Consider the following 72,089-nt stretch of genomic DNA (forward strand, 5'->3'; position numbering starts at 1 on the left):
ATCCTTCATCAACTGAATCTAAGATTCAATATCATCTAATCTCATCTCAAAACTTAGCTAAAAGCTCCATGACACCATCTAGAGGGTTTCCTATGTCTAAAAGATGGATGATTTATAAAGTTTCTAAGATTAAAAACTTTCTGTTTTTTCAATTTCCATCCTTTATTAACTAAATCTAAGATTCAATACGATCATCATCTTATCAAAACTTGGCTAAAAGCTCCTTGACACCATCTCTTAGGGTTTCATACGTCTAAAAGATAGATTTTTTATAAAGTTTCTAAAATAAGTAACTTTTTATTTTTTCACCATCCTTCATCAACTAAATTTAAGATTCAATACCATCGCTAACTCATCCCAAAACTTGGCTCAAAGTTCCTTAACACCATCTCTAGGGTTTCCTATGTCTAAAAGGTGGATGTTTTATAAAGTTTCTAAAATAAGAAACTTTCTATTTTTCCAATCTCCATTTTTCATCACCTAAATCTAAGAATCAAAATCTTCTTATCATCATCCCAAACATGGCTAAAAGCTCATTGACACAATCTATAGTGTTTCATATGTTTAAAAGGTGGATGTTTTATATAAAGTTTCTAAAATAAGAAACTTTCTATTTTTTTAATCTCCATCTTTTATCAACTAAATCTATGATTCATTGCCCCCTCATTCTCATCTGAGAAAGTGGCTAAAAGCTCGTTGACATCATCTGTAGAGTTTCAATACTATAAAAGATCAATCTAAAAGCTCCTTGACAACATCTCTAGGGTTTAGTAAGTCTAAAAGATTGATGTTTTATAAAGTTTCTACAATACGAAAGTTTCTATTTTTTCAATCTCCATTCTTCATCAACTAAATCTAAGATTCAATACCCTCTCATTCTTAACTCAGAACATAGCTAAAAGCTCATTTACTTCATCTCTAGGGTTTCCTATGTCTAAAAGATGGATGATTTGTAAAGTTTCAAAAATAAGATACTTTCTATTTTTTCAATCTCCGTCATTAATCAACTAAATCTAAGATTCAATTTCATCTCATCCCCATCCCAAAACTTGGCTAAAAGCTCCTTGACACCATCTCTAGGGTTTCGTACGTCTAAAAGATGGATGTCTTCTAAAGTTTCTAAATTAAGAAACTTTATATTTTTTCAATCTCCATCCTCCGTTAACTAAATCTAAGATTCAATCTCATCTCATTCTCATCTGAAAACTTGGTTAAAAGCTCATTGACACTATCTCTAAGGTTTGTTATGTCTAAAAGATTAATGTTTTGTAAAGTTTCTAAAATAAGAAACTTTCGATTTCTTCAATCTCAATCTTTCATCAACTAAATCTAAGATTAAATTTCATCTTATCCTCATCCCAAAACTTGGCTAAACTATCCTAGACACTATCTCCAGGGTTTCCTATGTCTAAAGGATGGATATCTTATAAATTTTCAAAATTAAGAAACTTTCTATTTTTCAATCTCCATCATGCGTCAACTAAATCTAAGATTCAATATTATCTCAAAACTTGGCTAAAAGCTCATTGACAGCATCTCTAGGGTTTTCTATTTCTAAAAGATGCATGTTTTATAATGTTTAAAAAATCAGAAACTTTCTGTTTTTTCAATTCTCATCCTCATCCTAAAACTTTGCTAAAAGCTCCTTAACACCATCTATAGGGTTTCCTATGTCTAAAAAGTTGATGTTTTTTAAATTTTCTAAAATCAGAAACTTTTTATTTTTTCATTCTCTATCCTTCATCAACAAAAATTAAGATTCATTACTACCACATCCTCATCTCAAAACTTGGCTAAAAGCTCATTGACATTATCTCTAGGGTTTCATATGTCTAAAAGATAGATGATTCATAAAGTTTCTAAAATAAGAAACATTTTATTTTATTTTTTCCCCATCCTTCATCAACTAAATCTAAGACTCAATACCATCGCTAACTCATCCCAAAACTTAGCTCAACGCTCCGTAACACCATTTCTAGGGTTTACTAAGTGTAAAAGATTGATGTTTTACAAAGTTTCTAAAATATGAAACTTTCTATTTTTTCAATCTCCATCATTCAACAAATAAATCTAAGATTCAATACCGTCTCATTCTTAAACTAAAACTTGGCTAAAAGCTCCTTGACACCATGCGTTCTCATCCCAAAACTTGGTTAAAAGCACTTTGACACCATCTCTTGAGTTTCTTATGTCTAAAAGATTGATATTTTATAAAGTTTCTAAAATAAGAAACTTTCTATATTTTCAATCTCCATCATTCATCAACTCAATCTAAGATTCAGTACCATGTAATCCACATCTCAAAACTTGTCTAAAAGCTCCTTGACACCATCTAGAAGATAAATGTTTTATAAAAGTTCTAAGATTAGAAACTTTCTGTTTTTCAATATCCACCATTCATCAACTAAATCTAAGATTCAATACCATCTCATCATCATATCAAAACTTGGCTAAAAGCTCCATGACACCATCTCCTAGGGCTTCATATGTAAAAAAGATAGATGATTTTTAGAAATTCTAAAATAAGAAACTTTTTTTTTCGCTATCCTTCATCAACTAAATTTAAGATTCAATACCATCGCTAAGTCAACCCAAAACTTGGATCAAAGCTCCTTCACACCATCTCTAGGGTTTCCTATGTCTAAAAGCTGAATGTTTTGTAAAGTTTCTAAAATAAGAAACTCTTTATTTCTTCAATTTCCATCCTTCATTAACTAAATCTAAGATTAAATTTCATCTCATCCTCATCCCAAAACTTGCCTAAAAGCTCCTTCACACTATCTCTAGGGTTTCCTATGTCTAAAAGATGGATGTCTTATGAAGTTTCTAAATTAAGAAACTTTCTATTTTTTCAATCTCCATCAGGCGTCAACTAAATCTAAGCTTAAACATCATCTTATCCTCATCTAAAAACTTGGATAAAAGCTCATTGACAGCATCTGTAGGATTTTCTATGTCTAATAGATGTATGTTTTTTAAAGTTTCCAAAATAAAAAAACTTTCTGTTTTTTCAATTCTCATCCTCAACCAAAAACTTGTCTAAAAGCTCATTGACACCATCTATAGGGTTTCCTATGTCTAAAAGAAGAATGTTTTATAAAGTTTATAAAATTAGAAACTTTCTTTTTTTTCATTCTTCATCCTTCATCAACTAAATTTATGATTCATTACCATCACATCCTCAACTCAAAACTTGGCTAAAAGCTCATTCACTCAATTTCTAGGGTTTTATATGTATAAAAGATAGTTGTTTACAAAGTTTCTAAAATAAGAAACTTTCTATTTTTTCAATCTCCATCTGTAGACACCCTCATTTTGCTACACTTTAACCAACAATAACCTAATATATTGATCTGTGGAATTTCATTGGTAAAGTATGCATCCTCAAATTTTCTGAAAACCGAAATGATAAAGAGATGTACCTGGTGAGATGATTAGCTCCGAAAATTTGAAAAATACCCTGATTGGTGAATTTAGTGTGTTAAATCCATGTGAGAGCCCCTCTATCATGGATTTATATGTTTTAGGTCATTAATATCTCGATCTGACTTTACGGATCATCAATCGGGACAAAATAAACTAGGGTCACTTCACAGCCCGGGACCTTGTTCCATTCCGAGACCCGATTTTCGTAAATCGTTAGATCAAGGGCAGATCTTAACCTGGGTGTCTTTCCTTACTAAGAATTTGTGATCATTTAGTCAAAATAGGATCGATCAAGGTTAATCTCAAATTCAGATTAAACATTGTGTCACTTAATTGAGCAAAAACCCAATGAAAAATCACGGATCAATGTGGGTGAACGAGAGCAGTCGAAATAATTTAACCAAATTATCAACAACAGTGCTTTCAGTACTTTAATTGTTGTCAAAATTCATATTTCAAAGGTTAGGATCATTCATCAAAAATTGATTAAGTTGGTTGGATCAATCGAATCGTCAATTTGATCAACGGTTGGAAAAACGATTCGCTGTTAAAAACCGACGGTTCGCATTGGTCAAAAATTCTGAAAATAATATTTGTATGGCAACATTGGGCTTAAGTGAAAGAGGAAAAATCAACGATTTTAATGGCGAAAGAATTATCGAAATCGGACTTCAAAATTTCCTGAAAATCGCATTTTTCGATTTTTACATTCAAAATATTTGAAAAATCTTTTACAAGATTCTAGGAGATTTGGAGGCATCATCTCGTCCATTCTTTCGATCGAAATTGATCTCAACCACCCAATCTTATTCCATATCATTGCAAAGATTTCAGGATATTTGGAGACCCGATCTCGCTCGTTCTTTCGATCACATGGAGATTGCAGTTAATCGCAACCATCCAAATCGTTGCCATTCTCTACAAAGGCAACCAAATTGGACATTTCCCTTACCTTGAAATTTGCTTCCAAAATCTACAAAGATTCCAAGGACAAATGGCATCATCTTGGACCTTGAATTGTTCCTAAATCTTTAGTACTTGATCCTGGCCGCATAAGTGCCTACCATTTTTAACATAGTCATGGCTTAAATGGAAGATGCCAAAGAAGAGGGAGAATATTCTAGAAAAATCCGATCTTAGCCATTCTTTCCCCTTCTTTTTTGCATCACCCAATCTCCACCCTACACCTCTAGGCCCTAAAGATGGCAACCTGGCTCATCCCTCATCTATAAATACCCATGCTCTCTTCTTTCAGAAAAGGAGAAAAAAAAAGAGGAAGAAGACTCAAAGAAAACTACTAGAGAAATCCTCTATATCCCCCCGCCTTCAAATCTTGTCCTATTCAAAGGATACCCAAAATCTCTATCACAGGTAGGTGCACTATTCTCAGATTTTTTCCAGGATTATTTGATATTTTTTAATGTATTTTTGCACGATTTTTAGCATTTAATTGAATTTAATTCAATATTATATGTGTGTGCTCAAAATCACGATATACATAAGTGTTTCAATTCCGATTCGTCCCAAAATTTAATACACTGATCTATTTAAATAGACTAAAATAACCATCGGATTGGATCGGACATTGAATCAAAGGATTTCAAAAATTTCAGTGATGAGTGGAATTTTATTTAAAATAATGGCTGAGAAATTACAAAATTCGAAAAAGTAGCCATCTTAGGATGATCTATTTTTTGGAATTTTAAATTTTTATTGTGTTCATCATATTAGAACAAGATTAAAGGACATTTTCCGGAGTCGTAATTTCCTCGAAAATCGTGTTTTAAAAATTGAAAACTCTTCAAAAATATCTTTTCGACGAAGAAAAATAAAATATATACTAAATGGATTCCAAAATTAACGACATTTTGTGAGAAAATAATATGGTACTGATACATTCTACCATGAATTTTTAAGAATTTTTGGATTCTTTTTTATATATATTTAATGCTTTCTTTGAAAATTATCAGATTTTGTGAGAATTTTTACTGACATCAGATCACCATTAAAATTCACAAACGTTTTACAGTAGTCTTATATTTCATATTTCTTGCTGCTGTAAAAGTTTCAATTTATTTGGATCTTGTTTCCTATGGGATGTAGTGTTAATTCATAATCTGGTCTAAAAATTGAAAAATCCGAAATTGATAGTAAATAGTTTCTAAAATTCATGAAAATCTCACAGCATGCTATTTACTTATATCTTACTACTGTAGAAATTTCAATGAATTTATATTTCTATTTCTAGTAGTTTCTGTGTTATTTTTGCAATCTGGTCTTGTTATTGTTAAATCAAAATTAAATATGAGCTGAATGTAAAAATCTGCAAAAATCTTCCAGTAAGCTACATCCCATCATGTCTTGCTGTTGTAGAAGTTTCAATTCATTTTGAATTCATTTGCAATAATTTCACTTGTAAAATCACTCATATGGATTAAAATTGATAAAATTAATTGAAAATTCGAAATTAATTAAAAATCATCATAAAGTTTCTAAAGAACCTTGAATTTTTGTCACATATTAATTCCTTAATCCATCGAAACAGAAATTTTAGGATTTTTAGATTTCTTTGGAAAAATGGCCAGCGCATCCATAATCGTATCCCAATTGCAACCGATCTTTGACAATTTGAATATTTAAGCTATAGCACGTTGTTGGCTCCGAGGTTACTGTCCACGGAACTCCTGAGATATGCTAGGCAATAAGGTGCTATAACCTAAGTATTAAATTGCACAAGGAAAGAGCGCACGATTCCCTTCCTTGGATGCTATTCTGGGCCGAAATTGGTGAACCCTAGAACCATTGGTAATCCTTGAATGTCCAGAAACTGAAAATTCTTAAAATCTGAAATTCATTAACCTTCAAGAACTGAAATCGATTAATCTCGTGTCTCTCGGAATCATTGGATTATGGTTTCCGTCGTAAGAACCATTAGAGCCCAATTTAGGAACACTGGTGTCAGGTCGTGTCCTAGGTTTAGGGAGTCTTAGGTTTTAGGGAGTCCTAGAGTTAGGATTCCAGCCTCATCATGTACGTTTGCTATGGATAGCAACCGTGCCCTAGGTCTAGTTACACTAGTCACCCAATCTTTCCCTAGGACAAGCCTAGTAAACTAGGATGTAAGCTAACCTGCATTTAGTCTAATGAACAACTTGCATTTAGATAAGAATCATATAGAATCTTAGATGAAATCTTAGGATAATAAAATCCTCAACTTGAATTAAATAACTCATCTTAAAACTGTTGAAACAGTCAAATCCGTCTAGGTCGGTGTCTTAGTTGAGTTAGGCATATGTAGCTTAGCTTAGGTGCACCGAACTACGTCGACTCTAATCCCAGTGAGGCTTGGGTACGTAGGCAGCTTGGATGTTTGATGGCATACCAACAGCGAGTCGGCTCCACAACAAATGTGGGGTTTTGTATATTTATTTTATTATGAATTCTTAATTAAAATATGTAGGATTTCCTTGAAATTAGAAGTTTAGGAGAACTTTCACTTAGATTGAATCCAGACAAATTAAGAAATCAAGATACACATTTAGGATTCATATTGAAATTAGATTTTAGGATGCATGTCACTTAGTTCACACACTAACAAAGAGTTGAATGAGCCATTTAAAATAAATTCAAAAGAGTTAACTTTTGGAATCGAAGACCGATTATCGGGCAAGAATGGTGCATGTGGTGGATAACTCCCCATACCTTCCATTCTTGTAACCCGGTAGCGAGTCTAGATTTCTGGTTAATTTTGGGTCCTAGATCCCACATCTAGGTGGCGATTCTGTCAGTCTCTTTTGTATGGAATTCGGATTGCCTTAGTGATCCCAAGTTCACATAAAAGATGAATTAAAATCAATAATTAGAATACACACGCCAATCGCGTGGGTACGAGAGACCAAGAGAGGCGTGGCGGCTCGCGCCCCACCCCTCTCGCGGGATCGGGTCCCACACCATCATTCAACAAGTAAATCTAAGATTCAATACCGTCTCATTCTTATCCCAAAATAAGGCTAAAAGCTCTTTGACACCATCTCTATGATTTACTATGTCTAAAATATTGATGTTTTATAAACGTTCTAAAATAAGAAACTTTTTATTTTTTCATTCTCCATCCTTAATCAACAAAATCTAAGATTCAATATCATCTAATCCTCATCTCAAAACTTGGGTAAAAGCCATTTGACATCATCTCTAGGGTTTACTAAGTGTACAAAATTGATGTTTTACAAAGTTTCTAAAATAAGAAACTTTTTATTTTTTCAATCTCCATCCTTTAGCAATTAAATCTAAGATTCAGTACCCTCTCACTCTCATCTCAAAACTTTGTTAAAAGCTCATTGACAACATCTCTAGGGTTTCATTTGTCTAAAAGATGGATGTTTTATAAAGTTTCTAAAATAATAAACTTTCTATTTTTTAATCTCTCCATCCTTTATCAACTAAATCTAAGAATCAATACCATCTCATTCTCTTCCCAAAACTTGGTTAAAAGCAACTTTACATCATCTGTAGGGTTTCAATACCATAAAAGATGGCCCTTCATCAACTAAATCTATGATTAAATACCATCTCATCCTCATCCCAAAACTTACCTAAAAGCTCCTTCACACTGTCCCAAGGGCCTCTTTCGCCTAAAAGATGGATGTTTTATAAAGGTCCTAAAATAAGAAATTTTCTATTTTTTCAATCAGATCCTTCTTCAACTAATTCTAAGATTCAATCGCATCTCCTCATCAGAAAACTTGGCTAAAAGCTCCCTAAAACAATCTCTAGCGTTTCCTATATCTAAAAGATGGATATTTTATAAAGTTTCAAAAATAAAAACTTTTTTCTTTTTTAAATTTTCATCCTTCATCAACTAAATGAAAGATTCAATACCATCTAATCCTCATCTCAAAACTTGGTTAAAAGCTCATTTACACCATCTATAGAGTTTCCTATGTCTAAAAGATGGATGTTTTATAAAGTTTCTAAAATCAGAAACTTTCTATTTTTTCAATCTCCATCCTTGATCAATTAAATCTAAGATTCAATACCATCTAATCCTCATCTCAAAACTTGGCTAAAATCTCATTGACACCAGCTAGAGGGTTTCCTATGTCCAAAAGATTGGTGTTTTTTAAAGTTTCTAAAATAAGAAACTTTCTATTTTTTTAATCTCCTTCCTTTATCAACTAAATGTAAGATTCAATACAAACTCATCCTCATCTCAAAACTTCACTAAAAGTTCCTTAACAACATCTCGAGTGTTTCCTATGTCTAAAAGATGGATGTTTTATAAAGCTTCTAAAATAAGAAACTTTTTATTTTTTGAATCTCCATCCTTAATCAACAAAATCTAAGATTCAATACCATCTAATCCTCATCTCAAAACTTGGCTAAAAGCTCTTCCACAACATCTCTAGGGTTTACTTAGTGTAAAAGATTGATGTTTTATAAAGTTTCTATAATAAGAAACTTTTTCTTTTTCAATCTTCATCCTTTAGTAACTAAATCTTAGATTCAATACCCTCTCATTCTCAACTCAAAACTTAGCTGAAAGCTCCTTGACACCATATCTAGGGTTTCCTATGTCTAAAAGATGGATGTTTTATAAAGTTTTTAAAATAAGAAACTCTATTTTTTTCAATCTCCATCTTTCATCAACTAAATCTAAGATTCAATACCCTCTCATTCTCATCCCAAAACTTGGCAAAAAACTGGTTGACATCATCTCTAGGGTTTCTATATAAAAGATGGTCTTTCATCAACTAAATCAAAGATTCAATACCATCTCATCCTAATCTCAAAACATGACTAAAAGCTCATTCACACCGTCTCTACGGTGTCCTTTGTCTAAAAGATTGATGTTTTATAAAGTTTGTAAAATAGAAAACATTGTATTTCTTCATTCTTCATCATTTATCAACTAAATCTAAGATTAAATACTATCTCATCCCCATCTCAAAATTTGGCTAAAAAGCTCGTTAAGACAATCTCGAGGGTTTCCTATGTCTAAAAGATGGTTGTTTTATAAAGTTTCTAAAATAAGAAACTTTCTATTTTTTCAATCTTCATCCTTCATCAACTAAATCAAAGATTCATTACCATTTAATCGATATCTCAATACTTGGCTAAAAGCTCTTTGTCACCATCTCTATGGTTTCCTAAGTGTAAAAGATTGATATTTTTTAAAGTTTCTAAAATAAGAAACTTTTTATTTTTTCAATCTACATCCTTCAATAACTGAGCCTAAGATTGAATACTGATTTCCAGGGGTGATGGCAACCCAAGAGGGGGGTGAATTGGGTTTTAAAAAAAAAAAACTTTGCCAAAAATATTGTGGAAATGAGAAACTAAATGGCAATTTAAAACATTAAACACAAATAAAAATAAACCACAAATGCACAATCACAAAATAGAGTGAGAGAAATAGAGAGAGTGCACCCGAGATTTATAGTAGTTCGGTCACTCGAGGACCTACACCACTCCACCAAGACCTCTTGGTGCTTTCACTATGGATTCTCTTAATGGCGGGGAATCAACCAAATTACAATGGTTCGGCTCCACCTCGCAAGACTCGGCACGAACTGGAGAAAGCTCTGCGTCTCTAACACTCGCTCTTGAGATGGCTACGCATCTCTTCGCCCTCGCCAAAAATACAATGTTCTTCAAAGAAAGAAAACTAAAAATCCCTTTACAAGGGTTACAAAGGATGGATGTAGATGTACAAATTTAAGCCTAATCTACTTCCTTGGTTAGAGATAAGAGAGGCACTAAGAACACTTTGGTTTTTTCTTTAGAATGTTCAAAATAATGTTCAAAAATACAATGTTCAAAGATGTTTTTCAAATTCTCTATCGTCGCGGTTGACCGACCCAGTGGCGGTCGTCCGGCGAGGACTACATGTTCGCTCATAAAATTCAGCTCAAAAAATTCAGCTCAAAACCTTTACGCAGTCGACCGACCCTTTGCGGTCGTCCGCCCCAACCATACTGGATTGTTTCTGTATGAAACCGTAACACATCCGCGGTCGGCCAGGACTAACTCGGTCAACCGGCCCGATAAGTTTCGAGATGCCTGGAATTCCAGGTTCCATCTCGCGGTCACCCGGTCGACCGGCCCTGTATGAAATTCCTATTTTACTTTAAAAACTTTTGGGACTTTTGGGCCATGGACTTTGGGATTTAATCCTACATTTTCAAATACAATTTTAAATACATTTTATCCTATGTTTAGTGCCTTTGACATCTCTAAAAACAAGGAGAGGAGTACAAACTCTATTGACTTGAAAAGCACTGCAATCTTCTCTTGGTCTTCAAGGCTTCAAGTCCACCAAGCTTCTTGGATCATCCTAGCTTTGGCACTCTAAATGCATTCCAATTTAACTTCAATGCCTTGATCCAAGCTTTCTTGATTGCACACTAATGAGATCTACAACTTAGACAATCAAAAGCACATTAGTGATATAAAATCACTTGTGTATGGAATCATCAAAACAAGAAGGTAATGCCAAGGATGGAACCATTGGGTTTACATTCAACCCCTTTTTTATGGTGACATTCACAAGAGATTTGCTAATAAGCACATACATTTCTCTCCCCGTATGGCATCAACAAAAAGATGGGGCAAGAGACAATAACAAGGGAATATATATGCAATATGGAAACTCCCCCTAAATCAATTAACAAATATAATAAATGAGGGATTGGAAAAAAATATACAAACTAAGTTTAAATCTCTCCCCTTTTACGAAAATAACTCTTCCTATCAAAGACAAACATTCAAAACAAGAGGGATTTTTTTTAATATAAAACAAAACCTTCCAAGGTAAGCAAATAACCAAGAATACATTTGAACCTTGGGCTTTATATCATTAAATGCAATAGATATTCAAGATTTAGCACAAACCCCTAATACTAAACCAATTTCAAAATAAAATTAAGTTGGGGCTTTGGGAACCCAAGAAATTTTGGTCCCAATGCTATCCCTACTCAATTTTGATGTACATTGGAATTGATAATACCCATGAAGGCCGGACTAATGGCATCGAATTGAGGGGTTAGCTAGGCTAGTTACATTATGATATACACTTCTAGATCTTACACTAGCCTTTCTTAGGATTATGTCTATAATTTTGTCTCCATTCATAAAACCATATAGACACATCGTTAGCCTCTCATTTTCAGTTTGAAGATGATTTAAATAGTTTGAAAACTCAAATATTTCATCTTCAAAAGACTTGGATGAATTTGCCATGTTTTGAAAGCTCAAAACATGAGTCTCAAGTTCACTCAAGCGACCCTTAAAGGTCTCATTTTCAAACTTTAAATCTCCTTCCGTTTCGGCTTGGGCTTGAAACTTAGAAGAAAAGTTTTGATTTAAAGATTCAAGTTCTTTTTTAATATGAGAAAGATTTTTCTTTAATGTTTTATTTTTTGACATTTGCAAATCCAAGGTTTTGCAAACTTCATTATAAGTCATTTCATTATCATTAGAACTTGAACTAGAAGATGTATGGGAGCATACCTCATTTTTATCTTCTTCGATGTTGGCCATTGGACATACGGTAGGTTCAACATGGGCCGAGATACAGAAGTTTGATTTTTCTACCTTGGATAGCCCAGTCGACCGGCCCTATATGAAATTCCTTTTTTACTTTAAAAACTTTTGGGACTTTTGGGCAATGGACTTTGGGGTTTAATCCTACATTTTCAAATACAATTTCAAATAAATTTTATCCTATGTTTAATGCCTTTGACATCTCTAAAAACGAAGAGAGGAGTACAAACTCTATTGACTTGAAAAGTACTACAATCTTCTCTTGGTCTTCAAGGCTTCAAGTCCACCAAGCTTCTTGGATCATCCTAGCTTTGGCACTTCAAATGCATTCCAATTTAGCTTCAATGCCTTGATCAAAGCTTTCTTGATTGCACACTAATGAGATCTACAACTTAGACAATCAAAAGCACATTAGTGATCTAAAATCACTTGTGTATGGAATCATCAAAACAAGAAGGTAATGCCAAGGATGGAACCATTGGGCTTACAAATACCCTCTCATTCTCAACTCAAAACTTGGCTAAAAGCTCCTTGGCACCATCTCCAGGGTTACCTATGTCTAAAAGATGGATGTTTTATAAAGTTTCTAAAATAAGAAACTTTCTATTTTTTCAATCTCCATCCTTCATAAACTAAATCTATGATTCAATACTGTAAGCCCAAGGAACCCATGTGTTAATCATTCACCTTACCTTCTTGTTTTGATACTAGCAAACTAAATTGATTAGCATTTATGGACTGATGTTTTGCTTTGAGGTGTTGTGTTGTATACATGATTCTCATGTCATAGTCGCCATTACACAACTCTTCACAACACATGGCTTGTGGATCAAGGAGCAAAGGAACCAAGAGCTTGCACCGACATTGAAGACATCCTGATTTGAAGATGTTCGAATCAAGAAGTTCATCATGAAGATTCCACAAGTTTCCTAAGAAAGTGTCAAGAAGGAGCTTGGAGTTGAACATGCCATGGTGACACCTCATGTACCTCAACATGCATTGAAGATTGGAGGACAAGTCACAAAAGCCAAGACAAGGACAAGATGTTCACCCAAGCTGAAGAAGTCTAAGAAAGGGCAAAGGAGCCAAGACATTCAAAGAAGACTCAAGGTTCTTATTTTTAGAATGCATTTGGAGTCCTCTTGATTTTATGATTAAATGCACTTTCAAATGGTTTTTATACTTAATATTTTACATCTTTGAAAACCATCAACACACCCAAAAATGTGTTTGAAAACCTTGGACTTAAGCCCAAAGACCATAGCCCAAAAGCCCCTGATCTTTAAATTTAAAATTGAATTTTTACCAGGGCCGGTCGACCGGGCGACCGCGGGATGGAACCTAGAAATCCAGGCCATCTCGAATTTTATCGGGCCGGTTGATCGGGTTAAGCCGGGCGACCGCGGATATATGTCTGTTTCAAAACAGAACAATCCTACATGGTTTGGACGGACGAACGCCGCAGGTCGGTCAATCGGGATAGATTTTTGAGCCAAATTTTTTGAGCAAACAGTTAGCCTTCGCCGGGCGACCGCCGTGTGGCCAGTCGACCGCAACGGTAAGAAATTTGAAAATAGAATAGGGCGCCCGATAGAGGTGGACGACCGCCGTAGCCCGGTCGACCGCCGCGGTCGAGCAAAGTTGCCGTTGGGGCATTTTCTGCTTGACTTTTTCAAGCCGTTTATTTACAGTTTTACCCCAAATGGTCATATTTTCAAATACACTATATATACATCATTAAAATCTATCTCTATAAGCTTTTGAACATTTTGAGAAAGATCAAATCCCATTTCTCCTTGAGCTTCAACATTCTATTTCAAATGCTAAAAACTCTTTGATCTTCCATTTCTACATGTTATCAAGAGGCACTCAATAGCGCTTTTATTTGTTTATTTCTTTGAGTGAATGTGTGCTTACAAAGTTGTAATCCGTCTATTAAGAGGCATTGAGAGTTTTACATTTAATTTGTTCTTCATGAGAGGCTCTTCACTTCGGCCCGTAAAGAAAGGTGAAGAAAAGGGTCTCTGATTCGGCCCATGAAGAACGGTGAATCTTGTGCCGTTTGATTCCCTTGCCAAGGCTTCGTGCGAGGGGCTTCGCTTTGGCCCTTGAGAATGGAAAAGAAAGGGTTTGTTCCCTTTGGAGATGAACGAGTCAGGTGTATGGCTTGATCATTTTAGTGGAGATCCCAAGGAGGTAAACTTGGAAGAGTGGAGTAGGTCAAGTTGTGACCGACCAGTATAAATCTTGTGCCTTGTGGATGCTTGCTCTTTTCTCTCTCTCTCCCTCTCTCTCTCTCTCTCTCTCTCTTGCACGTGTGGTGATTGGTGATTTCTAACCTTACTTTTGTTATGCTTTAATTGAACATGGGTTAGTAAATGCACTTGTGTTAGATGTTATAAACCCTAATTGCATTATGATATCCCTTTGAACAAGGGTTAGTAAATGTGCATGATTAGAAAGTCTAAATCCTATCTTTTATTGATATATATATTTGAACAAGGGTTAGACTAATTAGTGATTAATTAGATGATTAATTTTTAATATTCCTTAATTAAGCCTAAAATTTCTAATTGACCAATTCACCCCCCTTTTGGATTGTCACACCTGTACTTCAAATACCCTCTCATTCTCACCCCAAAAGTTGGTGAAAAGCTGGTTGACATCATCTCTTGGGTTTCAATACCATAAAAGATGGTCTTTCACCAACTAAATCTAAGATTCAATACCATCTCATCCTAATCTCAATACATGGCTAAAACTCCTTCACACCAACTCGAGGGTCTCTAATGTCAAAAAGATTGAAGTTTTATGAAGTTTCTAAAGTAGAAAACTTTTCTATTTTTTCAATCTTCATCCTATATCAACTAAATCTAAGATTCAATACCATCTCATCCTCATCCCAAAATTTTGCTAAAAGCTCCTTAACACAATCTCGAGGGTTCCCTATGTCCAAAAGATGGAAGTTTTATAAAGTTTCTAAAATAAGAAACTTTCTATTTCTTCAATCTCCATCTTTCATCAACTAAATCTAAGATTCAATATCATATAATCCAAATCTCATAACTTGGCTAAAAGCTCTTTAACACCATCTATAGGGTTTACTAAGTGTAAAAGATTGATGTTTTTAGAAACTTTTTATTTTTTCAATCTCCATCCTTCAGCAACTAAATCTAAGATTTAATACGCTCTCATTCTCAACTCAAAACATGGCTAAAAGGCCCATGACATCATCTCTATGGATTCCTATATATAAAAGATGAATGTTTTATCAAGTTTCTAAAAAAGAAACTTTCTATTTTTCAATCTCCATCCTTCATCAACTAAATCTAAGATTCAATACCCTCTCATTCTCATCCCAAAACTTGGCAAACAGCTGGTTGACATCATCTCTAGGGTTTCAATACGATAAAAGATGGTCTTTCATCAACTAAATCTAAGATTCAATACCATCTCATCATAATCTCAAAACTTGGCTAAAAGCTCCTTCACACCATCTCTAGGGTCTCCTATGTCTAAGAGATTGATGTTTTAGAAAGTTTCTAAAATAGAAAACGTTTTATTTTTTCAATATTCATCCTTTATCAACAAAAGCTAAGATTCAATATCATCTTATCCCCATCTCAAAATTGGGCTAAAAGCTCCTTAACACAATCACGAGGGTTTCCTATGTCTAAAAGATGGATGTTTTATAAAGTTTCTAAAATAAGAAACTTTTTATTTTTTCAATCTCCATCCTTCATCAAGAAAATCTAAGATTCAATACCATCTAATCCAAATCTCAAAACTTGGCTAAAATCTCTTAGACACCATCTCTAGGGTTTACTAAGTGAAAAAGATTTATGTTTTATAAAGTTTCTAAAATAAGAAACTTTTTATTTTTTCAATCTACATCCTTCACAACTAAATCTAAGATTCAACATCTTCTCATTCTCATCTCAAAACATGGCTAAAAGCTACTTGACACCATCTTTAGGGTTTCAATACCGTAAAAGATGGTCCTTCATCAACTAAATCTATGATTCAATACCATATCATCCTCATCTCAAAACTCGGCTAAAAGCTTCTGGACACAATCTCTAGGGTCTCTTATGTCTAAAAGATGGATGTTTTATAAAGTTTCTAAAATAAGAAACTATCTAGTTTTTCAATCTCCATCCTTTATCAACTAAATCTAAGATTTAATACCATCTCATCCTCTTCTCAAAACTTGGCTAAAAGCTCCTTAACACCATCTCTAGGGTTTCCTATGTCCAAAAGAAGTATGTTTTATGAAGTTTCTAAAATAAGAAACTTTCTATTTTTTCAATCTCCAGGCTTCATCAACTAAATCTAAGATTCAATACCATCTAATCCTCATCTCAAAACATGGCAAAAAGTTCCTTGACAGCATCTCTAGGGTATTCTTAGTGTTAAAGATTAATATTTTATAAAGTTTCTAAAATAAGAAACTTTCTATTTTTTAAAACTCCATCCTTCATTAACCAAATTTAAGATTCAATACCATCTCATTCTCAGCTCAAAACTTGGCTGAGAAACCTAGTACCAACCATAGATCAGCTGCTGCATGAAGATGAGTGGGATCATGTGCTTGTTACCCATCCCTACTCCGACATCAAAGCTATCATCAGATCAGGGCTTTTCATCCTCGGCTCGGTGGATACTCCGGTGTAGAAACCTAGTACCAATGGTAAATTTTCTCTCAGAAGTGCTTGGAATATCGTTTATAGGGTTTCCTTGACAATTTATAGGGTTTCCTATGTCTAAAAGATTAATATTTTATAAAGTTTCTAAAATAAAAAAGTTTCTATTTTTTCTTTCTCCATCCTTCCTCAACTATTTCTAAGATTCAATACCATCTCATCCTAATCTCAAAACTTGGCTAAAAGCTCCTTAACACCATTTCTAGGGTTTCCTATGTCTAAAAAATGGATGTTTTACAAAGTTTCTAAAATAAGTAACTTTCTATTTTTTCAATCTTCATCCTTCATCAACAAAATCTAAGATTTTAAACCATCTCATCATCATCCCAAAACCAGGCTAAAAGCTCTTTGACATCGTCTCTAGGGTTTCAATACCATAAAAGATAGATGTTTCATAAAGTTTCAAAAATAAGAAACTTTCTATTTTGTCAACCTCTATCCTTCATCAACTAAATCTAAGATTCAATTCCATTTCATCATCATCCCAAAACTTGGCCAAAAGCACATTAAAACCATCTCTAGGGTCTCATATGTCTAAAAGATTGATGTTTTATAAAATTTCTAAAATAAGAAATTTTCTATTTTTACAATTCCATCGTTTATCAACTAAATCTAAGATTCTTTACCCTCTCATTCTCATCTCAAAACTTGGCTAAAAGCTCGTTGACATCATCTGTAGAGTTTCAATACTATAAAAGATAATTCTAAAAGCTCCTTCACAACATCTCCACGGTTTACTAAGTCTAAAAGATTGATGTTTTTAAAAGTCCAAAAAATACAAAACTTTATTTTTTTTCAATCTCCATTCTTCATCAACTAAATCTAAGATTCAATACCCTCTTATTCTAAAGTCAAAACTTAGCTAAAAGCTCATTGACATCATCTCTAGGGTTTGTTATGTCTAAAATATGGATGTTTTATAAAGTTTCTAAAATAAGAAATTTTCTATTTTTTCAATCTCCATCATTTATCAACTAAATCTAAGATTCAATTTCATCTCATCCTCATCCTCATCCCTAAACTTGGCTAAAAGCTCATTCACACCATCTCTAGGGTTTCATACGTCTAAAAGATGGATGTCTTATAAAGTTTCAAAATTAAGAAACTTTTTATTTTTTCAATCTATATTATGCGTCAAATAAATCTAAAATTCAACATCATCTCATCCTCATCTCAAAACTTGGCTAGAAGCTCCTAGACAGCATATCTAGGATTTTCTATGTCAAAAAGATGTATGTTTTATAATGTTTCTAAAATCATAAACTTTCTGCTTTCTCAATTTTTATCCTCATCCTAAAACTTGGCTAAAAGCTTCTTGACACCATCTATAGGGTTTCCTATGTCTGAAAGATGGATGTTTTATAAAGTTTCGAAAATCAGAAACTTTCTGTTTTTTCATTCTCCATCCTTCAACAACTAAATTTAAGATTCATTACCATCGCATCCTCATCTCAAAACTTGGCTAAAAACTCCTTCACACAATCTCTAGGGTTTCATATGTCTAAAAGATAGATATTTTATAAAGTTTCTAAAATAAGAAACTTTTTATTTTGTCCCCATCCTTCATCAACTAAATCTAAGATTCAATACCATCGCTAACACATCCCAAAACATGGCTCGGAGCTCCTTGATACAATTTCTAGGGTTTACTAAGTGTAAAAGATTGATGTTTTACAAAGTTTCTAAAATATGAAACTTTTTATTTTTTCAATCTCCGTCATTCAACAAATAAATCTAAGATTCAATACCGTCTCATTCTTATTCTAAAACTTGGCTAAAAGCTCCTTCACACCATCCCATTCTCATCTCAAAACTTGGCTAAAAGCTCTTTGTCATCATCTCTTAGGTTTCCTATGGCTAAAATATGGATGTTTTATAAAGTTTCTAAAATAAGAAACTTTTTATTTTCTCAATCTACATTTTTCACCAACTCAATCTAAGATTCAGTACCATCTAACCCTCTTCTCAAAACTTGTCTCAATGGTCCTTGACACCATCTAAAAGGTTTCTTATATCTAGAAGATGGAACTTTTATTAAACTTCTAAAATAAGAAATTTTTTATTTTTTCGCTATCCTTCATCAACTAAATTTAAGATTCAATATCATCGCTAACTTATCTCAAATCTTGGCTCAAAGCTCCGTGACACCATCTCTATGGTTTCCTATGTCTAAAAGATGAATGTTTTGTAAAGTTTCTAAAATAAGAAACTTTCTATTTCTTCAATCTCCATCCTTGATCAACTAAATCTAAGATTCAATTTCATCTCATCCCCATCCCAAAACTTGACTAAAAGCTCCTTGGCACTATCTCTAGGGTTTCCTATGTCTAAAAGATGGATGTCGTATAAAGTTTCTAAATTTAGAAACTTTCTATTTTTTCAATCTCCCTCATGCGTCAACTAAATCTAAGATTCAATATCATCTCATCCTAATCTCAAAACATGGCTAAAAGCTCCTTGTCAGCATTTCTAGGGTTTTCTATGTCTAAAAGATGAATATTTTGTAAAGTTTCTAAAATAAGAAACTTTCTATTTATTCATTCTCCATCCTTCATCAACAAAAGCTAAGATTAAATTTCATCTCATCCTCATCCCCAAACTTGCCTAAAAGCTCCTTCACACTATCTCTAGGGTTTCCTATGTCTAAAAAATGGATATCTTATAAAGTTTTTAAATTAAGAAACTTTCTATTTTTTTCAATCTCCATCATGCGTCAACTAAATCTAAGATTCAACATTATCTTATCCTCATCTCAAAACGTGGTTAAAAGCTCATTGACAGCATCTGTAGAGTTTTCTATTTCTAATAGATGTATGTTTCATAAAGTTTCTAAAATAAGAAACTTTCTGTTTTTTCAATTGTCATCCTTAACATATAACTTGGCTAAAAGCTCCTTGATACCATCGATAGGGTTTCCTATGCGCAAAAGATGAATGTTTTGTAAAGTTTCTAAAATCAAAAAATTTCTGCTTTTTCATTCTTCATCCTTCATCAACTAAATTTAAGATTCATTACCATCGCATCATCATCTCAAAACTTGGCTAAAAGCTCCTTGACACAATCTCTAGTGTTTCATATGTCTAAAAGATAGATATTTTATAAAGTTCCTAAAATAAGAAATTTTTTGTTTTCTACCCATCCATCATCAACTATATCTAAGATTCAATACTATCGCTAAGTCATCCCAAAACTTAGCTCAGAGCTCCTTCACACCATTTCTAGGGATTACTAAGTGTAAAAGATTGACGTTTTACAAAGTTTCTAAAATAAGTTACTTTCTATTTTTTCAATCTCCATCATTCAACAAGTAAATCTAAGATTCAATACTGTCTCATTCTTATCCCAAAACTTGGCTAAAAGCTCCTTGACACCATCTCTATGGTTTACAAAGTCTAAAATATTAATGTTTTATAAAGTTTCTAAAATAAGAAACTTTCTATTTTTTCATTCTCCATCCTTCATCAACTAAATCTAAGTTTCAATACCATCTAATCCTCATCTCAAAACTTGGCTAAAAGCTCTTTGACACTGTGGGACATGATCCCGCGAGAGGGGTGGGGCGCGAGCCGCCATGCACTCTCTCTTGGTCTCTCGTATCCACGCGATTGGCGTGTGCATTTTAATGTTGATTTGAATTAATCTTTCCTGTGAACTTGGGATCACTAAGGCAATCCGAATTCCACACGAAAGAGACTGACAGAGTCGCCACCTAGATGTGGGATCTAGGACCCGTAATTAACCAGAAATCTAGACTCGCTACCTGGTTACGAGAATGGAAGGTATGGGGAGTTATCCGCCACATGCACCATTCCTGCCCGATAATCGGTCTTCGATTCCAAAAGCTAACTCTTTTAAATTTATTTTAAATGGCTCATTCAACTCTATGTTAATGTGCGAACTAAGTGACATGCATCCTAGAATCTAATTTCAATGTGAATCCTAGATGTGTATCTTGATTTATTAATTTGTCTGGATTCAATCTAAGTGACAGTTCTCCTAGAATTCTAATTTCATGGAAAATCCTAAGTGATTTAATTAAGCATTTACAAGAAAATTAATATATAAAACACCACAATTTGTTGTGGTGCCGACTCGCGGGTGGTATGCCGTCAGACATCCAAGCTGCCTACGTACCCAAGCCTCACTGGGATCAGAGTCGACGTAGTTCGGTGCACCTAAGCTAAGCTACATATGCCTAACTCAACTAGGACACCGACTTAGACGGATTTGACTGTTTCAACAGTTTTAAGAGGAATTATTTAATTCAAGTTGAGGATTTTATTATCTTAGGATTTCATCTAAGATGCTATATGATTCTTATCTGAATGCAAGTTGTCCCTTAGACTAATGCAGGTTTTGCCTACATCCTAGTTTACTAGGCTTGTCCTAGGGAAAGATCGGGTGACTAGTGTAACTAGACCTATGGTACGGTTGCTATTCATAGCAAGCGTCCGTGATGAGGCTGGACTCCTAACTCTAGGACTCCCTAAAACCTAGGACACGGCACGACACCAGTGTTCCTAAATTGGGCTCTAATGGTTCTTAGATTGGAAACCATAATCCAATGGTTCCGAAAGACACAAGATAAATCGATTTAAGTTCTCGAGGTTAATGAGTTTCAGATTTCGAAGATTTTCAGTTTCTAGACATTTAAGGATTACCAATGGTTCTAGGGTTCACCAATTTCGGCCCAGAATAGCATCCAAGGAAGGGAATCGTGCGTTCTTTCTTTGTGCAATTTAGTACTTAGGTTATGGCATCTTATTGCCTGGCAAATCTCAGGATTTCCGTGGACAGTAACCTCGGAGCCAACAACATGCTATAGCTTAAATATTCAAATTGTCAAAGATCGGTTGCAATTGGGATACGATTATGGATGCACTGGCCATTTTTCCAGGAAAATCTAAAGATCCTAAAATTTCTGTTTCAATGGATTAAGGAGTGAACATGTGACAGAATTTAAAAGTTCTTTAGGAATTTTTACAATAATTTTTAATTAATTTCGAATTTTCAATGGATTTTAACAATTTTAAGCCTATGAGTGGTTTTACAAGTGAAATTGTTGAAAATAAATTCGAAATGATTTGAAATTTCAACAGCAGCAAGATGGGAATGTATGTAGCTTACTGGATGAGTTTTATAGATTTTTATGTTAAATTCATATTTAATCTTGATTTATCAATTCAATGACCAGATTGCAAATTAACACAGAAACTACAAGAAATAGAAATTTAAATTCTATGAAATTTCTACAGATATAAGATATGAATAGACATAGCATGCTGTGAGAATTTCATAAATTTTAAAGGCTATTTACTACCAATTTCGGATTTTACAAGTTTCAGACCAGATTGTGAATTAACACTACATCCCATATGAAAACAGATCCAAGGAACTTGAAACTTTTACAGAAACAAGGAATATGGAATATATGACTACTGTAAAAATTGGAAGAATTTTAATGGTGATCTAGTGTCAGTAACAATTCTCACAAAATCTGATAATTTTCAAAGAAAGTATTAAATAATATACCAAATAAACTCCAAAAATCGTTACAAATTCATGGTAGAATGTGTCAGTATCATAGTATTTTTCCACGAAATTGCATTAATTTTGGAGTCTGTTTAGTATATAATTTATGTTTCTTTGTCAAAAGATGTTTTTTTTTTTAAGAGTTTTCTATTTTTAAAACACGATTTGCGGAAAAATTCGGAAAAATTCGAAAAACAATGTACCTACCTGTGGTGAAGATCTCCGCCCAATCCAAGAGTTAAGAACAATCGCCGCCGCCGATCCGCTCCGCCGTCTTTCGCTTTCTCTTTCTTCTTTTTTATTTTTTTTTATTTTTTTGTTTCCCTCACTGTTGATAGAGGAAGTGATTGGAAGAAGGATTTTTATGAGATGAGCCACCTTGGTCCTCTTTTCTTCCCCTCATCCCCTCTTCCTCTCCTCTCTTTATATAGTGAAAAACTTAGTGGGAGAAGATGGAGAGGTGGAAAATAAAAAATGAGAATGGTGGGTATGGTGGAGAATATATAATGGTAATGGTGGGAATGGTGGTGGGAATAATGGAATATATAATGGAATAGTGGGAATGGTGGTGGGAATAATGGAATAGATAATGGAATAGTGGGAATGGTGGTGGGAATAATGGAATAGATAATGAGAATGGTGGGAATGGTGATGGAAATAATGGAATATATAATGGGATGGTGGGAATGGTGGTGGGAATAATGGAATATATAATGGAATGGTGGGAATGGTGGTGGGAATCATGGAATATATAATGGTAATGGAGATAATGGTGTTATTTTAAAAGGGAAAAATAAAGTTAGTGGAAATGGTAGAGAAAGTTAAGTCATGCTAATGGTGAGTCCCACTTTGGGGGTTCCGCACAAGCGGGTCCCACATCAGCGGGCCCTACACAAGCGGGTCCCACATCAGCGGGTCCCACACAAACGGGTCCCACACTAGCAGGTCCCACACTAGCAGGTCCCACACCAGCGGGTCCCACACAAACGGGTCCCACACTAGCAGGTCCCACACTAGCAGGTCCCACACTAGCAGGTACAAATTCTCCCTAGTTTAGATTTTTCTGAATAATCCTTCTCAACATTTAGCGGGAAAATGCGAAACACGACGGAAATGACCAAAAATATTTAGAAATGTAATAAACGGATGCGGGAAAGAAAGACATTGGAAAACCGACGGAAAACAAACCCTAATTTCTTTATCGATTAAGGTAGAGCAAAATGGGGTGTCTACAGATGCCCCTCTTTGGTAGAGATGACGTAGTCATCGAATACCAAAGTCAAAATGACAGAGCCATTTTGCGTAGCTTTAATCGACAAAAGACTCTACACAAAACGGAACTTAGACGCAAACATTTACTACCTAATGCAAGGCCCTAAATGAAATCCTAGAATTAGAACATAATAAGAAATCCTGATGCGGTGCCGTTTACAAACGAGCAACGAGAGAATGAGATACCACTTTCGAATGGATTCCGAAGAGAAAGAACAAAGATCGTTCTCAAGCGGTTTTTTTTTTTTTTTTTTTTTTTTTTTTTAAAGAAAATGAGACATCTTTCACAAGCGGGCTCAAGGAGGATAAGAGACCATTCACAAATGGACTCAGACAATGAGGTACCATTCACAAACGGACTCAAGGAGGATATGAGACCATTCACAAATGGACTCAGAAAATGAGGTACCGTTCACAAACGGGCTTAAGAAGAAGATGAGACCATTCACAAATGGACTCAGAAAATGAGGTACCGTTCACAAACGGGCTTAAGGAGAGGACGAGACCATTCACAAATGGACTCAGAAAATGAGGTACCGTTCACAAACGGGCTCAAGGAGAAGATGAGACCATTCTCAAATGGACTCGAGAAACGAGGCACCGTTCACAAACGTGCTCAAGGAGAACATGAGACCATTCACAAATAGACTCAGAAAATGAGGTACTGTTCACAAACGGGCTTAAGGAGAAGACGAGACCATTCACAAATGGACTCGAGAAATGAGGCACCGTTCACAAACGGGCTCAAGGAGAATAAGAGACCATTCACAAATGGACTCAGAAACCTCAAGGAGAACATGAGACCATTCATAAATAGACTCGAGAAATGAGGCACCGTTCACAAACGGGCTCAATGAGAAGACGAGACCATTCACAAATGGACTCGAGAAACGAGGCACCGTTCACAAACGGGCTCAAGGAAAACATGAGACCATTCATAAATGGACTCGAGAAATGAGGCAACGTTCACAAACGGGCTCAAAGAAACAAGATAGCTTCAACAACGAAGAATTTAGAGATTTTTCATGAACTTGAATTTGACGTAGGATTGGATTTGATGAATTTTTGATTTTTCAGAAATAAGGCACCGTCCACAAACGGGCTCAAGGAGGACATAAGACCATTCACAAATAGACTCAGAAAATGAGGTACCCTTCACAAACGGGCTTAAGGAGAAGATGAGACCATTCACAAATGGACTCGAGAAACGAGGCACCGTTCACAAACGGGCTCAAAGAAACAAGATAGCTTTGATTGATGAATTCAACAACGAAGAATTTAGAGTTTTTCATGAACTTGAATTTGACATAGGATTGGATTTGATGAATTTTTGATTTTTCAGAAATAAGGCACCGTCCACAAACGGGCTTAAGGAGGACATGAGACCATAAATGGACTCAGAAAAATGAGACACCGTTCACAAACGGGTTCAAGGAGAAGACGAGATCATTTACAAATGGACTCGAGAAAATAGGCACCATTCACAAACGGGCTCAAAGAAACAAGATAGCTTTGATTGATGAATTCAACAACGAAGAATTTAGAGATTTTTCATGAACTTGAATTTGACATAGGATTGGATTTGATGAATTTTTGATTTTTTGAACTTAATGAAATCGGGGATGTTATAGATCGTGCCTGACAAAGATATCGGAAACTAGGACTTTGACGAATGATGAAACGGCAAACCGAAGAACCATTACTAACAAGAATGGAGTAGAAACACTTTTATGAAACTTCAACAAGATTTTTCTCAAAGAGACTGCTGGTCTTGTCTTTGGGGATTTGGATGACTGAAACCTTGAACAAGACACTTGAAATTGGTAATCTAGAACAACGGCTCTCTTGGATATAATCAAACTAACTGGAAGGAAATTCTGAATTTTAACGGTTCATCTTTGTGAGAAATTGGCTCGACCATCATTGCATCTGAGGCTCTTCCAAGCTTAAGATGCCTTCCTGAGGTATGATCTTTTTAAGGAAGCTGGGCTTTCTGATGTTTCTACTTCTGAACTCTTCTGAGTTGATCTTCTTTGAAATGTAGCTGTTTGACTAGATTCTCGAACTCTTTCAGGTACAATCGCAGGGAGTTGACGAGGTCGGGCCTCCTTCACCGAGACAGTTGCATCATTTTGGACACAAGGACGACGATTGACTCTTTTTAAAGAGAAAACTTAGATAAAAGACACTACTCAAAGGATTGAGGATCTCTGAAGGAGTGAACATAGAATAACAACGATTGATTAACTACACTGACAGACACAGTAATGCTTCTGACTTAGTTAATATTTTATTTGGTAAGTCTATCCTTTCAAGGAATATTTTTTTTTAATTGGTAAACACTGGACTTTTCCCTTAAACAGTAATGCCTCAATGATTTAATTACAACTCCTAGGATTGCTTAGCTCCAATGCCCCCAGTTTTGAGGATGTCACTTGAATTTGTTTGAACTTCAATTGATCTTCAGTCCTGATACCGGCTGTAACCTTCTTATAAATTTGCTTGAACTTCAGTTGATCTTCAGTCTTGATACTGGCTGTAGCCTTCTTATAATGATTCTCTTACCGTGACCAAGTCACCTCTTCAGGGTTTTTAACTTGGCGGACCGTGGTAGCCTTAACTTTTGCCTGAACCGTCTTTCTAGGTTTTCGATTCAGCAGGCTATCCCCTTAGCTTTTGCCTAAGCCGCCCTTTCGGGTTTTCAACTTAACAGGGGAATGATCTTAAATTTTGCCTAAACCGCCCTTTCAGGTTTTCAGTCTAGCAGATCTTCAAACTCCATTTTTTTTTTATTCATCATCATTTTTTTTTTGTTTCGGGACCTAGATCATTAGTTCTGAACACCGGAAGGACTTTATAGGTAGGATAGGGCTTTTCAAAGAATGGCTTAAGGTTCAACAAAGATTTCGACCGAACCTGTGAATAGGTTGCCTACATATCCCAAGGTAGGAATCAGGTCGTGTATAGTTCAGGGCGAATGCCCCTAGTTTGAAGATAAATTGTTTGAAGGTTAATTGATTTTTTCCTTTTTTTCTTTCTTTCTGGAATGATTGACCTCTCTTCTTTTGGAACTGGTCCCTCTTTTTTTTTTGGAACGATTACATTTCTTTTCCTTTTTTCTTTTTTTTTTTTTTTGAATCGACCGAACTCGGTTTAACCGAGCTGCCTACGTACCCCAGTGTAGGGATCAGGTCTCGCGTAGTTCGGGGCGAATGCCCCTAGTTTGATGGGTTTTCAAGAAAATTTCATTTAGGCTCGAAGGGTTTGCAAACCAGTATTCTTTTGACGTTGGGTTCTGATTTTGGGATTTATTCGGCCAAAGGAGGCCTTCCGATGTTCAGATTGGGAGTCGATCTAGTTTACTAGAGTCCCTCTGGTACTGATTATTTATTTTTTTATTTTCTTTTTCTTTTTTTTACGGAGTTTGACGGCATTTCCAGGTAAGAGATAATAAATCTTCTTCTTTCAAGATTCTAATACGTGCCTTCGACTTTCATAGAGCGAAACTTGTTCTTCGACATCCTCCATCTATGGATTTGTAACTCTTGATATCTGATGATCACTTTTCAATGCTTGCTCTTGAACTTCTTATCTCGAATTTGATGGCTTCATGTTATGAATTTGAGAACCAAGGTCATTGATTGGTAATATGAAAGTTGTTTCCACTCCATGCCCCTTGCATAGCATATGATATTCACTTCATTCTTTCTTGAACCTTCTATCTGGGTCTTTCTCTTGGCATTAATGGTAACACTTACCGGACCATCTTTTTATCCTCAAAATGGGTTTACCAATTCTTCACACTCTTCAGAGGGTAATGTATTTTCAATCGGCATTTACTGGATCAAGGTTTCAGTGCCAGTGTTTACCACTTTAATTTCATCTTTGAAAGGCTGAGATTGGCGCTCCTCCTCTTGTTCAAGTAATCGTTGTGACTCAAGTGGAGTTTCGTCAATTTTGTCCTCATTTGATGAGGGAGTCTTATTTTAAGATCAGAAGCACACTTAAGAAACAGACACCAATGAACTTTTGGAACTGAAATTTTTATTTAAAGAAATGGCTATTACATCTGATGACCTATCCTGAACATTCTTAGGATTCACAACTCTAAATAAAAAAGAGAAGCAGAAGATATCTTGCCTGGACTAGGCATTGACCTTGAAATGTAAGACCGGACTCAACAATTGTACTGACCATGATTACTGATTCGCATAGGGGAACGCCCCTAGTTCAAGGATTATGATAGTGAACTCTGAAGGACTTAGCAAAATATTCTTGAAAAAGGTTGCCCTTAGAGTAAGAAAAGACCAAGGGTACAAGCAAGATTGGATCATCTGGACCAGGCATGATCAGATCATGAGATTGCATAATCGAAAGATTGTGAGATTCTGCTCCTGCCAGTTAGGGGATGGCATGAAGATACGATCGAATCGTATGACAGAAGAATGAAAGACGCACGATCAAGAGATTAGATGAGATAGTATAAGATTGCTTTCAACGGATAGATCATGAATGACTAATCCTATGAGATCTTTGGAAATGATGGGATTTATATCCTAACCCCAAAGGAAAAGTTTTTAGTCTTCGCACATTTTAACAGTGTTACCTGAAGGCATCAACCCTAATCCTAATTTAGCGGAGTGGAGAGAGGATCTCGACTCATGACTTTGTTTGTGTACCTAGGACCGATCGTAGCCATTGGAAGATGGACTACGGCCTAATCTAGACACAAATGGGTAAGATATCCTAAACTAGGCTCACACATGTGGTGCACATGTGTTCGTATACTGCATGCATGTGTGGGTTAATCTAGGGGTAAGGCCAAGAGTCCCCTTAGCGCGAATCCATGTTCGATATACTGTACCAGTGTCCGGCGTATCAGTACGTGAACAAGAGATCCGTTTACGCACCATAAAGGTACTAGGCTAAGGGTGGAATGCTTCTCTAGCACAGAGGCACCAGGTGATGAAATCCCAGTCAACCATGCTAGATAACACTCCGGGTTCCTAAAATAGGACGTGTGTGCATGTGAAATGCAAGGGTTTAGATGCAAGTGATGTAAGTGTATGCAATAAGTTCGCGCAATCTATGATGCCTTCAGGTTTTGTTAAATTAAGTTCGAGTAAAATGTGATGAGAAAATAAAACGAGACAAACTAATCTAACAAGTATAGAGTTTTTATGAGCCAGTTAAATTAAATTCAAATGAATTATCTTTTGAAATTTTAATGAAGTTAGGTGGTCCCCAGCAGAGTCGCCAGACTGTGGGACATGATCCCGCGAGAGGGGTGGGGCGCGAGCCGCCATGCACTCTCTCTTGGTCTCTCGTATCCACGCGATTGGCGTGTGCATTTTAATGTTGATTTGAATTAATCTTTCCTGTGAACTTGGGATCACTAAGGCAATCCGAATTCCACACGAAAGAGACTGACAGAGTCGCCACCTAGATGTGGGATCTAGGACCCGTAATTAACCAGAAATCTAGACTCGCTACCTGGTTACGAGAATGGAAGGTATGGGGAGTTATCCGCCACATGCACCATTCCTGCCCGATAATCGGTCTTCGATTCCAAAAGCTAACTCTTTTAAATTTATTTTAAATGGCTCATTCAACTCTATGTTAATGTGCGAACTAAGTGACATGCATCCTAGAATCTAATTTCAATGTGAATCCTAGATGTGTATCTTGATTTATTAATTTGTCTGGATTCAATCTAAGTGACAGTTCTCCTAGAATTCTAATTTCATGGAAAATCCTAAGTGATTTAATTAAGCATTTACAAGAAAATTAATATATAAAACACCACAATTTGTTGTGGTGCCGACTCGCGGGTGGTATGCCGTCAGACATCCAAGCTGCCTACGTACCCAAGCCTCACTGGGATCAGAGTCGACGTAGTTCGGTGCACCTAAGCTAAGCTACATATGCCTAACTCAACTAGGACACCGACTTAGACGGATTTGACTGTTTCAACAGTTTTAAGAGGAATTATTTAATTCAAGTTGAGGATTTTATTATCTTAGGATTTCATCTAAGATGCTATATGATTCTTATCTGAATGCAAGTTGTCCCTTAGACTAATGCAGGTTTTGCCTACATCCTAGTTTACTAGGCTTGTCCTAGGGAAAGATCGGGTGACTAGTGTAACTAGACCTATGGTACGGTTGCTATTCATAGCAAGCGTCCGTGATGAGGCTGGACTCCTAACTCTAGGACTCCCTAAAACCTAGGACACGGCACGACACCAGTGTTCCTAAATTGGGCTCTAATGGTTCTTAGATTGGAAACCATAATCCAATGGTTCCGAAAGACACAAGATAAATCGATTTAAGTTCTCGAGGTTAATGAGTTTCAGATTTCGAAGATTTTCAGTTTCTAGACATTTAAGGATTACCAATGGTTCTAGGGTTCACCAATTTCGGCCCAGAATAGCATCCAAGGAAGGGAATCGTGCGTTCTTTCTTTGTGCAATTTAGTACTTAGGTTATGGCATCTTATTGCCTGGCAAATCTCAGGATTTCCGTGGACAGTAACCTCGGAGCCAACAACATGCTATAGCTTAAATATTCAAATTGTCAAAGATCGGTTGCAATTGGGATACGATTATGGATGCACTGGCCATTTTTCCAGGAAAATCTAAAGATCCTAAAATTTCTGTTTCAATGGATTAAGGAGTGAACATGTGACAGAATTTAAAAGTTCTTTAGGAATTTTTACAATAATTTTTAATTAATTTCGAATTTTCAATGGATTTTAACAATTTTAAGCCTATGAGTGGTTTTACAAGTGAAATTGTTGAAAATAAATTCGAAATGATTTGAAATTTCAACAGCAGCAAGATGGGAATGTATGTAGCTTACTGGATGAGTTTTATAGATTTTTATGTTAAATTCATATTTAATCTTGATTTATCAATTCAATGACCAGATTGCAAATTAACACAGAAACTACAAGAAATAGAAATTTAAATTCTATGACATTTCTACAGATATAAGATATGAATAGACATAGCATGCTGTGAGAATTTCATAAATTTTAAAGGCTATTTACTACCAATTTCGGATTTTACAAGTTTCAGACCAGATTGTGAATTAACACTACATCCCATATGAAAACAGATCCAAAGAACTTGAAACTTTTACAGAAACAAGGAATATGGAATATATGACTACTGTAAAAATTGGAAGAATTTTAATGGTGATCTAGTGTCAGTAACAATTCTCACAAAATCTGATAATTTTCAAAGAAAGTATTAAATAATATACCAAATAAACTCCAAAAATCGTTACAAATTCATGGTAGAATGTGTCAGTATCATAGTATTTTTCCACGAAATTGCATTAATTTTGGAGTCTGTTTAGTATATAATTTATGTTTCTTTGTCAAAAGATGTTTTTTTTTTTAAGAGTTTTCTATTTTTAAAACACGATTTGCGGAAAAATTCGGAAAAATTCGAAAAACAATGTACCTACCTGTGGTGAAGATCTCCGCCCAATCCAAGAGTTAAGAACAATCGCCGCCGCCGATCCGCTCCGCCGTCTTTCGCTTTCTCTTTCTTCTTTTTTATTTTTTTTTATTTTTTTGTTTCCCTCACTGTTGATAGAGGAAGTGATTGGAAGAAGGATTTTTATGAGATGAGCCACCTTGGTCCTCTTTTCTTCCCCTCATCCCCTCTTCCTCTCCTCTCTTTATATAGTGAAAAACTTAGTGGGAGAAGATGGAGAGGTGGAAAATAAAAAATGAGAATGGTGGGTATGGTGGAGAATATATAATGGTAATGGTGGGAATGGTGGTGGGAATAATGGAATATATAATGGAATAGTGGGAATGGTGGTGGGAATAATGGAATAGATAATGGAATAGTGGGAATGGTGGTGGGAATAATGGAATAGATAATGAGAATGGTGGGAATGGTGATGGAAATAATGGAATATATAATGGGATGGTGGGAATGGTGGTGGGAATAATGGAATATATAATGGAATGGTGGGAATGGTGGTGGGAATCATGGAATATATAATGGTAATGGAGATAATGGTGTTATTTTAAAAGGGAAAAATAAAGTTAGTGGAAATGGTAGAGAAAGTTAAGTCATGCTAATGGTGAGTCCCACTTTGGGGGTTCCGCACAAGCGGGTCCCACATCAGCGGGCCCTACACAAGCGGGTCCCACATCAGCGGGTCCCACACAAACGGGTCCCACACTAGCAGGTCCCACACTAGCAGGTCCCACACCAGCGGGTCCCACACAAACGGGTCCCACACTAGCAGGTCCCACACTAGCAGGTCCCACACTAGCAGGTACAAATTCTCCCTAGTTTAGATTTTTCTGAATAATCCTTCTCAACATTTAGCGGGAAAATGCGAAACACGACGGAAATGACCAAAAATATTTAGAAATGTAATAAACGGATGCGGGAAAGAAAGACATTGGAAAACCGACGGAAAACAAACCCTAATTTCTTTATCGATTAAGGTAGAGCAAAATGGGGTGTCTACAGACACCTTCTCTGGGATTTACAATGTGCACAAGAAGGATGTTTTATAAAGTTTCAAATATAAGAAACATTCTATTTTTTCATTCTCCATCCTTAATCAAATAAATCTAAGATTCAATATCCTCTCATTCTCATCCCAAAACTTGGCTAAAAGCTTGTTGCCATCATCTCTAGGGTTTCTTATTTGTAAAAGATGGATGTTTTATAAAGTTTCTTATTTTGTCAATCATCATCCTTCATCAACTAAATCTTAGAATCAATACCATCTCATCGTCATCCAAAAACTTCTAAAAGCACACTAACACCATCTCTAGGGTCTCTTATGTCTAAAAGATGGATGTTTTATAAAGTTTCCAAAATTAGAAACTTTTTATTTTTTCAATCTCAATCTTTCATCAACTAATTCTAAGATTCAATACCATCCCATCCTAATCTCAAAACTTGGCTAAAAGCTCCTTGACACCATCTATAGGGTTTCCTATGTCTAAAAATTAGATATTTTATAAAGTTTCTAAAATAAGAAGCTTTTTTTTTTTCAATCTCCATCTTTCATCAACTAAATTTAATATTTAAAACCATCTCATCATCATCCCAAAACTAGGCTAAAAGCTCTTTAACACCATCTCTAGGGTCTCCTATGTCTATTGATAGAAATTTCTTAAAGTTTTTAAAATAAGAAACTTCTTATTTTTTCATTTTCCATCCTCTATCAACTAAATCTAAGATTCAATACCATCTCATCATTTTCTCAAAACTAGGCAAAAAGATCTTTCACACCATCTCTAGGATTTCCTATGTCTAAAAGATGGATGTATTTTATAAAATTTCTAAAATTAGAAACTTTGTATTTTTTAAATCTCCATCCTTCATCAACTGAATCTAAGATTCAATATCATCTAATCTTCATCTCAAAACTTAGCTAAAAGCTCCATGACACCATCTAGAGGATTTCCTATGTCTAAAAGATGGATAATTTGTAAAGTTTCTAAGATTACAAACTTTTTGTTTTTCAATCTCCATCCTTTATTAACTAAAGCTAAGATTCAATACGATCATCATCTTATCAAAACTTGGCTAAAAGCTCCTTGACACCTTCTCCTAGGGTTTCATATGTCTAAAAGATAGATTTTTTATAAAGTTTCTAAAATAAGTAACTTTTTATTTTTTCACCATCCTTCATCAACTAAATTTAAGATTCAATACCATCGCTAACTCATCCCAAAACTTGGCTCAAAGTTCCTTGACACCATCTCTAGGGTTTCCTATGTCTAAAATGTGGATGTTTTATAAAGTTTATAAAATAAGAAACTTTCTATTTTTTCAATCTCCATTTTTCATCACCTAAATCTAAGAATCAAAATCTTCTTATCATCATCCCAAACATGGCTAAAAGCTCATTTACACAATCTATAGGGTTTCATATGTTTAAAAGGTGGATGTTTTATAAAGTTTCTAAAATAAGAAACTTTCTATTTTTTTAATCTCCATCTTTTATCAATTAAATCTAAGATTCATTGCCCCCCTCATTCTCATCTCAGAACGTGGTTAAAAGCTCATTGACATCATCTGTAGAGTTTCAATACTATAAAAGATCAATCGAAAAGCTCATTGACATCATCTAAAATAAGAAACTTTCTATTTTTTCAATCTCCGTCATTAATCAACTAAATCTAAGATTCAATTTCATCTCATCCCCATCCCAAAATTTGGCTAAAAGCTCCTTGACACATCTCTAGGGTTTCGTATGTCTAAAAGATGGATGTCTTCTAAAGTTTCTAAATTAAGAAACTTTATATTTTTTCAATCTCCATCCTCCGTTAACTAAATCTAAGATTCAATATCATCTCATTCTCATCTCAAAACTTGGTTCAAAGCTCATTTACACCATCTCTAAGGTTTGTTATGTCTAAAAGATGAATGTTTTGTAAAGTTTCTAAAATAAGAAACTTTCGATTTCTTCAATCTCAATCTTTCATCAACTAAATCTAAGACTAAATTGCATCTTATCCTCATCCCAAAACTTGGCTAAACTGTCATTGACACTATCTCCAGGGTTTCCTATGTCTAAACGATGGATATCTTATAAACTTTCAAAATTAAGAAACTTTCTATTTTTCAATCTCCATCATGCGTCAACTAAATCTAAGATTCAATACTATCCCAAAACTTGGCTAAAAGCTCATTGACAGCATCTCTAGGGTTTTCTATTTCTAAAAGATGCATGTTTTATAATGTTTAAAAAATCAGAAACTTTCTGTTTTTTCAATTCTCATCCTCATCCTAAAACTTTGCTAAAAGCTCCTTAACACCATCTATAGGGTTTCCTATGTCTAAAAAATTGATGTTTTTTAAATTTTCTAAAATCAGAAACTTTTTATTTTTTCATTCTCTATCCTTCATCAACTAAAATTAAGATTAATTACTACCGCATCCTCATCTCAAAACTTGGCTAAAAGCTCATTGACATTATCTCTAGGGTTTCATATGTCTAAAAGATAGATGATTCATAAAGTTTCTAAAATAAGAAACATTTTATTTTATTTTTTTCCCATCCTTCATCAACTAAATCTAAGACTCAATACCATCGCTAACTCATCCCAAAACTAAGCTCAGCACTCCGTAACACCATTTCTAGGGTTTACTAAGTGTAAAAGATTGATATTTTACAAAGTTTCTAAAATATGAAACTTTCTATTTTTTCAATCTCCATCATTCAACAAATAAATCTAAGATTCAATACCGTCTCATTCTTACCCTAAAACTTGGCTAAAAGCTCCTTGACACCATGTCATTCTCATCCCAAAACCTGGCTAAAAGCACTTTGACACCATCTCTTGAGTTTCTTATGTCTAAAAGATTGATGTTTTATAAAGTTTCTAAAATAAGAAACTTTCTATATTTTCAATCTCCATCATTCATCAACTCAATCTAAGATTCAGTACCATGTAATCCTCATCTCAAAACTTGTCTAAAAGCTCCTTGACACCATCTAGAGGGTTTCCTATGTCTAAAAGATAAATGTTTTATAAAAGTTCTAAGACTAGAAACTTTCTGTTTTTCAATATCCATCCTTCATCAACTAAATCTAAGATTCAATACCATCTCATCATCATATCAAAACTTGGCTAAAAGCTCCATGACACAATTTCCTAGGGCTTCATATGTAAAAAAGATAGATGATTTTTAGAAATTCTAAAATAAGAAACTTTTTTTTTCGCCATCCTTCATCAACTAAATTTAAGATTCAATACCAACGCTAAGTCATCCCAAAACTTGGATCAAAGCTCCTTCACACCATCTCTAGGGTTTCCTATGTCTAAAAGCTGAATGTTTTGTAAAGTTTCTAAAATAAGAAACTCTTTATTTCTTCAATTTCCATCCTTCATCAACTAAATCTATGATTAAATTTCATCTCATCCTCATCCCAAAACTTGTCTAAAAGCTCATTCACTCTATCTCTAGGGTTTCCTATGTCTAAAAGATGGATGTCTTGTGAAGTTTCTAAATTAAGAAACTTTCTATTTTTTCAATCTCCATCAGGCGTCAACTAAATCTAAGCTTAAACATCATCTTATCCTCATCTCAAAACTTGGATAAAAGCTCATTGACAGCATATGTAGGATTTTTTATGTCTAATAGATGTATGTTTTTTAAAGTTTCCAAAAAAAATAAAAACTTTCTGTTTTTTCAATTCTCATCCTCAACCAAAAACTTGTCTAAAAGCTCATTGACACCATCTATAGGGTTTCCTATGTCGAAAAGAAGAATGTTTTATAAAGTTTCTAAAATCAGAAACTTTCTTTTTTTTCATTCTTCATCCTTCATCAACTAAATTTATGATTCATTACCATCACATCCTCAATTCAAAACTTGGCTAAAAGCTCCTTTACTCAATTTCTAGGGTTTTATATGTATAAAAGATAGTTGTTTTTTTAAAGTTCCTAAAGTAAGAAACATTTGATTTTCTCTCCATCCGTCATCAATTAAATCTAAGATTCAATACCATCGTTAACTCATCCCAAAACTTGGCTCAGTTCTCCTTGACACCATTTCTAGGGTTTACTAAGTGTAAAAGATTGATGTTTACAAAGTTTTTAAAATAAGAAAATTTATATTTTTTCAATCTCCATCATTCAACAAGTAAATCTAAGATTCAATACCGTCTCATTCTTATCCCAAAATAAGGCTAAAAGCTCTTTGACACCATCTCTATGATTTACTATGTCTAAAATATTGATATTTTATAAACTTTCTAAAATAAGAAACTTTTTATAATTTCATTCTCCATCCTTAATAAACTAAATCTAAGATTCAATACCATCTAATCCTCATCTCAAAACTTGGGTAAAAGCCATTTGACATCATCTCTAGGGTTTACTAAGTGTGCAAAATTGATGTTTTATAAAGTTTCTAAAATAAGAAACTTTTTATGTTTTCAATCTCCATCCTTTAGCAATTCAATATAAGATTCAGTACCCTCTCACTCTCATCTCAAAACTTTGTTAAAAGCTCATTGACAACATCTCTAGGGTTTCATTTGTCTAAAAAATGGATGTTTTATAAAGTTTCTAAAATAATAAACTTTCTATTTTTTAATCTCTCCATCCTTTATCAACTAAATCTAAGAATCAATACCATCTCATTCTCTTCCCAAAACTTGGTTAAAAGCAACTTTACATCATCTCTAGGGTTTCAATACCATAAAAGATGGCCCTTCCTTAACTAAATCTATAATTAAATACCATCTCATCCTCATCCCAAAACTTGCCTAAAAGCTCCTTCACACGATCTCAAGGGTTTCTTTTGCCTAAAAGATGGATGTTTTATAATGGTCCTAAAATAAGAAATTTTCTATTTTTTCAATCAGATCCTTCTTCAACTAATTCTAAGATTCAATCGCATCTCCTCCTCATCTGAAAACTTGGCTAAAAGCTCCCTAACACAATCTCTAGCGTTTCCTATATCTAAAAGATAGATATTTTATAAAGTTTCAAAAATAAAAACATTTTTCTTTTTTGAATTTCCATCCTTCATCAACTAAATGAAAGATTCAATACCATCTAATCCTCATCTCAAAACTTGGGTAAAAGCTCCTTGACACCATCTCTAGGGTTTACTAAGTGTAAAAGATTGATGTCTTATAAAGTTTCTAAAATAAGAAACTTTTTATTTTTTCAATCTCCATCATTCAGCAACTAAATCTTAGATTCAGTACTCTCTCATTCTCGTCACAAAACTTGGTTAAAAGCTCCTTGACACCATCTATAGAGTTTCCTATGTCTAAAAGATGAATGTTTTATAAAGTTTCTAAAATCAGAAACTTTCTATTTTTTCAATCTCCATCCTTGATCAACTAAATCTAAGATTCAATACCATCTAATCCTCATCTCAAAACTTGGCTAAAATCTCATTGACACCATCTAGAGGGTTTCCTATGTCTAAAAGATTGGTGTTTTTTAAAGTTTCTAAAATAAGAAACTGTCTATTTTTTTAATCTCCTTCCTTTATCAACTAAATGTAAGATTCAATACAAACTCATCCTCATCTCAAAACTTCACTAAAAGTTCCTTAACAACATCTCGAGTGTTTCCTATGTCTAAAAGATGGATGTTTTATAAAGTTTCTAAAATCAGAAACTTTTTATTTTTTCAATCTCCATCCTTAATCAACAAAATCTAAGATTCAATACCATCTAATCCTCCTCTCAAAACTTGGCTAAAAGCTCTTCCACAACATCTCTAGGGTTTACTTAGTGTAAAAGATTGATGTTTTATAAAGTTTCTATAATAAGAAACTTTTTTTTTTCAATCTTCATCCTTTAGTAACTAAATCTTAGATTTAATACCCTCTCATTCTCAACTCAAAACTTAGCTAAAAGCTCCTTGACACCATCTCTAGGGTTTCCTATGTCTAAAAGATGGATGTTTTATAACGTTTTTAAAATAAGAAACTCCCTATTTTTTTCAATCTCCATCTTTCATCAACTAAATCTAAGATTCAATACCCTCTCATTCTCATCCCAAAACTTGGCAAAAAGTTGGTTGACATCATCACTAGGGTTTCTATATCTGTAGACACCCCATTTTGACCGGACCATTTTCCCGAAAATCGAATAAATTCTCGAAATCGAATAAAATCCCATTCTCGAAGTTGAGTCGAGATCCCGAAACCGAATCTCAAAATTTTTGAAAAATCAAACCCGAAAACCGTAAAAATGTCCATTTCCATATATTTTGGAAATCGTTTGAAAGCCTGGGTGATCTCTGAACCCCGTTGGCATCCTTCGTTCAATTGCCCTGATCCTCTATCTCATTTTCGCAAAAATTTGAAAGAGTTACAAAATACCCCTGAGTTTTGGTATTGGCACCTCTCTATACAAATTTCTCAAGTGTGGATGATGCTAACTCGACCTCTCCTTGATATTTTACTAACTTACCTTGTCTCTTCGTGTTTAGACCGTGATTAAATGGGTACATTTTCGAATTAAAATCTGTCAAAGGACAAGCTGAGTTTGTGTGATTATCAAAGCGAGGGTGAGATTGTTTCATTTGCAAATGGAAGGGGGTTGATTTAAACAAGGAAGGTGTGACAATACCAAACCCTTGTATTAAAAGGAGAAAGATATATTTGTCTTTTTTTTTATTACTTGGGGCAGCCCACTTAAGTGCAAAAGAAAGAAATAAAATACACTAGATGGGGGGCTGCACATGAGAGAGAAGGGGGCATAATATATCATTTCCCATTTGAAAGAGGGCATTATTGGAAATCTCCATTGCTTCCTCTGCAAGCCACAAGCATAGGCCATTAGATCAAAGAGATGAGGTGTAGGGCTTAGATCAACTAGACACTCTAGGTTTCTAAGGTTTCTAGGATAGAATTAGGGCAAGAGGGATAAGGAATCAAAGGCCATAGGATCAAGAGAGGAAGGAAATGGATGGCTGAGATTAGAAGAGGGTGGCAACCCTAACTATAGAAATGGAAAATCTCGTAGGAACCAGAGGGTTTTTTCTAAAAAAAAGAGAGGAGAGAAACAGAGGAGGGAGAAAGACCAATCGAACTCCACCACCACCACTCCATCACTCTCTCCACCTCCTACCTCCCCTCGCGGCCACCGTCAAATCCCATCAAAACCCACCTCACCTTCAAACCCATTTGTTTTATTTTTTTTACATTTGCAGCAACCACCATCCCCATTGATTCCGGCGAGCTTGCCGGAATCCCACCACCAAAACCTCCGTTGGAATCTCCTACCACCAACCCTCCTTTGAGCTCCACCACCACATCCCACCGGAGCCGTCCATTTTTATTTTTATTTTTTTCCCATCACCATTACCCGCCACCTTCAACCCGTAATCCGACCAACCTTGCCGGAGATCCAATCCAACCCTCCACCACCTCTGCACCTCCATAGCCGCCACCGTCAAACCCATTTTTTCTTTTTTCTTATTTTCACAAAACCCTCCACCATCCTCCACCTCCATCTCCACCCCAACACCACCCTTCGAAAACCCTCTTCCATCCTCCACCTTCACCTTCCTCAACCCCCAAAACCGAAACCCCTTTTTCTGCACCTCCAAAAACCAAAACCCATCTCCAACCTCTTCTTCCACCGAACCACTACCACCAACCATACCTCCACCTCCACCAACAGCAGCCACCAAGAGAGAGAGAGGGAGAGACCATCGTCTCCATTGATTCCGGCAAGCTTGCCGGAATCCGACCCACCAAAACCATTTCCATTTCTTTCTTTTACCCATCGAACCCACTTGGGTTTTCTTCCATTTGCAGCCATCATCTCCTCCGACCCTCCTAGCCGGAATCCGACGAGAATCCGGCCAAGCCATCTTCATCATCACCATCCCCAACCTCTTAAACCCACCTTCATTTGCAAGAGATTAGCAGAGAAAGAAAAAAAAGAAAAGAAAAAAAGAAAACAGAGAGAGAGAGAGAGAGAGAGAGAGAGAGAGAGAGAGAGAGGAGAGAGATCTGAGAACTCTCTGGTTTAGTGGAAAAAAAAGAAAAAAGAGAAGAGTTTACTTGGGTGGAAGAAAGATTTTTCTTGGGCATTTTGGGCAAAAAGGAGAAGACATGTTCAAGAGGTAATATAATTTCTATATTCCCCTTGCAATTTCATTTCTTGTTTAATCTTGTGTGGGTAATCTTGGCTTTGATGTTTGCTATGTTTAGCAATTTGCTGCCTTACAGCTTCTTTGACTTCTGTCCCATGAATCTTGTGTGAGTGTCGCTTGGATTTTGGGAGGTATCTGTATGAAACCCATTTTTCTCTTGATTTTCGTCTTTTTACTACTTCCTTTTGATGAATCCTTTAAGTTAGTCCTAGCAATTAGAGTCGTTTTCTATATGTCCTCGTATACATTTCACTCCCATGTTTTGTCAAATCTAGATAGATTTCATGAAAGGACTGTGTGCATATGCTCTCTCTGTTGTGTCTAGTATTCTATTGGGCCACAATTGGACATCAGAACCCGTGCAAGGCATCAAAGTTTTCATCCAAAAGACATGCGTATGTTCGGATAGAAATGTCATAGGCTGTGCCCTTTATTCTAATTTCTCGTTCCAGACTTTAAGGGTAACTTGCACATGTTACCTTCCAGTTTCAATTTGATTTGAACTTCAATGTCCCATTTCCATTGTCTCATTCTCTCACTCTGCTGGTTCTTCTTCTAGTTTCGGGATCTTTCTCGGTGTCAGGAAATTCTTTGGTCTTCAAGACTTTGACCAGTTTATGGATGATATATCGATTCCCCCCCCCCTTCCGATCAAAAGGGATAAAAATACATAAAAATCAAATAACAAAAATCCAAAAAACATAAAAAAAACACTCAAAATGTATTTCGAAACACCATTCGAACTACGTTGGCTTTTTTTTTTTTTTTTTTGGTTGGTAAGCTGGGGTTAAGCAGACCCTGACCAGATATATTAAGAACAATAGAAAGGATTACAAAGGGGGGCCACAAGGGCTACAAAGGCAAATAGCCAATAAGAAAATCAAAGTGGATTGCTGAAAAATGCCACAAGGTGGGCTACAGATAGCACTACAGCACCAACATCTAGAAACAATACTTGTCTTCAACACATAGCATAGGGACATTAAGCTAATCTGATGAAGAATGTGAACGAAGAACCACTCCCTCCCAACGGAGATCTGCAAGCGGCTAGCAAGGCACATCCTTCTCTTCTTCACAAGATTGGGACGACTACACTCTAGAATAAACCATCCCATCATAATCAAGGGACACAATGTGCTGGAGATCTGGAGGAATAGAAACCAGCTGAATATCTTCGCCTTTGATAGAGCAATTTGGTTTTGAGAGGTAATCAGCTGCTTGGTTAGCCTCTCTCCAAATATGAGAGATTTCCCAGCTTTTGAATTTGTTAAGCATGTTCATGATCTTCTCAAAAGTAGGGATCTTCTTCCAAGGACAAGTCCACATCTTCTCTATAATTTTCACAGTCATCATCGAATCTGATTCAACCCAGATGTGCTGAGTATTCTTTCTGTGAGCAAGCTCTAAGCCATGTAGGACTGCTTCCATTTCTAACCCATGAATCTCTTCCACAGGTTTATCAAGAGAGAACATGGCTATGATATTCCTCTTACCATCTCTTAGAATCACCCCAATCCCCGCACCTTCTGAATTGAGAGCACCATCAGTATTTAATTTGACCATTTCCCCCACCGGCACAACCCAAGAACAGAACTTTCTATCAGTTTTTCTATAGAAGTAGGGAAAGTTCCAATTTTTTGACACTTCCTCATTTTTACTGGACTGAATATCCTCAAGGTTAAGGAATAGAACTCAGTCTCTAATGGCATTTAGAGCAGCAGCGAGGATTATTTGTTTACGAACCTCTTTGTTTTCAAATATGCAAGTGTTCCTCTTCAGCCAAATCATATAAACAGCAGTGTTAAAGGCTATTCTCATTGCTGTAGTTGTCTACCCTCTTCCTCTGAAATTCCTCCTAATCCACTCTTCCTCTTTTGCTAAAGTTCGAAACAGGTTCCTCCTATGAGTAAATCTCCATAAAATCGACTTCCAAATCCAAGATGAGAAGGAGCATTTGAAGAATAAATGGTCAATGGTTTCAGGATTGACCTTACAAAGAGGGCATCTTGTTTCTCTGGAAGGGTTCATAAACAAAATTCTATCCCTTGTGCTCAATTTATAGGAAAGAGCTTGCCAGGTAACCAAGCTCTGTCTAGGAACACTACCCTTAAACCAGACCGAAGATGTCCATTCCAAAACAGGATGCTTCTTTCTCACTTGATTCGAGGCGTTCTTGATGCTAAAAGCACCATCAGGAGCAGGTTTCCAAACGGCATAGTCATAGGGATTCTGGGAGAACAGGCCAAAATTTATTACAATCTTAAACTCTTGAAATTGAGGTTGGGTCAGAATTTTGTCCCAAGTCTCATTCATTCGGAATTCTTTAACAGATCCTTCTTTTGGGAGGTTAAAAAGCCTACCATCTGATGAATTGAGTGTCCCATCTGGGTGCCACGGATGCTTCCAAAAATCAATAGAAGACCCCTCCCCCACCACGTAACAAATGAAATTTTTAGCACTTTGCCTCTGCTGGAGGATGGTCCTAGCTCCCCAGGAAGGAGATGAGGGCATGGGGATGGACCAGAATCATCTCCCTCTTATATATTTTTCTTTAAACCAATGAACCCATGGGGTGTTACAATCTTGCACTATTCTCCAAAGAAGTTTTAACTGTCAGGATTCGTTCACATCTTTCAGTCTTCTTAACCCGACCCCTCCTACTTCCACTGGCCTGCAAAGAGTTGCCCAAGCTACCGGAGTAAACTTCTTTTGCAGAGAACACCCAGCCCAGAAGAAATTCCTAAAAATTGTTTCAATGTCATTCAGGACTTCCTTCGGGAGATAATAAGTTGCAGACCAATAAAGCTGGAAGGAGCTCAGGACAGTTTTTATCAGTTCCAAACGCCCCGCCCTTGAAAGATTTTTGTTACTCCATAATGCAATCTTGTTCCTAATTCTGCTAATGAGAGGCTGACAGTCACCCTTAGTCAGCCGAGTAGTAACCAACGGCAACCCCAAATATTGAACAGGCAGCACCCCTTCACAAAAGCCCATAACACTACTGATCTGACCTCTCTGCTGAGGAGGGATTCTAGAGAAGAAAATTTCACTCTTGGTCAGGCTGGCCTCAAGACCCGAACAATCCTTGAAATCTAGAAGGCATTTAGTCAACCCGGCTGCATTAGAAAGACTAGAATCTGCAAAAAGCATTACATCATCAGCGAAGAATAAATGGTTGATACAATAGTTTCCTCTAGCAAAGGGAGAAGAAATTCTTCCTTCCAGCTGAGCTTTGTGAAGAATACAACTAAGCATCTCCATCACAACACAGAACAGAAGAGGAGATATCGGATCACCTTGGCGCAGCCCATTTGAAGATCTGAAGAACCCCCTAGGGGATCCATTAATCAAAATCGAGAAAGAAGGAGTAGAAATACATTGGAGGATCCCCTTGCACTAGATATCAGGGAATCTAAGCTTTCTCAAGAAATGAACGAGGGACCCATGACAAACATTCTCATAATAAGCCTTCTTCAAATCAATTTTGACACACATGGCTTTTACATTAGATTTTCGGTGAAACTTATGACAAATATCATGGGTCAGAAGGACATTTTCTTGGATCAACCTACCTTTGATAAAGGCAGATTGGGAGGGATTTATAATCCTATGCATGACTTTTCTCATCCTATTTGCCATCAATTTGGTAATGACCTTGTACACATGATTACAGAGGGATATAGGCCTATACTGATCAGGGGTTGAGGCATTATTGCATTTAGGAATCAAGGATATAAAAGAAGTGTTAAGAGCAGGGAGGAGTTTGCCAGTTTCGAAGAAATACTGGATGGCCGCCACCGTCTCTTTGCCAATAAGATACCAAAAGCTCTTGAAAAAAGCTCCATTAAACCCATCAGGACCAGGAGCTTTATTATCATCCATGGCATGGATGGTAATACATATCTCCTCTTCAGTGAACGCCAGAAGAAGGTCTCATATCTCCTCATTATTCAAGGTAGTGACAGGATCAGGCACAATATAAGTAGTCTCCTCTGTCCTCCCCGATTGAGTAGTGAGAATGTCTTTGAAGTAAGAGATAAGAGTCTCCTCAATCTCCTTGCTATCAGTGGTTATTTTCCCATTAAATCTACTGATACCTTGAATAGAGTTTTGATTTCTCCTCATATTCATGGCAGAATAGAAGAAACTATTGTTGGAGTCCCCCAAATTTAGCCAATTGACTCTGGATTTCTGATGCAGCATAGATTCTTCTAATTTGGTAGTAGCAGTAAACTCAATCTTAGTAGAAATTTCTTCTTGTTTCAGGGCCGCATTGGCCGGATTGGCAGCCACCTGCATTTGGATGTCTCCTAATTTTTTTCTGATATCAGCCAATTTAGTATCAATACGACCAATTTTTTTTGAATTCCATTCTTTTATAACCCTTTTCACCTCTTGCAGCTTCTTGCACAGTTTAAACATATTTCTTGTTTCACCTCTTGCAGCTTGATCCCTTTTTACAGGGTACGTAGGCAGCTTGGGATCGTCATCCCAAGTTCAGTCAAACTTTTCAATAAAATCATTTAAACCCTTCAAAAAAATCATTTCAGCATCCAAAATCTATTCTTGAACTACGTTGGCTTGATCCCTTTTTACAGGGTACGTAGGCAGCTTGGGATCGTCATCCCAAGTTCAGTCAAACTTTTCAATAAAATCATTTAAACCCTTCAAAAAAATCATTTCAGCATCTAAAAATATCTTTCAAGCTTTCCCAAAAGTACAAAAAACCAAAATGGGCAAGGATGATGATTGCCAGGTCATTCGGAACCTTCCTATCATTTCATTACCAATTTCGATCATGGTTTTCCGGTTTTATCGGTTTTCCGACATTTTATCAGGTTTTAGGATGGGCGATGACGTAGCGTGGCCCCTTTACAGGGATTGTCCTTGCTGAGCCCAACGATAGGCTATGACGATCGCGAGACTTGTCCGATCTTTAGCGGATCAGGATCACTGAGCTCGATTCCTTTAGAATCGCTCCCTGAGTCTATCGTATGTCCCATTTTCTTTTCCCTGGCATTTTGGGTTTGCGCATACCTTCTATCTTCTGATTCCTTTCTTCCCTCGCATCCTTTAGTTTATCGTGTGTTCATCTTTGGTTCCTTGTGTGTTTACTTTCAGCTTGCTTATTCGTTGTGCGTTTAGTTTCACATGCTTAGCTGTAGATATTTACTGCTTTTCTGCTTATCATATCTGCTATTACTTGCTTAGCTGTAGCTGTGCATGCGGATGTTATTGCTTTCCTAGATGTGATGGGTTAGGAGTAGATGCGGTGAGTTAGGATTTTGATGTTTATTTTCTTTTGCCCATTCCCGGGTCATGCATGCTTAGATAGACGTTTCTTCGGGGATACTCGTTCCCATTTCACATGATTTTAGCCCAAAACTCTTCAAAATTAATTAAAAATGGCATAAGAGACCAGGTGCTTGCACTTGGGCGAATTGGGGGCGCTTAATACCTTCCCCATTCGTCATCAGGCACGGACTTTTGTATCTCTGGTTATTCGTTGCAACAGAGTATTTCATGGGATCCATGGCCTACTTCCTTGGATGGCGACTCTTCTTTGTTATAGGTACATCTTGGTTCCGGGCTGGTCCTTAAATCGAGAGGTATCTCATTTATATCGCCACCCATGCTGTGAGTGGCATCATTTCGAGAGTTCCTTGGTAGAGCTCTCCTTCACATTGTGGAGATCTTAGAGGACAGGCGTGGGATCTCGTGTCCCTCGCCCAACCGTCCTCGGGATCGGGGTCCACAGGCTGGCGACTCTGCTGGGGAATTCTTTGAATATTGCCTAACTCTGTAAAAATACAATTTTTACTAATTTTGGAAGAAATTTGGACTAAAATCATTTCAAATGGGAACCTTTTCCGTTAGAATGCCAGGGGCACCAAATAGATACAAAATAAAACAAGGGCTCACACACTCACTTTCATCCCTTGCATATATTATCTGTTTTGTGGTTACTTTTCTGCTGTGGATATACTATCAGGTTACTCTCGGAGAGAGATTATAAGTAGGAGCCGTGAGGGCTATACCCGCCTTCTAGTGCCACCGCACAAGTAGTATCTCAACACCTGGACACCTTGTGTGTAAAACGGACATAGTTTGTATGCTGGGCGATAGTCACACCATACAAGTAACTATGCACCCGGCCAGGTGGACCTCGTGACATTACTCTCTCTCTATATATTGCATGGTCCTTTTGTTTGCATTTATGGACGAACATATGTGTTGCTTACACATGTGGAGCCTAGAGTTAGGGACCTTATCCTATTTTTTAGACTAGGGTAGCTCACCTTATGTGGCTACAGACGCAGTCCTAGTACACTCACATGTCTGTCTTGAGTCAAGTGTCTTGACTCTGCGGGATTATATTTAGGGCTGGTGCCCCTGGTTAGGATGTATATATAGGTATATATATTTATTACTAGATTAGGGCCTGCTTCATAGTTAGGTTTTCTTTCCTAATCTAATCCATTTTTCCCATCCATCCGTCTTTTGGATTATGATCAGATCATTGGTTTCACATCGTTATCTTTATAGCCATGATCTATTTTCCCGGAGCTTGATCCTTCGATCGATCTTGATCAGATCGCTCCGCATGCCAATTATGAGTCTACTTTGCCATTATCACTACCAGAGTGTGTTCTTGCTGAGAGCCCTGTTCCATCTTGACCTTGTTAGCATATTCTTTATGCTTGGTTGCCGAGACCCTCCTTGTACTATCGTTATGCTGCCGGATTTTCTCCAAAACCTTAAGCGTAACCATTATCCTTTAGGGTTATTGATAAACCATGTGCTTACCGTACCATATCTCTTAGTACAGCTGTCATGCTGCCGGATTTTCTTTAAGTGTCCTGAGTGTGGTCATCATCTTTTTAGGCTTGTTGCTAAACCATGTACTTACCTTACCACATCTCTTTGTACAGTCGTTATGCTGCCGGATTTTACCCGGAATATATTGAGTGTGACCGCTATTGTTTAGGGTTAGTGATAAACCATGAGTTTACCATGCCATGATCCTTTTGTAAGGCCGTTATGCTCTCGGATTTTTATCTGAAACACCCTGAGTGTGATGGTTATCCGTTTAGGTTTGATGGGCCATCATGAGCCTTCTTACAATTGCTGTACTGCTGGTTCTTACCCAGAGGAGAGATGTGTTTGTATTACCTCTTGTTTCAATTTGTGCATAACATTCTTTCTGATTATCTTAATTTAAATTTGTGTTCTTACTTCCATTTCAGGAGTCCGAGTTAAGCAATAGCCATTGCTTCGAAAAAAGTTACCATTTCACAGCCTACTTGGTCCCGGCAATCTTCTACGTCGAGGCTAAGTCGTAGATCTTCTTCACCTCTCCCACCAGCTTTATTTTCACTTATCTCCCCTAGTCTTAACCAAATGGCCGAGTCAAATGAGATGCTGGCTGAAATGAGGGACATGATGAGGAACCTTACAAGAGAGGTATCTTCCCTAAAGGAAGAGGTTACTCAGTTGAAGAGCGAGAAAGCCGCTACCTCGAAAGCACCTGTCGTCCAAAATCCTACTAATGTGATTCCAGGCTTTAATCAGTCTGTCATTTCCCTGAAGATGATTTCTATGACGAGCAATATGTAGAGGAGAATTGTCTTCCGTAATCAGCTAAGCCAGGCAAAGAGAAGGAATTGGTTGATAGAGTTGAAAAGTTGACCCAACAAGTTGAAAGCATGCAATTTAAGGGCCCAAAGAAGGTCAATATGTCTGATTTTTCCCTTTTCCCTGGTGTCACCCTTCCTCCAAAATTCAGAATGCCAGACTTTGACAAATATGATGGGATGGGGTGCCCGTGGAGTCATCTGAGGTCGTTCATTTCAAATTTAGAAGGGTATGGGCTGTCTCCAGAGCAGATCGCTAAAGTGTTTCCGATGTCTCTAACAGGAGTAGCTAAGAAGTGGTTCCTTCATCTGAAACCCGAAGAACTCGGAACTTTAGACGAAATTGCTGACAAGTTCGTTGAGCAATTTTCGATGGAAGAAAGGATAGAGGTTACAAAGAGGGATCTGAAAGCGATCAAGCAAGGACCCCAGGAAACATTTACGTATTTTGTAAGAAGATGGAAGAGAAAAGTGGCCCAGATGACTAACCGTCCTTCTGAAGAAGATCAGATCAAAATTGTGGTCAAGAACCTGTCTTCGCAGTATTACCACTTCATGGCGACGCAGTATTATTCTGACTTCAATCACTTGGTCAAAACAGGAACCATAACTGAAGATGCGTTGTTGAAGGGTTCTCTGGCGAAGTCATCTTTTGATCCGAGGAATGGAAAGAAACCAATGGTAGTTTCAAAGCCTGAAGTTAACAATGTGGTTGCTGCACGCCCTGTGAGAAGAGTTGTAGCAGAGACAGAGCAGCCAGCGAGGAAAGCGCCAAGGCATTTTGATCCGCTACCTTACCCGTTATCTGTCGCTCTCAAGAAGTTACTAAGAGACAAAAAGATCACTCTCTTAGAACCGAGAGTTCCACCACCTATTCTCCCCAGATATTGGCGTGAAGATCAGCATTGTGCATATCACCAAGGAACAGGGCACCTAACAAATAACTGTATGGCCTTGAGGCATAAAATTCAGGATATGATAGAAGCGAAAAAAGTTGCTGTATTTATGCCAAACACTACCCGGAATCCATTAACAGCTCATGCTGCGCGGCCTCCACCTACACTTGGTGCGGTTTTTACTGAAGAGCCTATTCTTGACCCTGCCTCCTTGATTTGTGCTATCGCTTCCGATTCACCGACTGTCTTGGCATTTGGCGAGGAAATTGAAGAAAGAGAGGAAGAGAAGCCTTATGTGCTTGGTGGAGATGAAGATGATTATGCTGAGTCTTCTACTGGTCCCTACATCCTTCAATGCGATGAAGAGGAAGTTCAAGATGTCGCTCCGTATGTTCTAAGCTTTGATGATGACGATTTTGATTTCTTGAACGATCAATGTAACGAAGTCCGCCATGTTACTCGTGGTGGGCGAATCTTCAAACCTGTTGAGTTGAGAGCCGAGAACCCAGCTGAAGTCGTAAGAGCCGCAGAAGCGCAGAAGCAGAACAAGCCGAGTTGCGAAGAAGAGGATGAGAGTCTTTTACGGCAACTCAAAAAGACCCACGCTAATATTTCAATTTGGGGTTTGCTTATGGCTTCCCCAAAGCACCGTCAAGTTGTACTAAGAGAGTTGAATGCTGCACAGGTAGATAATAGATATTACATCTGATGAGCTTGTTGGTTTGGTAGCAATGGCTAGGGTGTCCAAGACTCTTTCTTTCACTGATGAAGATCTGACATCTAAGGCTCACAATCATACGCGTCCGCTGAAAATCACTGTTATCTGTAACGGGAAGAAGGTTCCAGATGTATTAGTTGACAATGGGTCCGCGCTGAACGTATGTCCGTTAGCCACTGCTACTGTCCTGGGATTTGGGCCGAGTGACTTCATCCCTTCTGAGCAAGGAATTTTGGCGTATGACGGTACCAGACGCGATGTTATTGGAACACTAGCAACCGAAATTCTGATAGGAAGAGAAATCTTTGAAGTAGAGTTCCAAGTGCTCGATATCAAAACGTCTTTCCTTCTCCTGCTGGGCCGACCTTGGCTCCATAAGGTTGGAGTTATCCCTTCTTCACTGCACCAAAAACTGAAGTTCATCAGAAACAACAGGGTGATAACAGTCATGGGTGATCCTGATTTAGAGGTAGGCCAAATTTCGCAAGAGGGTACCTCAGAAAAGAAGGGTGATGTTAGTCTGACCGGGTTCTCTGAAGAAGTCACAGCCATATCATTTGAGAAAGCAAAGAATGAAGAGATTTTGTTCCTCACCAGCACTAATCCCCGGGTTGTAAAGATGATGTGTAAACAGGGGTACCTTCCCGGTGCAGGTTTGGGTCGCAATCATCAGGGGATAGTCGAATGGCCTGTAATGAGAAAGAATGAAGGGTTGTTCGGACTCGGATATGAACCTTCTCGTGATGAGATTAGAGAAATGAGAAATTACATGCGGAAATGGTCCGAGCTCCGTCGCCAGGGTCTAGAGCTGCCGATGAAACTGTTTAGTCTGATCAGAAATGGTAAGTACCGCAGAGAGGGAGATGACTTTGCATTCTGTGGGTTCGCAGAGCCGTGGGTTGATGAGTTAACAAGGCAAGAGCTGCCGGGGTTTGAGATATTTTTTGATATGGAGCTGCCAGATGAGTACCCGAGTTTGCAGATTCATGAGATCGAACCGGAGGTTGATTGGGCTGATATCCTTGATCCGTGTCTGCTGAATTCCTTGTTCCAGGTTGAGTTACCGATTGTAGCCATGATTAGAGGAGATGCGCTGATCCTTGATCCTGAAAGCCTTATCACCCCAGCCGAGGGACCTCTCACGAACTGGAGTTCCCAGGTCATACCCCAAGTCGTTATCCAGTACAGTCCTGTTTCTATCAAAGAGTCTGTTGTCTCTAGCTATATGTCCATTTCAGAGTCAATAATAGAGTTTGCTATATCTGATGTTTCTCTTGATGCAGGTACGGTTGTGATCGAACCGGTTGATGAGGAGTTTCCTGATGACGTTGTTCAGTCCGATGCAGAGTCCGTTGCATCTTCGGTTGAGTCTACCGAGTCTGTCAAGTCTGTTCATACGATAGTCCAGTCTGATGATGAATCTGTAAAGATTTTTAAAGATTTCAATACTGAGCCCATTGAAGGCGCGTCAACAGATGTAACTTCAATTTCTTTGAATGAAATAAAAGACTCTTCTTTTTATTCGCCTGTCTCTACTCCAATTTCTGCTTCTTTATCTGATCAAATTGATAATAATAATAATCAAGACTCCCCTCTAATGAGGATGCCGACGAAACTCCCCCTAAAATCAAAGACATGATTAAGCAGGAGGAGCAGCGTCGAGCAAAACCATTCGAAGAGAAAATCGAGACCATCAATATTGGTGATGAAACCCTAATTCGGGAAATTCGAATTGGCAAAACATTAACTCCCGAAGAGCATGCGGAATTAATTGCCCTATTAAAGGAATTCAAAGAAGTTTTCGCTTGGTCCTATTCAAAACCGAAACCCCTTTTTCTGCACCTCCAAAAACCAAAACCCATCTCCAACCTCTTCTTCCACCGAACCACTACCACCACCCTTCACCAACCACACCTCCACCTCCACCTCCACCAACAGCAGCCACCAAGAGAGAGAGAGGGAGAGACCATCGTCTCCATTGATTCCGGCAAGCTTGCCGGAATCCGACCCACCAAACCCATTTCCATTTCTTTCTTTTACCCATCGAACCCACTTGGGTTTTCTTCCATTTGCAGCCATCATCTCCTCCAACCCTCGTGGCCGGAATCCGACGAGAATCCGGCCACGCCATCTTCATCATCACCATCCCCAACCTCTTAAACCCACCTTCATTTGCAAGAGATTAGCAGAGAAAGAAAAAAAAGAAAAGAAAAAAAGAAAACAGAGAGAGAGAGAGCGAGAGAGAGAGAGGAGAGAGATCTGAGAACTCTCTGGCTTAGTGGAAATAAAAGAAAAAGAGAAGAGTTTACTTGGGTGGAAGAAAGATTTTTCTTGGGCATTTTGGGCAAAAAGGAGAAGACGTGGCCAAGAGGTAATATAATTTCTATATTCCCCTTGCAATTTCATTTCTTGTTTAATCTTGTGTGGGTAATCTTGGCTTTGATGTTTGCTATGTTTAGCAATTTGCTGCCTTACAGCTTCTTTGACTTCTGTCCCATGAATCTTGTGTGAGTGTCGCTTGGATTTTGGGAGGTATCTGTATGAAACCCATTTTTCTCTTGATTTTCGTCTTTTTACTACTTCCTTTTGATGAATCCTTTAAGTTAGTCCTAGCAATTAGAGTCGTTTTCTATATGTCCTCGTATACATTTCACTCCCTGTTTTGTCAAATCTAGATAGATTTCATGAAAGGACTGCGTGCATATGCTCTCTCTGTTGTGTCTAGTATTCTATTGGGCCACAATTGGACATCAGAACCCGTGCAAGGCATCAAAGTTTTCATCCAAAAGACATGCGTATGTTCGGATAAAAATGTCATAGGCTTTGCCCTTTATTCTAATTTCTCGTTCCGGACTTTAAGGGTAACTTGCACATTTTACCTTCCAGTTTCAATTTGATTTGAACTTCAATGTCCCATTTCCATTGTCTCATTCTCTCACTCTACTGATTCTTCTTCTGGTTTTGGGATCTTCCTCGGTGTCAGGAAATTCTTTGGTCTTCAGGACTTTGACCAGTTTATGGACGATATATCGATTTTGGGAAAATCTTGTTGGGCTTGAGGCGATGATGGATGGCAACCTTTTGAGCCAACTCCCACCCCCCTTCCGATCAAAAGGGGTAAAAATACATAAAAATCAAATAACAAAAATCCAAAAAACATCAAAAAACACTCAAAACGTATTTTGAAACACCATTCGAACTACGTTGGCTTGATCCCTTTTTACAGTTCACGTAGGCAGCTTGTGATCGTCATCCCAAGTTCAGTCAAACTTTTCAATAAAATCATTTAAACCCTTCAAAAAAATCATTTCAGCATCTAAAAATATCTTTCAAGCTTTTCCCAAAAGTATAAAAAACCAAAATGGGCAAGGATGATGATTGCTAGGTCATTCGGAGCCTTCCTATCATTTCATTACCGATTTCGATCGTGGTTTTCCAGTTTTATCGGTTTTCCGACGTTTTATCAGGTTTTGGGATGGGCGATGACGTAGCGTGGCCCCTTTACAGGGATTGTCCTCGCTGAGCCCAACGATAGGCTATGACGATCGCGAGACTTGTCCGATCTTTAGCGGATCAGGATCACTGAGCTCGATTCCTTTAGAATCGCTCCCTGAGTCTATCATATGTCCCATTTTCTTTTCCCTGGCATTTTGGGTTTGCGCATACCGTCTATCTTATGATTCCTTTCTTCCCTCGAATCCTTTAGTTTATCGTGTGTTCGTCTTTGGTTCCTTGTGTGTTTACTTTCAGCTTGCTTATTCCTTGTGCGTTTAGTTTCACATGCTTAGCTGTAGATATTTACTGCTTTTCTGCTTATCATATCTGCTATTACTTGCTTAGCTGTAGCTGTGCATGCGGATGTTATTGCTTTCCTAGATGTGATGGGTTAGGAGTAGATGCGGTGAGTTAGGATTTTGATGTTTATTTTCTTTTGCCCATCCCCGGGTCATGCATGCTTAGATAGACGTTTCTTCGGGGATACTCGTTCCCATTTCACATGATTTTAGCCCAAAACTCTTCAAAATTAATTAAAAATGGCATAAGAGACCAGGTGCTTGCACTTGGGCGAATTTGGGGCGCTTAATACCTTCCCCATTCGTCATCAGGCACGAACTTTTGTATCTCTGGTTTTCCGTTGCAACAGAGTATTTCATGGGATCCAGGGCCTACTTCCTTGGATGGCGACTCTTCTTTGTTATAGGTACATCTTGGTTCCGGGCTGGTCCTTGAATCGAGAGGTATCTCATTTATATCGCCACCCATGCTGTGAGTGGCATCATTTCGAGAGTTTCTTCGTAGAGCTCTCCTTCACATTGTGGAGATCTTAGAGGACAGGCGTGGGATCTCGTGTCCCTCACCCAACCGTCCTCAGGATCGGGGTCCACAATATCATAAAAGATGGTCTTTCATCAACTAAATCAAAGATTCAATACCATCTCATCCTAATCTCAAAACATGACTAAAAGCTCATTCACACCGTCTCTACAGTGTCCTTTGTCTAAAAGATTGATGTTTTATAATGTTTCTAAAATAGAATACATTGTATTTCTTCATTCTTCATCATTTATCAACTAAATCTAAGATTCAATACTATCTCATCCCCATCTCAAAATTTGGCTAAAAAGCTCATTAACACAATCTCGAGGGTTTCCTATGTCTAAAAGATGGTTGTTTTATAAAGTTTCTAAAATAAGAAACTTTCTATTTTTTCAATCTTCATCCTTCATCAACTAAATCAAAGATTCATTACCATCTAATCGAAATCTCAATACTTGGCTAAAAGCTCTTTGTCACCATCTCTAGGGTTTCCTAAGTGTAAAAGATTGATGTTTTTTAAAGTTTCTAAAATAAGAAACTTTTTATTTTTTCAATCTACATCCTTCAATAACGGAGCCTAAGATTTAATACTGATTTTCCAGGGGTGATGGCAACCTAAGAGGGGGGTGAATTGGGTTTTAAAAAAAAAAACTTTGCCAAAAATATTGTGGAAATGAGAAACTAAATGGCAATTTAAAACATTAAACACAAATAAAAATAAACCACAAATGCACAATCACAAAATAGAGTGAGAGAAATAGAGAGAGTGCACCCGAGATTTATAGTGGTTCGGTCACTCGAGGACCTACACCACTCCACCAAGACCTCTTGGTGCTTTCACTATGGATTCCCTTAATGGCGGGGAATCAACCAAATTACAATGGTTCGGCTCCACCTCGCAAGACTCGGCACGAACTGGAGAAAGCTCTGCGTCTCTAACACTCGCTCTTGAGATGGCTACGCATCTCTTCGCCCTCGCTAAAAATACAATGTTCTTCAAAGAAAGAAAACTAAAAATCCCTTTACAAGGGTTACAAAGGATGGATGTAGATGTACAAATTTAAGCCTAATCTACTTCCTTGGTTAGAGATAAGAGAGGCACTAAGAACACTTTAGTTTGTTCTTTAGAATGTTCAAAATAATGTTAAAAAATACAATGTTCAAAGATATTTTTCAAATTCTCTATCGTCGCGGTCGACCGACCTAGTGGCGGTCATCCCGCGAGGACTACCTGTTCGCTCAAACAATTCAGCTCAAAACCTTTACGCAGTCGACCGACCCTTTGCAGTCGTCCGCCCCAACCATACTGGATTGTTTCTGTATGAAACCGTAACACATCCGCGGTCGGCCAGGACTACCTCGGTCAACCGGCCCGATAAGTTTTGAGATGCCTGGAATTCCAGGTTCCATCTGACGGTCACCCGGTCGACCGGCCCTGTATGAAATTCCTATTTTACTTTAAAAACTTTTGGGACTTTTGGGCCATGGACTTTGGGATTTAATCCTACATTTTCAAATACTATTTTAAATACATTTTATCCTATGTTTAGTGCCTTTGACATCTCTAAAAACAAGGAGAGGAGTACAAACTCTATTGACTTGAAAAGCACTACAATCTTCTCTTGGTCTTCAAGGCTTCAAGTCCACCAAGCTTCTTGGATCATCTTAGCTTTGGCACTCCAAATGCATTCCAATTTAACTTCAATGCCTTGATCCAAGCTTCCTTGATTGCACACTAATGAGATCTACAACTTAGACAATCAAAAGCACATTACTGATATAAAATCACTTGTGTATGGAATCATCAAAACAAGAAGGTAATGCCAAGGATGGAACCATTGGGTTTACATTCAACCCCTTTTTTATGGTGACATTCACAAGAGATTTGCTAATAAGCACATACATTTCTCTCCCCGTATGGCATCAACAAAAAGATGGGGCAAGAGACAATAACAAGGGAAAATATATGCAATATGGAAACTCCCACTAAATTAAGGAAAACATGCACACATATAACTCCCTCTATTTAATTAACAAATATAATAAATGAGGGATTGGAAAAAAAAAAAAACAAACTAAGTTTAAATCTCTTCCTATCAAAGACAAACACTCAAAACAAGAGGAATTTTTTTTTTATATAAAACAAAACCTTCCAAGATAAGCAAATAACCAAGAATACATTTGAACCTTGGGCTTTATATCATTAAATGCAATGGATATTCAAGATTTAGCACAAGCCCCTAATACTAAACCAATTTCAAAATGAAATTAAGTTGGGGCTTTGGGAACCCAAGAAATTTTGGTCCCAATGCTATCCCTACTCAATTTTGATGCACATTGGAATTGATAATACCCATGAAGGCCGGACTAATGGTATCGAATTGAGGGGTTAGCTCGGCTAGTTACATTATGATATACACTTCTAGATCTTACACTAGCCTTTCTAAGGATTATGTCTATAATTTTGTCTCCATTCATAAAACCATATAGACACATCGTTAGCCTCTCATTTTCATTTTGAAGATGATTTAAATAGTTTGAAAACTCAAATATTTCATCTTCAAAAGACTTGGATGAACTTGCCATGTTTTGAAAGCACAAAACATGAGTCTCAAGTTCACTCAAGCGACCCTCAAGGGTCTCATTTTCAAACTTTAAATCTCCTTCCGTTTTGGCTTGGGCTTGAAACTTAGAAGAAAAGTTTTGATTTAAAGATTCAAGTTCTTTTTTAATATGAGAAAGATTTTTCTTTAATGTTTTATTTTTTGACATTTGCAAATCCAAGGTTTCACAAACTTCATTATAAGTCATTTCATTATCATTAAAACTTGAACTAGAAGATGTATGGGAGCATACCTCATTTTTATCTTCTTCAATGTTGACCATTGGACATACGGTAGGTTCAACATGGGCCGAGATACAGAAGTTTGATTTTTCTACCTTGGATAGCCCAGTCGACCGGCCCTATATGAAATTCCTTTTTTACTTTAAAAACTTTTGGGACTTTTGGGTAAATGGACTTTGGGATTTAATCCTACATTTTCAAATACAATTTCAAATAAATTTTATCCTATGTTTAATGCCTTTGACATCTCTAAAAACGAAGAGAGGAGTATAAACTCTATTGACTTGAAAAGTACTACAATCTTCTCTTGGTCTTCAAGGCTTCAAGTCCACCAAGCTTCTTGGATCATCCTAGCTTTGGCACTTCAAATGCATTCCAATTTAGCTTCAATGCCTTGATCCAAGCTTCCTTGATTGCACACTAATGAGATCTACAACTTAGACAATCAAAAGCACATTAGTGATCTAAAATCACTTGTGTAAGAAATCATCAAAACAAGAAGGTAATGCCAAGGATGGAACCATTGGGCTTACAAATACCCTCTCATTCTCAACTCAAAACTTGGCTAAAAGCTCCTTGACACCATCTCCAGGGTTTCCTATGTCTAAAAGATGGATGTTTTATAAAGTTTCTAAAATAAGAAACTTTCTATTTTTTCAATCTCCATCCTTCATCAACTAAATCTATGATTCAATACTGTAAGCCCAAGGAACCCATGTGTTAATCATTCACCTTACCTTCTTGTTTTGATACTAGCAAACTAAATTGATTAGCATTTATGGACTGATGTGTTGCTTTGAGGTGTTGTGTTGTATACAGGATTCTCATGTCATAGTCTCCATTACACAACTCTTCACAACACATGGCTTGTGGATCAAGGTGCAAAGGAACCAAGAGCTTGCACCGACATTGAAGACATCCTCATTTGAAGATGTTCGAATCAAGAAGCTCATCATGAAGATTCCACAAGTTCCCTAAGCAAGTGTCAAGAAGGAGCTTGGAGTTTAACATGCCATGGTGACACCTCATGTACCTCAACATGCATTGAAGATTGGAGGACAAGTCACAAGAGCCAAGACAAGGACAAGATGTTCACCCAAGCTGAAGAAGTCTAAGAAAGGGCAAAGGAGTCAGGACATTCAAAGAAGACTCAAGGTTCTTATTTTTAGAATGCATTTGGAGTCCTCTTGATTTTATGATTAATGCACTTTCAAAAGGTTTTCAAATGGTTTTTATACTTAATATTTTACATCTTTGAAAACCATCAACACACCCAAAAATGTGTTTGAAAACCTTGGGCTTAAGCCCAAAGACCATAGCCCAAAAGCCCCTGATCTTTAAAGTTAAAATGGAATTTTTACCAGGGCCGGTCGACCGGGCGAGGCCGGGCGACCACGGGATGGAACCTAGAAATCCAAGCCATCTCGAATTTTATCGGGCCGGTCGACCGCGGATATGTGTCTGTTTCAAAACAGAACAATCCTACATGGTTTGGACGGACGAACGCCGCGGGTCGGTCAACCGGGATAGATTTTTGAGCCAAAGTTTTTGAGCAAACAGTTAGGCTTCGCCGGGCGACCGCAGTGTGGCCAGTCGACTGCGACGGTAAGAAATTTGAAAATAGAATAGGGCGCCCAATAGAGGTGGACGACCGCCGTAGCCCAGTCGACCGCCGCGATCGAGCAAACTTGCCGTTGGGACGTTTTCTGCTTGACTTTTTCAAGCCGTTTATTTACAGTTTTACCCCAAATGGTCATATTTTCAAATACACTATATATATATATCATTAAAATCTATCTCTATAAGCTTTTGAACATTTTGAGAAAGATCAAATCCCATTTCTCCTTGAGCTTCAACATTCTATTTCAAATGCTAAAAATTTCTTTGATCTTCCATTTCTACATGTTATCAAGAGGCACTCAATAGCGCTTTTATTTGTTTATTTCTTTGAGTGAATGTGTGCTTACAAAGTTGTAATCCGTCTATTAAGAGGCATTGAGAGTTTTACATTTAATTTGTTCTTCATGAGAGGGTCTTCTCTTCGGCCCGTAAAGAAAGGTGAAGAAAAGGGTCTCTGATTCGGCCCGTGAAGAACGGTGAATCTTATGTGAGGGTTTGGTTCCCTTGCCAAGGCTTCGTGGGAGGGGCTTCGCTTTGGCCCTTGAGAATGGAAAAGAAAGGGTTTGTTCCCTTTGGAGATGAACGAGTCAGGTGTACGGCTTGATCATTTTAGTGGAGATCCCAAGGAGGTAAACTTGGAAGAGTGGAGTAGGTCAAGTTGTGACCGAACCAGTATAAATCTTGTGCCTTGTGGATGCTTGCTCTTCTCTCTCTCTCTCTCTCTCTCTCTCTTGCACGTGCGGTGATTGGTGATTTCTAACCTTACTTTTGTTATGCTTTAATTGAATATGGGTTAGTAAATGCACTTGTGTTAAATGTTATAAACCCTAATTGCATTATGATATCCCTTTGAACAAGGGTTAGTAAATGTGCATGATTAGAAAGTTTAAATCCTAGCTTTTATTGATATACATATTTGAACAAGGGTTAGACTAATTAGTGATTAATTAGAAGATTAATTTTTAATATTCCTTAATTAAGCCTAGAATTTCTAATTGACCAATTCACCCCCCTTTTGGATTGTCACACCTGTACTTCAAATACCCTCTCATTCTCACCCCAAAAGTTGGCAAAAAGTTGGTTGACATCATCTCTTGGGTTTCAATACCATAAAAGATGGTCTTTCACCAACTAAATCTAAGATTCAATACCATCTCATCCTAATCTCAATACATGGCTAAAACTCCTACACACCATCTCGAGGGTCTCTAATGTCAAAAAGATTGATGTTTTATGAAGTTTCTAAAGTAGAAAACTTTTTTGTTTTTTCAATCTTCATCCTTTATCAACTAAATCTAAGATTCAATACCATCTCATCCTCATCCCAAAATTTCGCTAAAAGCTCCTTAACAGAATCTCGAGGGTTCCCTATGTCCAAAAGATGGAAGTTTTTTAAAGTTTCTAAAATAAGAAACTTTCTATTTCTTCAATCTCCATCCTTCATCAACTAAATCTAAGATTCAATATCATATAATCTAAATCTCATAACTTGGCTAAAAGCTCTTTGACACCATCTATAGGGTTTACTAAGTGTAAAAGATTGATGTTTTATAAAGTTTCTAAAATAAGAAACTTTTTATTTTTTCAATCTCCATCCTTCAGTAACTAAATCTAAGATTTAATACGCTCTCATTCTCAACTCAAAACATGGTTAAAAGGCCCATGACATCATCTCTATGGATTCCTATATATAAAAGATGGATGTTTTATCAAGTTTCTAAAAAAAGAAACTTTCTATTTTTCAATCTCCATCTTTCATCAACTAAATCTAAGATTCAATACCCTCTCATTCTCATCCCAAAACTTGGCAGAAAGCTGGTTGACATCATCTCTAGGGTTTCATGAAATGTATTTAAAATTGTATTTGAAAATGTAGGATTAAATCCCTAAGAACTAGAGAGAGAAGCTCTGAGATTTTAGAGAGAGAAGCTCCTTCGTGATCTTCTTCTTCCTCCGGCATCTGCCGGTGGGAAGCCAAGGGCCCAAGCCCTCCAGGCTCCTTCCCTATCCAGGTTAGTTTCTGTTTTCCTAAATATGAGAGAAGAACATGAAGCATCAGTTCTGGGTCCCCATGAGGATTCGGATGGTGAACCTGCTCCAAAGAATTTTGGTAACTTAAAGATCAACTGGTCCCCGGGCATTCAGAGAAAATCCAAAGATTTTCACGTTCAGGCATCTTCTGGTTTGTTGGAAACTCTGGATTCCAGCTTACCTGAGCTGCTGGACGAAGAGAAACAGCCATTGACCTTCACTCAGTTCATCCAATACAAGTTAAGTAAAGTAGAATCCCCAAGTGAAAGACTTTTCAAAATCAAAGCCCTTGTTGAAAATGAAAATATAGTTAATTGCTTGACCTTGAAAGCCAAATTGGACATCCTAAAGGACATTGATGCCGAGATTTTTCACTCTCCAGCCCATTCTATCCTTTCTGCTGAGTCCAGCTCCTCATCAAAAAAGAAGAGTAAGAACAAGAAGAGTAGAAAGAAGGCCAAAGCTTTTTATCAACAGCAAATTGAAGATGAGGAAGAAATCTTCTCCAGCTATGAAGATAGATTGAAAATCAGTCTGGCTGCTTCTCAAATTGGACACCCTCCATTTGTTGATGATTCTGCCATTGCTGTGGAAAAAACCTCCTGTCCAAACCAGGAATCCAACTTCAAAAACCACTCCAATGGTTTGGACAAAACCAGTTTCGTGCATTACCCTTTGGTTATTGCCCAAGATTCTGTTGGTTTTCTTCTTCAAACAGAGCTCCATCAGTCAAAGAATGACCCAACAATAAATGATAAGCATCAGGCATTAAATGGCAAAGACAGCTCTTGTACTACCCTCTTAAATGAACAGGACTCTCCTAGCTCTTCTTCTTGGCTTTGTCCTATGGATCCAACTTCCAACCTTGTTTTGGGTGATGAGAAGACTCTTTTGTTGACAGCTAGTACTCTCCCCTTACAGCCTTGCACTGATCCTAAGGATGCTAGCTTACAACCTAGTACTGGAGCATTAAATTCAGCAGGAGGTACTGATGTTGCCATAACTGCCATGACTGCTGGTCAAATGAAATCCTGCTTACAACCTAGTACTGGAGCTTTGGGGACCCTTGGAGGAATCCACCAAAGCTAGTCTCACTCAAGATTCTCAAGGCTGTGCTGAAAAGGGAGGGAAATCAACCCATCTTTCTTCCAGTTTTGAAAACAGTGATGGCACTGCCGCTCTTTCCCTGCAATCTTCATATCCCATTGAAAATGACCTCAATGGTCTTCCTACCATAGCTAATCATGGATCTCCAGTGGGTGGCTTTGTTCCCAATCCAGCCACTACCATCTTCGCCCCTGGTAATGAATATCCAGTGATCTCTTCAAACTTCGGTTCAAGCAGAGACCCTCAAGTCCCTCCTGTTATTTGCATTACTGCTCCAAATTCAGCTGGTGTTGGCCCTCTCAAGATCAATGGTGGTCTTTCTGATGCAAAGGCAATTGGGAAGGAGATTTCTTCATCAAATATAGTTGACCTACTACCAGCTGTAAATCTCCCTTGGAAAAATCTGTTCAATGATCAGAATTCCACTCCTTGCACTGCAAACCATCCTATCCCAACTAAACTCACAGAAATTTCGCCAGCTGAGGAAGAAAAATCAAATCTGGAAATTCTTTTTCAAGATGAAGAGATCCAAAGGTATGAAAATCAGTGGGCAAATTGTCTTGTGGGGTATTTCCTTGGGAGACGGCCATTCTTCTCCACTCTTAAAGAAACCCTCTCTAGGAAATGGAACCTTACAGGCCCTCTCCAAGTTGTTTCTATGCAAAATGGATTCCTTTTGCTAAAGTTCTCTTGCTCTGAAGAATGTACTAGAGTCCTGGAAGGCAACAACCTCCATTATGGAGGAAAACCTCTTATATTGCAGAGGTGGGATTCTGATTCCTTACTTTAAAAGAAAAAATTGCCAGAAATCCCAAATTGGGTTCGTCTTCCTGGGCTTCACCTCAAATTCTGGAACCCTCACTGCTTGAGTAGAATTGAAAGCATGATCGGAAAGCCGCTTTACATGGATACCCACACAGCTGAAACTTCAAGACTCCACTTTGCAAGAATTTGCATCCAAATTTCAGCAGAGCAAGCCCTCCCTGACTCTATAAAGCTTAAAACTTCCTCTGGGGAGATCATTCAAGAAATTGTTTATGATTGGAAGCCCAAGGCATGATCTAGGTGCAAAGATTTCAGCCACTCTTTCGAGAATTGTACCTTAATTTCTTCTCATGTGGTCCCCAAAAAGGTTTGGAAACCTGTCCAAAAGAGTGTTGTCCCTGAGCAAGCTAAGTCTTCTACCGAAAATCATCCTCCTTCCTGTAGGAGCCTGCCTCCTAATTAGAATCTTCTCTATAATAGATTTGATGCCCTCTGTGATCAAGGAAATATGGTATCCAAGGGAGCAACCATCACCCCGATTCCCCCAGACGCAATTGACAAAGGCAAAGCAACTGGGATAACAAATGTGATTGATAGTAGTAAGCCCCCATTAGATAGTCCATTATCTAATTCAGCTTCTATTCCCTCTTCTTCCAATGGAGAACCCTGGAATTTAGTCTCAAAAAAGAAAGGGAAGGTTTTGCCTTTTGTTCCCCCCCTACCTGGGTTTCGAACTCCACCAGCTTTCAAAGTCCTTATCCCTGGAAGGTTCTGATCCCCAGAGGGCTGTAGCTACTTTTCTCCGGTCCTTGCTTGGTGGGTTGCTATAGTCCCCCCTTGCAGTGTTGGAGCTTTGCCCTTGTTCGGGCTTGTCTTCTATTTTGTTTTTTTTTCTTTGCTGTATCTTGGGATTTCGCCCTGTTTTGTTGCTTTTGTTTTGGCTTGTTGCTTCTTTGTTTCCCCCTTCATGTTAGGGGGTTGCTCTCTTGCTCCTTGTATATCTTTCGTTTTCTATTAATATATCTGGTCGGGGTCCTGCCTAACCCCAGCTTACCCATCAAAAAAAAAAAATCTCTAGGGTTTCAATACGATAAAAGATGGTCTTTCATCAACTAAATCTAAGATTCAATACCATCTCATCCTAATCTCAAAACTTGGCTAAAAGCTCCTTCACACCATCTCTAGGGTCTCCTATGTCTAAGAGATTGATGTTTTAGAAAGTTTCTAAAATAGAAAACTTTTTATTTTTTCAATCTTCATCCTTTATCAACAAAAGCTAAGATTCAATACCATCTTATCCCCATCTCAAAATTGGGCTAAAAGCTCCTTAACACAATCACGAGGGTTTCCTATGTCTAAAAGATGGATGTTTTATAAAGTTTCTAAAATAAGAAACTTTCTATTTTTTCAATCTCCATCCTTCATCAACAAAATCTAATATTCAATACCATCTAATCCAAATCTCAAAACTTGGCTAAAATCTCTTAGACACCATCTCTAGAGTTTACTAAGTGAAAAAGATTTATGTTTTTATTTTTTCAATCTACATCCTTCACAACTAAATCTAAGATTCAACACCTTCTCATTCTCATCTCAAAACTTGGCTAAAAGCTACTTGACACCATCTTTAGGGTTTCAATACCGTAAAAGATGGTCCTTCATCAACTAAATCTATGATTCAATATCATCTCATCCTCATCTCAAAACTTGGCTAAAAGCTTCTGGAGACCATCTATAGGGTCTCCTATGTCTAAAAGATGGATGTTTTATAAAGTTTCTAAAATAAGAAACTTTCTATTTTTTAAAACTCCATCCTGCATTAACCAAATTTAAGATTCAATACCATCTCATTCTCAGCTAAAAACTTGGCTGAGAAACCTAGTACCAACCATAGATCAGCTGCTGCATGAAGATGAGTGGGATCCTGTGCTTGATACCTATCCCTACTCTGACATCAAAGCCATCATCAGATCAGGGCTTTTCATTCCCTGCTCGGTGGATACTCCAGTGTGGAAACCTAGTACCAATGGTAAATTTTCTCTCAGAAGTGCTTGGAATACCGTTAGAAACCAAGATCATAAGGTTGAGTGGTCCAAGACTATATGGTGCAAAGGTCACATTCCTCGGTACTCTTTTACTTCTTGGCAAGCCATCAATAACAAGCTTAGCACCATTGACAGGCTCTGTTTTCTCCCCCAAAACAGGAATACTAGATGCCTTTTGTGCAACTCGGAACCTGAAAGTGTAAACCATCTTTTCTTCTCGTGCTCCTTCTCATCTTGGGTTTGGAGATCTATGTTATGGAGATTCAGTTTCAGACGGAAACCAAAAAAGACCCTTAATCAAGAGGAGCAATGGCTAAGAGATAATTGTATGGGGAACAATCAAGGCTCAACTGGTCTGAGGTTCGCATTCGCTGCCTCCATCTACCATGTGTGGGCGGAACGGAATAGTAGACTTCATGGCAAACCCAGGTCTCATAAATCTGAAGTCTTATATAAAATTATGAGAGCCACCCAATCTCGGCTTCAATTCCTTGGACTCTATGGCAAGGATAATGCCCGAGCTCAATTTACTGCTGCAAATTTTCAGTGTACTGTTCATACCAAGACAAAGAACAACAAACAATGTCAGTGGATTATGCCTGATCACGGAGTGCATAAAGTTAATACAGATGCCTCTTTGGAGGGTGATCTTGCCTCTATAGGTGGTGTTATCAGGAACGATGCTGGGCCTTTTATCTCTGCCTTTTCCCTAAATGTTGAAGCTCAAAGTATTGATGGGCTTGAGCTCCAAGCTGTTCAGCAGGGATATATGAGTGCTTCTCGTCTTCAGCTCACTCGCATTTGGCTTGAATCCAACTCTTTATTTGCTATCCGCATTATTGAAGGAAAGTTCGATTGCCCGTGGAAGCAGTGGCCTTTACTTGCAAAAATTTGGGCTCTCTTGACCCCGATTGCAAAATATCACACATTTGGAGGGAAGGGAATGCTGTTGCTGATTTTTTATCTAATTCTTTTCAGATTAAAAATGACGTGCTAGGTAGGGCTGATATTCCCTTAGATGTTGTTAAGCTCATTGAGTTAGATGCCTCTGGTATGCTGTATGATAGGTTGTAAGCCCTCTTGTGGTGGTAGGTTTGGGTTTTCTTTACTTGTTGTATTGGCCTTGTGCCTTTTCTGCCCGTCTGGGCCTCGTTTGTATTCCGTTTTATTCTGATTTTATATATCTGATTGGGGTCCTGCCTAACCCCTGCTTGCCCATCAAAAAAAAAAAAAGCTCAAAACTTGGCTAAAAGCCCCTTAACACATTCTCGAGGTTTTCCTATTTCTTAAAGATGGATGTTTTACAAAGTTTCTAAAATAAAAAAAATTTCTATTTTTTCAGTCTCCATCCTTCATCAACTAAATCTAGGATTCAATATCATCTAATCCTCATCTCAAAACATAGCTAAAAGCCCTTTGACCCCATCTCTAGGGTTTACTAAAAGTAAAAGATTGATGTTTTATAAAGTTTCTAAAAGAACAAAATTTTTATTTTTCAATCTCAATCCTTCAGCAACTAAATCTAAGATTCAATACCATCTCATTCTAATATCAAAACATGGCTAAAAGCTCCTAAACACCATCTCTAGGGTTTCCTATGTCACAAAGAACGATGTTTTATAAAGTATTAAGATGAGAAACTTCCTATTTTTTCAATCTCCATCCTTAATCAACTAAATCTAAGATTCAATACCCTCTCATTCTCATCCCAAACTTAGCTAAAAGCTGGTTGACATCATCTCTAGGGTTTCAATACCATAAAAGATGGCCCTTGATCAACTGAATCTAAGATTCAATACCATCTTATCCTCATCCCAAAAATTGGCTAAACGCTCCTTGACACCATCTCTAGGGTCTCCTATGGCTAATAGATGGATGTTTTATAAAGTTTCTAAAATAAGAAACTTTCTATTTTTTCAATCTTCAACCTTTATAACCTAATTTAAAGATTCAATACCATCTCATCCTCATCTCAAACCTTGGCAAAAAGCTCATTAACACAATATCGAGGGTTTCTTATGTCTAGAAGATTAATTTTTTATAAAGTTTCTAAAATGAGAAACTTTCTATTTGTTCAATCTCCATCCGTCATCAACTAAATCTAAGATTCAATACCACATAATCTTCATCTCAAAACTTGGCTAAAAGCTCTTTGACACCATCTCTAGGGTTTACTAAGTGGAAAAGATTGATATTTTATAAAGTTTCGAAAATAAGAAACTTTTTATTATTTCAATCCCCATCCTTCAGCAACTAAATCTAAGATTTAATACCCTCTCATTCCCAACTCAAAACTTGGCTAAAAGCTCTTTGACATCGTCTCTAGAGTTTCCTATGTGTTAAAGTTGGATGTTTTATAAAGTTTTTAAAAGAAGAAAGTTTCTATTTTTTTCATTCTTCATCCTTGGTTAAAAGCTCGTTGATATCACCTCTAGGGCTTCCTATGTCTAAAAGATAGATGTTTTATAAAACTTCTAAAATAAGAAACTTTCTATTTTTTCAATCTCCATCATTCATCAACTAAATCTAAGATTCAATATCATCTCATCCTCATCCCAAAACATGGCTAAAAACTCCTTGACACCGTGTCTAAGGTCTCCTACCTCTAAAACATTGATGTTTTGTAAAGTTTCTAAAATAATAAACTTTCTATTTTTTCTATTTTCATCATTTATAAACTAAATCTAAGATTCAATACCATCTCATCCTCATCTCAAAACTTGTCTAAAACCTCCTCGACACCAACTTTTCGGTTTCCTATGTCTAAAAGATTGATTTATGACAAAGTTTCAATAATAAGCAACTTTCTATTTTTTCAATCTCCATCCTTCATGAACTAAATTTAAGATTCAATATCAACTCATCCTCATCTCAAAACTTAGCTAAAAAGTCCTTCACACCATCTCTAGGGTTTCTAATGTGTAAAAGTTAAATGTTTTATAAAGTTACTAAAATTAGAAACTTTTTATTTTTTCAATCTCCATCCTTGTTCAAATAAATCAAAGATTCGATACGATCTAATCGTCATCTCAAATCTTGGCTAAAAGTTCCTTGACACCATCTACGGGGTTTCCTAAGTCTAAAAGATTGATGTTTTATAAAGTTTTTAAAATAAGAATCTTTCTAATTTACAATCTCCATCATTGATCAACTAAATCTGAGATTCAATACCATCTAATCCTAATATTAAAACTTGGCTAAAAGCTCGTTGACACCATCTACAGGGTTTCCTATGTCTAAAAGGTGGATGTTTTATAAGGTTTCCAAAATAAGAAACTTTCTATTTTTCAGTCTCAATCTTTCTCCAACTAAATCTACGATTCAATACCATCTCATCCTCATCCCAAAAGTTGGCTAAAAGCACCTTGACACCATCTCTAGGGTTTCTTATGTCTAAAAGATGTAAGTTTTATAAAGTTTCTAAAATAAGAAACTTTCAATTTTTTTCATCTCTATCCTTCATCAACTAAATCTAAGATTCAATACCATCTCATTCTCATCTCAAAACTTAACTAAAAGCCTCCTTGACACCATCTTTACGGTTTACTAAGTCTAAAAGATTGATATTTAATAAAGTTTCTAAAATAAGAAACTTTCTATTTTTTCAATCTTCATCATTTATCAACTAAATCTAAGATTCAATACCCTCTTATTCTCATCCCAAAACTTGCCTAAATGCTCGATGATATCATCTCTAGAGCTTCCTAAGTCTAAAAGATAGATGTTTGATCAAGTTTCTAAAATAAGAAACTTTCTAATTTTCCATCTCCATCTTTCATCAACTAAATCTAAGATTTTATACCCTCTCATTCCCATCCCAAAACTTAGCTAAAAGCTCGTTCACATTCACTCTAGGGCTTCCAATGTCTAAAAGATGGATATTTTATAAAGTTTCTAAAAGAAGAAACTTTCTCTTTTCTCGATCTCAATCCTTCATCAACTAAATCTAAGATTCAGTATTATCTCATCGTAATCCCTAAACATGGTTAAAAGCTCTTTGACACCGTTCTAGGGTCCCCTATATCTAAAACGGATGTTTTATAAAGTTTCTAAAATAAGAAACTATCTATTTTTTCAATCTTCATCCCTTATCAACTAAATATAAGATTTAATACCATCTCATCCTTATCCCAAAACTTGGCAAAAAGCTCCTTCACACCATCTGTAGGGTTTCCTATGTGTAAAAGATTGATGTCTGATACAGTTTCTAAAACAAGAAACTTTCTTTTTTTCAATCTCCAACCTTCATCAACTAAATGTAAGATTCAATATCATCTCATCTTCATCTCAAAACTTAGCTAAAAGCTCATTGACATCATCTCTAGGGTTATCTATGTCTAAAAGATGGATGTTTTCTAAAGTTTTTAAAATATGAAACTTTCTATTTTTTCAATTTTCATTCTTTATCAACTAAATTTAAGATTCAATACCATCTCATACTCACCTCAAAACTTGGCTAAAAGCTGTGGACCCCAATCTTTAGAGAGAGATGGGGGACGAGCCCCCAATGGCCTCTGGATTATCCAGGTATGAAGGAGAGCTCTACCAAGGAACTCTCGAAACGGATGCCACCCTCATAGCATAGCACGAGTGGCGATACCAACTAGATACCTCTTGATCCAAGGATAAATCCTCAAACCAAGATGTACCTAAAATAACTCAGAGTCGCCATCCATGGATAGGCCATGGAACCCCAAAATCAAATCCTCTGTGCAATAGATAACCAGAAATATATATGGGCTCGTGCTTGGTTACGAATGGAGAATGTCCGAAGAACACCCCCAATTCGTCCGAGTGCTAGCACTTGGTCTCTTATGCCATTTTCATTAACTCCAAAGAATTTTGGGTAAAATCATGTGAAATGGGAACAAAATATCCCCGGGAAGACGAGACCTAATCATGCATGACCAGAGGATGAAATAATAAGCACATACAAAACAAAATAAAAAATGTTTCGCCTAATCACAACTAGGTTATGAGTGACATACCTAACTGGTGTCTAAGTTCTGGTGGACAAACACATGCATGCTACAGCTACAGGTGTAGGGTTTGCCCAAGAAAGTAAGAAAACACAACAAAATATACAATATAACAACACAACAAATCCTAAGACTCTAAACGATTTAGCCCAAGTCCTTGGATGGTCTGATGTTCATCCAAAGAAGCCTACGTATCCCCGCCTCCATGAGAATCAAGGCAACGTAGTTCTTCGTACCTATTCTAAGCTATGATGCCTAAGACATCTAGACATCTATCCTAGACTCGACCTAAAAGACAGGACCAGTTATTAAAGCTTCTTATGCGATTATTTAAATTCCAGTGGATTGTGGATTTTAGGACACCCTATATGCCCTAACTAAATGCTGGTTGGCCCCAAGCTAATGCAGGTGGTTCCTACAACCTATGTGTAACTAGGCTGTGCGTCCTAAGGAAAACAATGGGATCACTAGTGCATCCTAGACCTAGTCATCAGTCGGTGATGTGAATCGCCAACTAACCGGACGGAGGCGTAACAAACTCCTAACTCTAACACAAACACAAATAAAACACACAGCACATCAAAGACAAACTCCTAAGTCTAAAACTCTCTATCTAGGACAAAGTCCTAACTCTAGAGGAAGATCTTTTGAAATTAAGGTTGTAAAGTTGTTTATTCAAAAAGGTTTAAAACACTATTTACAAAAGTTTGGCTGGACTTGGGATAAAGATCCCAAGCTGCACTACGTACCTCGTGGAAGAGGATCAAGCCAACGTAGTTCGAAAGAAACTTCTTAACTACGCTCATAAAAACTTTGACTCTTTTTTATTTTTCAATGCTTTTAACGAATTTCCAAATGTTTTTGTTATTTTAAATTTCTGATGTTTTTGGATTTTAAAGCTTTAGACGTTTTTTTTTTGAATTTTTAAAATTCTCCAATGTTTTAGGATCTTTAAATGTTTTCGCTCTTAAAAGGAACACACAAGTAACACCACAAACTAGGGCAAAGCCCTAAATCTAAAGGGGAAACCCCAAATAAGCAACTAGTGTCAAAGACACATGAATAAACCACAAACAAGTAAACAAGTGTCCCAAGAACAGAGAAAACGATCTAAAATATCCCAAGCAGGTAAGCTCTAATAAGACTGAGTTAGTCTCTAATGAAAAAACTTCTAACTAACCATACTAAAAGGGGAGCGCAAATGAGTCAGAGACTCTCTAATAGCACTATTAAAAGAGAAGGCAAATAAGTCAAAGACTCGCTATTAACACTATCAAAATAGGGGCAAAAACGACTCAAAGACTCGCTACAAGATGGGGCCACTCTAACATGAGGCTAGGTAAGCCTCCTAGAGGGGAAACTCTCTAAATGAGACTCATGGAATTTGGAAGGTCTGGACATGATTTGGAAGTGATCCTAGAAGTTTAGATGTCTAAGTCGACATACAGCACGGGTTCCATTCATTTAACATTAAAAAATAAATTGAAAGCACTCTACTCAACATGCAATTTTCACTAGTAAAGCTCTAAAATACAAAGTAAATCGTGAAAATTGATCAATATATGATTTGAAACTTGCTACCAAGCTCAAAACATCCAAAACAATCATTGAAATTGAATAGAGCTCAAGTTGTCCATGATTTTCAAGAAATAGCACAGTTATGACATATAGTGTGAAAAATGTAACTTTACACGAACTTTTGGACCCCTCAAACATCAAACCCATCAAAAACTCTACTAATAAAAATTGTAGATCATAGCATGAATGACATTCTCTCAGTTGACCATTTCGTTTGGATCTGGCCAGAAGTGGCCGGAAAATAGCCTATTCCGATCCATCGCCATTAAAAGACATATTAGTGTTTTTACTGAAAGTTCGGGCTCAGTTTTGACACTCAAAACATCGCTTCTGGAAAACTTTGCTCAAGAATAAAGTAATAGAAAATCTTGTGAAGAACATTTTTTCCTTTTACGGCTTCAGACGAAACAGATCTGAAATAGCCTAAAAATGGCCAACAAGCTGTTGTTGCAGAAATGACAGTTTTTTTTCAGAAAAACTGAAGGTTGTAAGTATTTTTTGACTTATTAAAAGGCCTTTATGGAAAAATTTACTCAATAAGACAGTTTTAGGAAATATTATAGCAAACACTTTTCAGTTGACAGTTTTGAACAATTCCAAGCATAAGCAGCCCAAAAGTTACTCGACGCGATAATTTCTAAAAAACTTGAAAACAATAACTTCATTATGGACTGAAAACTTTAAACGGGCATAACTCTCTAGTCTTTTGGCCAAATTTGGGCCGCCTTATGTCGAACTGACCGGCTCGACGAGATCTACAAAATTGAAATGTTTGTTTTTTAAAATTTTTCAGCATTTGAGGTCGAAAAGGAGTAAATTCAAAACAGGACAGCAGTTGTGCAGTGTAGGACAGCAGCTATGCGATTCTAATAAGACAACTCTTACACATAGACATCCACACACACACGCATACACACACATATATACATACACTCACAAATACATAGTCACACATAAACACACACGTTCTCAAACACACAGTCACATAAGCACATGCTCACACGAGCACACATAGCATCCATTTAACCCAATTTCCAGAATAACTAGGACCAAGTGATAGGAAAAAAATGGTCCGGATCATATAGTAAAATTTTTTTAAAGCATAGTTGTACCATAATCTAAAACAGGGACATATGATGAGGTTTTGGGTAATGAAAATGGGTTGATCATGGAGCATGAACCATGACTGCACTTTGTGCTAACATGGGCTGATTTTCTGGACTGCATTTTGTGCACAAACAGGGTTGATTCATGAGCCGAACCCATGCACCAATAGGGGCTGAATTATGGACTAAACCTGTGTAAAAACAGGGCTGAAATGTGGGCTAAACCTGTGTAAAAAACAGGGTTAAAATGGGGCTAAACCTGTGTAAAAACAGGGCTGAAGTGAGCGCTGAACTTGTTAGTATCAACGGTGAGATGGTGGCTGCAAATACCAAAGTGAGGGTATGAAC

The 72,089-nt window shown here is 37.0% G+C and overlaps 2 protein-coding genes across 2 annotated transcripts; both read right to left on the reverse strand.

Moving 5' to 3' along the window:
* Positions 1–41,189: 41,189 nt before the first annotated feature.
* LOC143869433 (uncharacterized) lies at positions 41,190–41,918 on the reverse strand. The gene is made up of 2 exons (XM_077376262.1): positions 41,844–41,918; positions 41,190–41,762 (listed from the first exon to the last, which is right to left on the reverse strand). The coding sequence occupies exons 1-2, from the start codon at positions 41,916–41,918 to the stop codon at positions 41,190–41,192; spliced, it is 648 nt and encodes a 215-aa protein (XP_077232377.1).
* A 12-nt stretch (positions 41,919–41,930) lies between these two features.
* LOC143869446 (uncharacterized) lies at positions 41,931–42,611 on the reverse strand. The gene has a single exon (XM_077376263.1). The coding sequence runs from the start codon at positions 42,609–42,611 to the stop codon at positions 41,931–41,933; it is 681 nt and encodes a 226-aa protein (XP_077232378.1).
* Between the last annotated feature and the right edge of the window lie 29,478 nt (positions 42,612–72,089).

The sequence above is a fragment of the Tasmannia lanceolata genome, unplaced genomic scaffold (assembly GCF_043159265.1).
Source record: "Tasmannia lanceolata isolate RefF3 unplaced genomic scaffold, GAP_Taslan_0.1 ptg000003l, whole genome shotgun sequence".
NCBI lineage: Eukaryota > Viridiplantae > Streptophyta > Magnoliopsida > Canellales > Winteraceae > Tasmannia > Tasmannia lanceolata.

Excerpts from the sequence above, each read along its gene's own strand:
- LOC143869433 (XM_077376262.1), bottom strand. The coding sequence starts at position 41,918 with ATGAGAATAGCCTTTAACACTGCTGTTTATATGATTTGGCTGAAGAGG. Across the intron at positions 41,763-41,843 it reads GCATATTTGAAAACAAAGAG|TCCAGTAAAAATGAGGAAGT; the intron begins GTTCGTAAACAA and ends GAGGATATTCAG.
- LOC143869446 (XM_077376263.1), bottom strand. The coding sequence starts at position 42,611 with ATGCCCTCATCTCCTTCCTGGGGAGCTAGGACCATCCTCCAGCAGAGG.